Raw genomic sequence first — 72,089 nt, forward strand, 5'->3', positions numbered from 1 at the left:
TGCTGGATGCTCTCCTGCTTTTGGGTTCCACCACCTCACTCTAATGATGGTGCTAGCTGAGACTCCTGCATTGCCTCATGTGCTCCATGTCTTAACTCTTCACACTGTCTGCCTTGGCTCCTAACTTACATGCTCTGGCTCATTTGCTGAGGCTAGAGGGCTACTTCTCAGCTATTGTAATATCTATGTGGGAGGTATACCAGCAGGTATTGTGGATCTTTTTAAAATTAACTTAAAAACAGAAGTCTCATTGGCTTTGGCCACAGCACTAATCAACTTCAGTCCAAACTCCCTGTAGTAGTTAGACTCCTAATTTCCACAAATATCAATAGGACAGCTATTTAACTGCTACTGGGACCCATATCACTGGTCCTTCAAAATCCCTGTTGCCCAGCTTTTAAATCCATTACTAATCCTATGATCCCATGCCAAGATTCTTAATTTCTTACCCCCAGTCACCTCTCCTGGGGCTGGTGCTAGCTGCATCTGCAAGAGAATTATGAGTCAATCATGAGTCATGACAAGTCAAATGCTGTGCACAATTAACTGCCTATTTACAGTTTTAAAGAGACACTGATCCTGGGTTGCAGTGACTTATGAAAATTATAATTCCTGGGATAGATTTCATGTTTCCTGAACTGACACAGTCAGATGGCACTGTCTTCTCAGTGTAGGCCATTCACAAATATGTACATTCTTGTGCAGGAAGATCTGGTGCTGGAAGCCAAACAGGAATCTGCAGTTTATTGTACACGCTTGTAATCCCAATACCAGTACTTGAACACAGAATGGTTTTCCTGGAGTTTTCATATGTTCTGCCCTTTCTTACAAATGGCTCTTACAGACTCAAGGCTCATCCATGCTTTAGACACTGTTAATATTCACCGTAACTGATAATAGTAAGTCAATGATATAGGACAGTGTTTATATAGAAATGCTCTTTTGGATGCCAATATTATTGGCCATGTGGTTTGCTTTAAGTTGTTCAGGTGAGACAGCGCTGACCATAATGGAAAATCTTTTGCCTACTGTGGACCTGACTACACGCAAAACCCTCAGGTCTTAAGGTACCCCATGTGGCATTTGACATTTGTGGTTTCCCCCCCACTGAGTACTGCTTATGCCTTGGCTGTGCAGCTCTCTGTAGACTTTCCTGTAACAATGAGAACCTCTTCTTCAAATTGTTTTAAATAGAGGAAAATCTTCTCATACTATAGTTGACAAACACAATAGACTTCAAGCCCAAAAGAAAATGGAGGGCACATTTTCCTCGTCTAAAATCTTTTATATGAGATATGGCATCAAACACTAGGGACCCCATCAGGTAGTTACTTGTCCATCTTCTATTCCAAGGCATTTCACAGACTGATAGGTAGAGATCAAATGTGTTCCCGATGGAGAGAGCAGCAGTCTGCAAAAAGGGATGGCCAAGTATTAAAATGCTATGACAATGTATCCACCATCTGCTACAGATATGGTGCCATACATTCCCTATTGCACATAGAAATAAGCATGGGCTACTGCTTCAGTATTTTGTCGGTGTGTGTGGTTCTTGAAGATACTTGCCTCAGAAATCTGCAGTAAACAGTTCCATGGGGTCTTTTATATGATTGAACAAACTATGAGAAAAGGTGGTCATGTACTGCTATTTCCATTTTTCTCTTGTTTTTCCACTGAATCTTTCAGAATTAATTCTTCAGGGGGAAGGCCAAGTCCAAGACTTTTGTGGAGTTATGCCAACAGAGAATTTGGCCCCAGGTTTCTTTTTGTGTATGATGAATTGACAGCCTTGTACCTGTAGCCAAAGGGAGCAGATGGAAGAAATTCTAGTGACAATTTTGTTCTAGTTGTATGCTTCAACAAAACACAAAATATTGCAAGGAAGTCTTTTCCTCCTATAATTTGATATATCAAATGAGGGTATCAGGAAGCCAGAAGTGCCCATTTTAGTTTACATTCAGCTCTGGAAGCCACCACAGCACAATTTCCCAGTACCACTTTCCTAACACCCAGTGCATTAACTGTTTTATGGTTCTTCCTCCTCTCCAGCTTCCGAAAAAAAAAGATATAGCTTCTGACATTCTGTGATATTTTTGTTATAACTACAGTGAACCCGCTGATTAGTGTGATTGTGACTAATGTCGGACCCCTGGGGTTCAATCAAGTCTCCTGCTGTGCACCTGAAGCTGTGAACTCAAGCCCAATTTACAGACACAAGTCTGGAGCCTATTCCTTGTTGATCCAGCTGTAAATGGATATGGACTCATGGCCAGACAGGCTGCGAGCTCCTGCCTACAAGAACTACAATGCCCTTTCCAAACCAATACAACTCTCTTTTTCAAGATACTTGTCCCATAAACCTCATATTCTTTAGGATATTAGATATTAGTCTCAATGAAGTCTCCTACAACTGCTACTATGAGAGAGTTAGCTTAAGTGACGAGTGGCGTTCCTCAGGGGTCAGCATTGGGACCAGCGCTGTTTAACTTCTTTGTCGGCCACATGGACAGTGGGATTGAGTGCACCCTCAGCAAGTTTGCCGACGACTCCAAGCTGTGTGGTGCAGTCGACATGCTGGACCGCATGGAAGGGATGCCATCCAGAGGGACCTTGACAGGCTTGAGAGGTGGGCCCGTGCGAACCTCATGAAGTTCAACAAGGCCAAGTGCAAGGTCCTGCACATGGGTCAGGGCAATCCCAAGCACAAATACAGACTGGCAGATGAGTGGATTGAGAGCAGCCCTGAGGAGAAGGACTTGGGGGTGTTGGTTGATGAGAAGCTCAACATGACCCAGCAATGGGCATTGGCAGCCCAGAAAGCCAACTGTATCCTGGGCTGCATCAAAATAAGTGTGCCCAGCAGGTCAAGGGAGGTGATTCTGCCCCTCTACTCTGCTCTCATGAGACCCTACCTGGAGTACTGTGTTCAGCTCTGGGGCCCCCAACACAAGAAGGACATGGACCTGTTGGAGCAAGTCCAGAGGAGGGCCACAAAGATGATCAGAGGGCTGGAGAACCTCTCCTATGAAGACAGGCTGAGAGTGTTGGGGTTGTTCAGCCTGGAGAAGACAATGCTCCAGGGGCACCTTCTAGCAGCCTTCCAGTACTTAAAGGGGGCTTACAAGAAAGCCAGAGAGGGACTTTTTACAAGGGCATGTAGTGATAGGACAAGGGGTAATGGCTTGAAACTGAAGGAGGGTAGATTTAGATTAGATGTAAGGAAGAAGTTCTTCACTATAAGGGTGGTGAGGCACTGGAACAGGTTGCCCAGAGAGGCTGTGGATGCCCCATCCCTGGAAGCGTTCAAGGCCAGGTTGGATGGAGCTTTGATCAACCTGGTCTAGTGGAAGGTGTCCCTGCCCATGGCAGGGGGGTTGGAATTAGATGATCTTTAAGTTCCCTTCCAACCCAAACCATTCTATGATTCTAAGAAGAAACCATGGTATGATCAGGAATAATCTTTTCCTCATGCTTATAAGAATATGAAATTGGCTGGACAGTCAGAAGAATGATCCATCTAGCCCAGGATTCAGCCTTCAAAAGGAGTTACCATGTGGTTTGTCAGAGGTAGCACTTGATATGTGGCACATTTGGCCTCAGACAGCTCATTTTAGCTATGCTCCTCTTGGCAATGACCTTCCATTTCCCAGAAGCACGGGCCATCAGTAATTGCCAGTCTCCAACATCTGATACTAGGACTGGTGCTTCTGGAAATCACAGAATCAGAATACAAGGGCAGTGATAGATGAGAACCTATGAAACCCCAGCACTTCCCACTTTTTTATTCCCTTTTCTCCCACCCACCGACAAAAGCACCATCCAGTGGAGTGGAGCAAGGCTTTGGCCAATCCTGTGCCCATGGCAGCACCCAGACTTCAAAAGTGGCAGGAATGGATGGTAATACCCCTCTAGTTAAGGAATGTTTGGTGAAACACTCCAGAGGGCAGTTTCTGGCACTCAATTCAGTAGGACTAGTTTCTCTTGAGGGGAAAAAAAAAATTAAAAAAAGAAAGAAAACAACAACAACAGTCCCCAGGAAAACAGTGGTTAGCATGTTTGATAAAGGCAATAAGAACAGTACACTCACAGTAGTGCTTCCTCCAAATGCTCTCATGGCAGCCATCCAACAAATAAACATTCGAGGACTTCCTGAGTCAGAAATATTGTCACTATGCATATTACAACTGTATTATGCAATTGTTTAAAACAATTGTGGTGTGCACAATGGATATTTAAAATATATGTTGTATACCGTTATATATAGTACTATTGCACATAACACAATACATCCACATTTTACTTTGGTTGAAGTTTTCTTTCATGAATTTGTCCAGGCACTTTTTGAATTATGTAAACTCGTAGCATCCATAACTTTCTGCAGTGAAAATGTCCACAGGTCAACTGAATATTGTATGAAAATTCACCTCTTTTGTTTGCTTTTATCTAGTCATCTGCTAGTTTTATTTTAAGTTCTCTTGCTTTTGTACTGGATGAGACAGCTTACAATAACAATTTATAATTGTCTTTTCTATCCACTCATTTTCATAGACCTTTCTGCCCTCTCAGTTATCTCTCTGCCAGTCTACTCACTTGTCTACTTATTGTTTAGCAGTTCCATACCTTTGATCATCCTTATCACTCATCTCTGTACTTCTTCCAGGTTTGCTATCGCCCTCAAGATAGAAGAACCAGAACTGTACTGAGCACCTCCAAGAGGCACACTGTGCATACTATTTTCTGTTTAGTTTGTTATTGCTTTCCTAATAATTTTTAATATGCTAGTTGCTTTTTGCTTAAAAACAGAACAATTAATAATATATTAGAGAAATAACAAGGAAATAGCCTAAATTATCCCTTAGCACCAATGAGGTATGAACTGATCTTGGAATACCAAATGCAAGAGCAGCAAAGATGCTGAAGGTGCGAAGAAGTCACACTTATGCTCATAACTCATAGAAAGACTGCTGCCTCCTACTGAACCCCAAGGAACTGTCTTAAATGAGAGTTTTTATTTAAAATAATGCTTTGATTAACCTCATGCTTTACTTGCCAGCATTTATTGCTCTATGGAAGGGCTATGACATTTCCATGGGGCCAGCATTTGAGCAGTATTTTACAACTTACTGGGCCAGAAGGAGCTCTAGATTAAGACTTTACAGTTCTCAGATGGGGACAGCCTCCTAAGGATCTTTCATTACTTGGTGTGGAAGCTGGGACATGTGAGTGGGACCGCTTCCTGCCACTGTTAGCTACCAGCCCAGAAGAAGGCTCCTCCAGCAATTCCAGGACTTTCATTTGGGAGGAACTATTTCCACATTTTATAATTACAAAGGTCAAGACTGATTTAATTTTGATTCAGCAAAAGGCTTTTGAATACTAAAATAATTCTCTTAGCTCAGTGTTTTCCATACAGATTTGGTTGGAGTCAACACAAACACATGGCACCATTTGGAGGACAGGCACTGTGAGGAGGCTTCTTCTCAGAGTTTTCATGGCTTTGACAAGTAATTAGGGTTTGAATTTTGAGTCATGACAGGCAGGATTTTAATCAGGAAAACAAGAAAATGAGTATGTAAAGAAAAGAAAAGAGACAAATTAGCATCAACTGAATGAGAGCAAAACCAGAACTGCCATGGTTGTGTTAGCAGAGCTTTGGAGAGAAATGCTGAGAATTTTTATGGCATACATAAGAAAACTGGGAAAACAGAAGTTTGAGAGAAATGTGTCTTTTGAGAATGACCAATAAAGGAAAAAGAAGCCAAAGGGGAGAGGACTAATTTAGAACTAGGTATGGGTGATCCATAACATTTCCAGTACCAGGTTCAACTTGATTTAGTAAAGCTATTCAGAGATGCTGATGCTGAAAGGAACACTTCCAATTCTTGGGCCTCATCTACAGAACAGATCTGTAGATGAAGAAAATGGAAAAAATTAAAAAGTTTTAACAGTATATTCAGTTATTCACATGTCATTCTACATTTAGACTCACTAAACTAACCTGTCACAGCTCCACCAGGATCCTGCAGCACTCACAATTTCAGGCATCCCTTTCTGAGAAAATTGGGAACATTTCCATATAAATACTGGAGAATCCTATGGAATTGTTTGAAGACAAATCTAACTCCCTTATCTTCGAATCAAGAAGGTAAGTTCATTTCAGATCAAGACTAGAGTTTGCTATTTCAGTAACAGCACTCTAGACTTTGCAAGAATGAGGTAGGAAAGAAAGGAAACTAATCCAACTGAATGAAATCAGCATTGGTGGAGTTTCTGGTCAAATAGGGATTGTGAATGACCTTCTTTCCTTAATGCACTGTAGTTTACTTCCTGATCGCATGATCTCTCAGAGAAGCATGCTCTACTCAGCAGAAGCAGGAAAGCAACGGTCCCTTGTTATTCTCACATTTCCCTTTTTCTAATTGAGTCTTTTATTATTGTGTTTTGAGAGGGGTGAGAAGGGTTGATTTATTAGACTTCTTTTTTTGCCTTCAGGCATTTAACAAACAGCTTTTCAGCTGTATGTCTTTGGCTTTAGCTTATTTAGCCTGTTTAACAGCTTTTCGCTTATTTAGGTAATTTTAGCTTATGTCTTTTTCTTATGATGATTCTTGACAATGCTAGTTGATGATTCTGGGACTCTTGGTAGGTGCAGCACGGCAAATGACAGAGACAGCCTCTGTGCCACAAGAATTTCTGGGTAAGTACCAGAGAGAACATGATCCAGTGGGTAAAACGTACCTTACCCACATGAGAATAGGAAGTGAGAATTTAACATATTTTCTTTTCAGGAATTTTTTCTTGATGGCTCATACCTCATCCCTCCCCTTTCTTCCCCTCCCTCTTCTCTGTGAAGTACAGGTGTCTTTTCTACAAATAACCTCAAATATTCATAGCTAGAGCTGTAGAAACAGTTTTCCTCAAGCGACAAGCTTTTAATCTTTCATTTTGGAACATATTCATTTCTTTATATGAATATCAGCACGGATTCTTATCAGATAGTGGGACTAGAAAAGAATTAGTCTTCACACAAAACCTTTAATGGGAAAACTCAGGTCAAGAGTTTTCTGAAGTACAATTTTGTCCAATTTCTTTCTTCTGGACCAGAAGTCAGGGGATGGCTTTGAAAGCTAGAAATGACAGGCTGCAGGGGACAGAGAATTGTGTTAATGTATGTTACGCTTCCTGGCTCCTGCCAGCTATAAACTCCGCAGCCAAGCCTTTCTGTTGGCATACACATGGAAAGAGCAAGATTAAATGCTGCTTTTAGGAGGGAATGGAACTTTAGGAATTAAAAGCTTCAGAAAGTGACCTTTGCTCTGAGATTGTTTTGCCCCTCCATGGCGAGGGCTGCCAGAACTAGCAGTGTCATGGGGTTGCCCTGCTTTCAATGCTGAAACTCTTAGGAAGGGTAGAGACAAAATTTTGCCTGTTTCTTCTACTCTCCCCACGTGATCTGCAAAACTTGTCCCTCACCCTGATTGTACTGCTGTGGTCTCAGCCTATTGGACAGCCGCTGCAGTGGCAACTTGTCTGTAAGAAAGCCCTCCTCTTTGTAAGATCATTCAGGTCAGAGCATTGCTGGCACCGTTTCAAATATATAATTGGTTGTATATGAAGCTACCAGGCCTTTCTTTGTTGGGCCTTTTTTGAAGCATGAAGTAGCAGCGTTATCTGAAGTGCAGCTTTGCAGGAGCGATGCTTTGCTCCATCTAATTGATACAAAAGCAGATACAAATTCCCAAACTGCTGTCCAATGTGAAGAAATCTGAAAACCCTGTGGAAAGCCCCAGCAGTTGCACAGAAGTGCTTTACTGCTACAACAGCATTGAGCCTGTCTCCACAAATAAGGAGATACCCAGTTGTCAGCATCCCAGCTCTGCCCCTCTCAGTGCTCTAGAGAGAAGGACACCACAGGTAGCAGTGCTGACTTTTGTCTTGCTGAAGGAAACTCCTGTGAGTATAGGGAACAACTCAGAGGTAATAAGGAAAGAGGTGGAAAAGAAGACAAGTTTCTCCTTTGCCACAGTGAGGATGTCACGACGCTACATAACGGAGGAATGATCCTTCCCCAGAACACAGGGAAAGGGAAAGAAGTATCTGCAGAATATCTTTCCACTAGATTTGGTTCGCCCAGTATATTTAAACAATAAACAGTTTTGTAAACTATTCTAGCTAGTATGACTGAGCTTTATGGTCCTTGATATTAACAACCTGAGTACTATCAAAAGTAAGATTTATGGTACCTATAGTTGAACTGAAGGTGGTTTACAGAGTTTAAAATGAGAAGGGGGTATTAGATCATCCGATTTGAATCTCTGGTGTTTCACAGACCATTTCACAGATGTATCAGCCAGCTCCCCTTTTATTGTACTATCTTGTGTTTGGCTAAACACATTTTCCAGCAGTTTAGCTATGCTTGAATCCAAGAAACAGAAAGCTGGAGAATCCACCACTGCTTTATTAGCTTAATCCAGTAGTTAATCAGCCTCACTGTTAAAAATTTGTGCCTAATGTCCCATTTGAATCTGTATGACTTTAGTTTCCAGAAACTGGTTTTTTTGCTGTGGTTTTCTCTTTTTAATTCAATTCAAGTGTTTTATAACTATTTTCTCTTCAAAAAGGTACTTATAATGATGTCATGTCTCAGGTCTTCTTTTTCAGCAAACTCGTGTCTCACTCTAAAGCTATCCCTGCACTTTACTTAAATCTCTGTTGTGAAGGTTTTTTTGCATATATTCCATTTTCTATACATTTGTTTTAAAACAGAAAAGCTAGAATTGTTAGTAGTATTTCAGAATCAATTTTCACCAGTGTTCTACAGGAAAATGAACTTGTCTCCCTAACTGTGAGTATTGAAAGAGACATTTTTATCTGAACATCACAGTGCAAGTTTTTGGTGAGATGTTTGCACGTTGTGACCTTTAAGTAATTTTCAGAACCACGTTCTTGCAGTAAAAGTTCACCATTCTGTAAGCTTGGCTTGAATTTCATGTTCTTAGCTTTGCATTGTGGTAAACTACATTTTTTGAGGGTGCCAGGGACACAGTCACAACCTCACTGTAATTTACCATATCATGTGTCTTCATACGGTCTGCAAATTTCATCAGCTCTTTGTATTTATTTCCACATCATTAATTCAAATGTTGAAAAATATCAGGATTAGTACAACTCTACGTAAAATCCCACTACAGACATTCATATTCAGTTATGACTCTACATGGACAATTCATCACTGGCATCTGTTTAAAAAATCACTTCCCAGACTATTTTCTTACTGTTCCTTTATTGTTCATATACAATACTGATCTTTATCAGAATGCACTGGTATACTGCCAAATTTCTTACAAAAGCCTAAATAAATTACTTTTTGTACTTTTCTCAAACAAACATATACTATCTTAAAAATACAATTTAAAAAAACCAAACCAAACCAAAACCAAAATCAGACTCACTTTAAAAGGTCTATTTCCTATTAAAAAGAATCTTCATTGGCACTTATTCTACGATTGATATCCAACTCTTAATAGCTATAATTCATGTCTAGTCTTCACTACTGAAGATTTATATAGCTGTGACTTAGATCAGGATAACCAGTATATACTACTTCGAGCCATCATCCCTGTCTTTGGAATATTGCTGCAGCATTAACAGTCTTCCTGTCTCTTGGAACAGCTGTGGTGTTCCAAGATTTATTAAAACTAAATTTCAACAGAGAAGAGGTCTACCTGGCCAGCTCCTCATGTCTCTGGGTACAAATTATATAGGCCTGTAGACTCAACAAATTTCTCTTTTGCAGATGTTTAATATCCTCCTTAGTTGCTATGGAACTGGAAAATACTTTTCATTTCCTCTTACGATGGAAAAAAAAGCATGGTACATTTTCCAATGAATTAACAGAAATATTTATTAAACTTTTTTTTTCTTCCTTAATAAATATTTTTTCCTTTCCTTTTTCCTTGTTCTCCTTTATCATCTCCATTTAGTAGCAGGGCTAAGAAGAACTTCTTTTCTAATAATCTTCAGCTTCTCATTTTTCCCATGTGATGCTAACATTCTTTAGCAATTTTTCCACATTTCATGATTGTATATGGCTCCTTACCTATTTTTCATTACTTATCATTTTTTATTCACAAATCCTGCCCTGGCTTCATTACTGTGCCAAGACTGGCTCTAAGCAAAAGTTGTCCCTTCTGATAGATTGGAACTGTCTTTTTTAAACACCTAATAAATTCTTCTTTTAAACCAACTATTTTTTTTTTCCCTACACAATTTTTCTCACAATTTTTTCTGTTTTAAAAATTAACTCTTATACACATGCTTTGCATGTTTATGTGTAGTATGTATTTTTATAATTACTGTTTAGGGTAATTTTTTTCCACAGTGACTGCAATGAGTCTTGCTTACTGGTCCACCAATCTTCCACTCTGTGATTAATTCTTCTTTATCATAATCTGGCACTAAACACTGCAGCATCTCTCGTTGAAGAAAATTACTGTCTCAAATTTTTAGAAAGTTTAACAATGTCTTAGTGCTGGAGGTCTAAGCCCTCCCTCCTTGGTGTTCTATACTTTTAACTTGATAGGATGATGTATTTGTTATAAAATAAACTGTTAAAAGATCAAAAGTTTTGTTGATCTGCCTGACTAGGACATGCTTGAAAGACCATTACTTTAAGTACAATCACTTTATTATGTGGGAGTAAAGAAGCAGATAAGACTAACAAGGCTAGACATGGGTTAAAGAGCAACTCTCATGGATTACATTAATACACTAAGTAGCGCTGGCTGTCTTGCCTGTCGGCAAGCTACCAAGAAATCAAGGATATTATATACAAGCTCACGTCCGATGCTGGTGGAAATAGGCCAAACACAGCTGCAATTGGTCACGTCATTGTGAACATCTGACACACTTACCCTTGTAACAAGAGATCCAGGTCATGGGCAAACTAGGAGGACTAAACACAGTAATATAAATTATTAGCCTTCAGGGATATCATTGCAGTCAGTAGTGGTGACTCATTTTTCTGTTAATGTTTCTTTTTCTTTTTTTCTACAAGCAAGATGGACCTTCCAGACACGACCTGAATAAGTAAAGGCATTGTGATTACCTTGACAGTAAGGCTTGAGTCGTAGAAGAGACTGTCAACAAATAAATGGCTTGTAGATCCAAATTCTGCTTTGAGTGGTATTTGCACAGTTATGTAGAAATTGGCAGGGCTGACTTTGTTCTTACTGATTTCAGTGTGGCTGCTCAGGCTTTAAATCAGAGCTGAATTTGGCAATTAGCAGTCCTTCATACTAGATAGTAAACAAACATATATAGACATAGGTTCACTTTATGAATACTGTTTTAAAAACAATCAAACCAATAGTGCCTATTTAAACTAGATGAGAAGGCAGACTAACATTTAGATTCTCTGCATCTAAAAATCTTTTGTAATACAGGCAGTTTCAGAGGAGCACAATGATCTAAACTTCCAGCTTGTGTTTATTATCTAAAACACAGCATTTGCATTTTTCATCACCACTAATGAAGTTCAAAATCTGCATCTGTGTACTCCTTACACTACAGACTGTCAATGAGCTTTATCCTCAAAGCACTGGCCTGAAGCTACTGGCCCTCCTCATTTCAGGATAAAGAAGAACGGAGGAACCTCTTGGCGGAGGGGCAGTGCCAAAGAGAAGCAAAGAGGAACAGATGATACACAGTTTTCAGACTTTTACATGTTTCTAAACATGACTTATAATTCTTTATTGAGAAAAAGCAGCCGAGCAAGAATTACCTGGTCCTTAGTCAACTCTCACACATTACTTGGAATAAAATTGTCTTCGCAAAAACCCTTGTGTGAAGAATAATTTATAATAAGAAAATAATACCACGGGAACCACTTTCTTTATTTCATAGCATTGTATAACAGCTGCAATATAAGGAGGAACATCTAGAAGTAGTGAGAATTTTTTTATACAAACCATTCTGTTGAAGAGAGGATAAGTCGTAATTATCCTTATGTTAATATATGGGGAGCTAACCAAAATTCCTCAATGGTTTGAGCATGTTCAAATTGCATTTTAAGCTCCCTACTCTGCTTTCAATAATTTAAATGCTCAACTCTATATAGGATGGACAAAATGGTCTAGAAAACTGAGAGTGGAGGGCAGAAAAGTCTAGGTTGCACATTTTTCCCTTCCCTTCCAAACACAATCCAACAGATGATCAGGAGAGTTTGACTGTGTGGCACAGACTGCTATAAGATTGCTCGCAAAACAGTACAAAAAAGGATGCTGAATGCTAACAATTCATTAAGCCTACAAGATGCCGCCTATTTAGAACATGAAATAAACTTCATAATTACATACACAAAGTCCTTAGGAAGGACTTGTCCTTACTTCTCTCAACATTTAATATGCTAAGACCCCTCAGCATTTTTCCCATGTTTCCCGTATAGTTATCCATGAATCCCCCTACCTTGTAAGGTAGACTTGCAGACTCAACAACTCACTTTCTCCTCTAGGACAGTACCTATGGCCCTTGGGAACTGAGGAATCCTACTTTTCTGCAAGTCACTTACTCCGTACCATTCATAATGTTTATTACCTATCGTCAACTCATAAAAAACATTACACAACAGTCCACCACTGCAGTCCAAACAGCTTGACTTCGCTGTGCTGAACAGAGTTACTGAAAATCTGCAGCAGTCGGGGTGGAACTGTTCAAAAGGGAACATTGTGCTCTGCTTCTTTAAGCAAGTGGTCTCCTCTGAGTGCTATGACTTGAAATGACACGGTAACTCCTTCACAACGCTCCATGAATATCTGCTTCTCCTTGGAAAAATTCTGGATCTGAAGCTGATCATCTCCAATGTACAAAGCAACATAAGCTTCACTAATTTTCCTGTACCAGAATATGCAACCAGTAGCATTATTCAGCATAGCCATTAAGTCTGCAGTGACCAAATTAACTTCTAGTTTTCTGTATGCCAATAGCTGCTTCTAGAATAATAACCAGGATCTGGACAGAGTCTGAGTGTCTACTGAATCGTACAAGCCATTAATCCCAACTGGGAGAAGTTCAGCCCATGAATCACAACATTTATCCTTCTGGCTGGAATGGATAAGAATTATGCAGAAACAGATGTGCCTCAGCCAAACGGGTTGGCAGGCTACAGGGACTTCTGGGTTCACAGAAAGCTTTGAAAAAATACATGGAGCTCTTCTGCCTAGAAATGGCTTTTGATGCTGAAGTACAACAAAGTCTGTGATATGCCTCCAGAAATACTTGCATCAGGTGTATGTGGCTGCAATGTCAATGTGGTAAAAAGACTGTAAATCAATACGAATGCTTGAGGTGAGGTTGTGTGACGGGACCAATAAACTCAATGTTTGAGAAAAACGTTTTGTGTGAAGTAGCAGTCCCAGGGCATCTAGTAACTAACCAAGGAGCTGGCCCTAGATCTCTGAAAGAGAAGAAGGATAAAGGTAATCAGAATTAAGAGATATAAGCAAATGACTGAGCAGTGCTCTGATGGCCCATTAATGACTGACTCCCTTTTGAGGTCTCTGAGGGCTGGTCTCAGGTTCCTGTATTTGGAACCAACTTGATCCACTTGGAAGTCTGGGCCCTGACTCCTCCAGAATTAAACTGTTTAAACATCCAGCTTTAATAGAATGGCTTTGAAAACAGGTGGGTCCCCAAGGACTTTCCAACAGGCTGTTAATCATGGATGCTTGCAGGCAGGCATTCAGGTCCAAATGAGACATGTTCTTGGTTGTCAAGATGAAAGGCAGAGAATAGCTGTATGCACACATTACAAAGCATACTTGTCTAGAAAATGTTATTCCTGTTCTTATATATACCAGTCTTGTAACATCAGTCTGAGAAAGGAGAGAAGAAATAGCTTCTTAGGAACAGATTCACTATTTTCTGAGGATCAAGCCATGCTTCAGTCCTGCAGAGTGCTAATTCCTTCCCCTCTCTCCTGCAAAAATGAGTCCCTTTTGATCTCTGATCATCTGAATCTGATCATACTGAAGTTCCTATATATGAACTTCCTTTGTACCTGTATTTGCCAAGCATTTCAAAGAGCACAGGAATAAGTTATTGAGCAGAACACAAGAGTTAAAAAGCCATGAATTCGACTGCTTTTTCCCTGACTTTCTGTAAAGGAGAAGAGTGGGCTAGCAAAGCATGTAAATGAGGAGCCTACAAATCTTATTCACTGACAGTTCTTAACATGCAATTTCATAAACCAGGGCATTTTGACTTTCCTGTGTCAGGAACATTCTACACCTCTGTCCTTCCCTTTCTCCAAGAATGGGTGCTCTCTCCATCACTGCAGTACAAAGACGACAAAGGGATTGTGATTCTCTTATTTTTTAAAGAATGGTGGCTTAAACAGAACAAATCAAAACAAAAATCCCCAACTTCATACTGAAAAACAAAACAGAAAAACCTCTGTGACTGTGTAGAAGACTTGGCAAAGTTGCTATTTCACAGCTTCAACAAAGTGATAGAAAAGTGTGCAAAAATAGCTCCAGTTCAAGAAATAAATTCCTATTAATGGGTCAGAGCCATCCTCATCCACGAAGGGGACTCTCAAGTGTGAAATACATCTTTCAAAAAAACTAGACACCTTTGATAACACTTATATGTGAGAAATGTGTGGCATTAAGTGAAAAACAGAAAATATAAACTTTGCTGTCCGGGTAACTATGCCAGAAGTAGATCTTCCAACTTTTGCTTGAAATGACATGTAAAACCTACTTACGAGAACTATACAGGAAATACTTCACCGCTTGATTAAAGTGAGAAAAGACTACTCAGAACACAACGTGTGTGAGTAACTCTACGGTAGGAGTGACCCCAAGGCGTGACTCCCTTAGACCATGAAAGAATGTCAGCACGAAGGTCAAAAAAGGTGAGCAATGTTATCAATTGTTATAAGAAAGGAAGGAAAAGATGCTGACATTCAGATACATGTATCTGTATTTGGCAGTCACAGATGTTAGCAATGGACTGAGCAGCTAATCTGACATATTTCCCTGCCAACAGAGGATTGCTTCCCTTATCTAGAGCTTTGCTTCCATCTAGTTTTAACTTTCTTAATAAGTGAGGCTCTCTCTATTTCTACTGGAAGAGAATATTTCATAGTCTAAGACTGAGCTTATTACATTTTTAAAAAAATTTTTGTAAATTTATCCCATTATTTATGTTTACTGCTTCATTAAGCAGAATGACTATGCCTACTTTTGCTACAGCAAGCAATTTTCTTCTCTGTTATTCACGCTTTCTTGGCTATAAGGAGAGAGATGTTATTTTAAAGTAGGCCTGAATGGAATGACTTAGATTGAGAAGGAATAAATCTGTGAAACGGTAATAACTAGAACTAGCAGATACCGACCTCTGCCAAGGTGATAACTGTTCCACACCACAAAGGCATATATCATGACCCACACAGAATAGGAGACATCTCAGGACACGTTCAAGGATGCTGGCTCTGCGTAGGGGGAGAACATCCAGAATGACACTGATTCTGTCAGGTGCTAACAGCTATAATCACCCATCCATTCACTGTGAATGGAAATCACCTAGACTAACAAAATGGGCTCCAGATAAAGTCTACTTCAGCAATTGAAAAGGGCATCAAAGAAACACTGTTCTGAGATTTAGAAATGTCTAGTAATTAAAGCTGTTGAGAGCACAGGGGCTAATAAATGTCCAATGTGAGGTTCAAGGCATATTCTAATTCTTGTCCTGCGCACTTTTATTCAGCTCTATTTTTGATTGTTTTTATTATATTGTGAATGCTATTTTTATTTATAAGCTGATTAATTTCTGTCTAATTAAATGTAAATAGATGAAAGGGGAGACTTACTTTCAGCAGACTTATTTATCGGTTGTCATGGGACAAAGGTAACCATGCAAAATGAGAAGGGCCTGGGGAAAGAAAGCCATTTCTGATGGCCATTTTTTGTCACACATATACTAAAACCAGAATACATATCCATAATGCAAACCAAACTTCTGTTTATTTAGAGTTTTTTATTTCCATGATTTGCAAAAATAAATTCGCCTGTAATTCATAAAGCCTATTAAGTTTCTGACTTCCTACTATTGTTGGGAAACAGAAATACTTGAATAGTGTAAAAAGGGATGTTTATGAGATTTGATAAAATTGGATTCAAACTTTTGTACACTGATCTGAAAACCAAGTTTTAACAAACCGACTACAGTAGCTTCAAGTCATTTGCTTTGCTATTCATGGTAAGACTTCAGCAGTCATTGTCACCTGGAAATCTGTATCAGTGAGCATATTGATCACTCTGCACTTCGCCTTCCTTTGAGGGGAGATTTGTTTTGAGGCTGCTGAGCTTTTGAACCTTTCCATGACTGTATCACTGTGAAATTTGACTTGAACCCCAAGAGCAAGTAGGAGGAATAAATGGGGAGATTGTTAAGCAGTAGGAAGTACAATAAAGTAGAAAAATCTCTCGACTATTTACTCACATTTTGGTTCCCTCATCAAATGATGTGTTTCTAAAGAGATGTGCTTTAAAAATTATTAGTTTTCAGCTTCCTCCAGCAGTCTTCATTCCCTTGTATCTTTCAAGAACCTTTCATAGCTGTTTTAAAAACGCAAATGCTCTCCTTGACTCAACCTTTTCATTTTATAACAGCAATAAGGTTACAAGATAATTTGCATTTAGATTATGTTTTCTTTGTAGGGATATCACAACACTGGATGTATGAATTTCATAGTCCCCCTTCTCAAAGAAGTTCTTAGTATGGCCTGTGCTCTTAAAACACATGATAAAGGCAAATGCACTTCTGTGTAAAAGATAGATAGATAGATCGATTGATCAATCGATAGATAGACAGACAAACATATTGAGTGAACAGAATTCATATCATCACTCATAGGAAAATGCTGAAATAACTTTCACAATTTGAAAATATTACTGTAGCTATAATCATTAGTACTATCTTGGTCTGTAAGTAGGACAGATCAGCCTCTCCAATGATGATTACCTTCCTGAATCTTATCCTGTATCTGTTTTTTTAATACATGTTGTTTCCCGAGACAATTAAGAACTGGATATTAAGAACTGGCACAGAAATCTAGAAAATTAAAATGAACTATTTCACAAACACAAATGAAAGAGACAGCAGAAAATTACAGAATCTATTTAAGCAACAAGCTGTCAGCCTAAGGACAAATGAACTTATTAGATTTCAATAATCACATTTGGCATCTCCTCTTAATTGCACCTGGGAAGGCAAAACATGATGCAGCTGCTCCTGGCTGGATGGCAATGATGTACAGACTAGTGACAAAATTTTCCAAATTGTTTCTTTCCTTCCCCAAGAGCTGGATTGCCAGAAGTGCAGCCCAAGGAAACTAATACTTTGCTTGATTTCTTTTCCATCACAATGTTTCTCTTTTCTGAGCAAACCAGGCAGAAAAAAAAGGATCAATGGCAGCTTTTTAAGAAGGGCCTCATTTGTTAGCTGTCACTAATTTAATTCCTGTTTGTGTTTCTATGCCCTCAAGCAAGCAGATGATAAGGTTCTGGGGTAAAAAGAATTGGATAATACTTCACATTGCAGTCCAGTAATAGGCTCATTAAATATCAAATCGATTTCCTAATTAATTAACCCTCTCAATATCTTTGTAAGGTATTGTTAGTTTTCTGGGTTTTTTTGTTTTTTCTTTTTTCCTCAGATGAGGAAAACGAGAACTGAGTTGAAGTATGCTTCCAGGCATACTCCCTAATGAGATCCCCATGTGTTACCAGGGTGTCTGAGGTAGAATCCAACTGATTCAAAAAGAGAGGGAGTTTTCAGCAGAGCATTTGCTTGGAAACCTTCACTCCAGAAATAATTTTCTCATTTAGCCTTGAACTGCTTCAATCTACTGGTCTGACTGGCCTGTGCCAAACCTAGCTGTCTCAGTGGGGCTTCAGAGAAGTGGTGGGGAAGGGCACAAGCAACGCTTCTGGGATTTAAAGGGTATCAGCTTCCTACTTCTTATTTGCATCTTAATTAGTTATAGTGTTCGTACGTGCAGGGAGTGTGGCTGAAGAAAAATACTGTTGTTTTTGATTCATTATTACTTTGGATTTTATTTTAATTAATGTCAGGAGCACTTAAAATTTTAAGCAGGCATTCTTTCAAGATGCATTTAAAGAAAAATAAAAAAACTAAAATTATTTCAATGGAACTATAATGTGAAAAAACCCCAAACATTTACTGACAACCTCTGCCTCAAGGAGCTAACATCTAAAGAGGTAAGAGGCAGGAGAACAAGGCTACATGTAATTTTTACACGTTTCACTACTGGCACAGATGCAAGGCTGAGTCCTAAAGAGAGGGTCTTGTAAGTTGTTCCAGGATGGCTGTAGCAGAGATGAAAAAGACACCGAAGCAGGGGTGGGGAAAATAAGTCTCCACTGACAAAAAAGAAATAGTCTGTAATTCCAGTTTAAACAGTAGAGCTGGGAGTCATCTCGCCCATGTTAAAGGTGACTGGTGGCTCAAAGGCAATGAGGACAGTTACTCAGTTCACTGTGATTTCTCTAGGACCATACCACGTCATTACCTATTTTGACAAATGAGGGAGAACTGTATTACGACATGATCAAGGGTGAAACCGAATGGCTACAACTGTAAACAGCATAATCATTTGCCTTAATGACAGGAAAAGGGAGCTGTGGTAATTGCCAGAGAACACACGGGGTCAGCACCATTCTTTAATATGGGATGAACCAACGTGCGGAACGAGAAAAGCAAGAACCTATGGAGAGTAAGGAGGTAAGAAAAACAAAGGGAGGCAAACAGCAGGTGATCAAGGAGATGGAGGTCAGTGGGACTTCTCTGCAAGAGTGAGGAAAATCCAGTGCCTGTGACACAGAAGGACGAAGTAGGAGGAAAACTGAAGGCAGGCATGATAGTTGCATTACAAGTAATTTTTTTCTTGGAATAAAATGTAAGACCTTTGCAGAAAAAAAGACTGGATTGAGGAGTGAAAAAATGGCTAAGATTACAGATACAGCATTCATTTATATTGCAGAATAAAGATGTTTACTTAGGAATAATGTATTTGTAATGGCACAAATTGCGTGAAGAGGGTCTTAGATGCTCAGATTAACCTTGTAATAGGGAAAAAATATCCAAAGAGCCATGTAGAAGTGAGCCAAGGAGAGAATCGATACCCAAATGAAGGAAAGAAAGGGCAAGGAGCAGCAAGCTGAAAGCTACAAGGGCAATAGCAGGGTGGAGGCAATAAAAAGGCTAAGTGGGAGAGGAAGCCAAACTGCACCCCTGTCCCCGCTCTCCAGCTGACAGTGGCTGGAAAGCAAGGACACAAGCACAGCCCAGGGATGGTGCTTGTGAAGATCAGTGGCAGGACAATTTGGGTCAGGACAGCCATCACGGGACTGCAGCAGGACAGGGGGCTGAGCAGGCTGACAGGGCCAAACCACACTGGTGGCTGTGACACAGCCACAAGGGGGTTCTTTGCACTTGGGAAGATGCAAGGGCTTCATGCTAGTGGTGCTGGCATACCCTCAAGGCAAAGTCCCAGAGACCTGCCCAGGAGGCTCCACCGCCATTAAGGGGCCTCCGGCCCTTCTCCTTCCCCTCAGCGCTGCCAAGCACGTGACCCCGCCTCCCGCGCCTCGCACCTGGGCACGCTCAGCCCGCGCATGGGCACTCGCCCCGCCTTGCGACCGGCAAGATGGCGCCCGCGGCCTCCCCTCCGGCCGGCCGCCAGGGCGCGTGCGCGGCCTCTGGGCACATGCGCGGTGAGGGCGGCGTGGCGGCGCCTGCGCGCTGTGGTGCGGCGCGGGGTGGGGGGGGGCGGGACGCGGGCTCAGGCGCCGCGCGCCGCGGGCGCGGCGGGCTCGGTTACCGGCGCCCTGCGGGCCAGCCCCGCCGCCGCTCCCTCCTCCTCCGCCTCCTCCTCCGCCTCCTCCTCCTCCTCGCCGCCGCAGCTGGCGCTGCTCGTGATGCAGCCGTGCGGCGGCGAGGAGGCGGCGGCGGCGGCGGGGGGGGTGGCGGCGGGGGGGGTGCTGCCGCTCCCGGGCGCCGACCCGCCGCTGCCGCCCTCCGGTAGCGGCGGCCTCATGTTATTCTACGAGCTGGGGGGCCCCGGCGACGGCGAGGTCGAGGCGGGGGAGGACGCCGAGGCGGCGGGCGGCGAGAGTACGGCCAGCCCGGAGGAGCTGGAGGAGGAGGAGGCGACGGCGGCGGCTTCGAGCGGCGAAACGGCGGCGGCGGCGGCGGCGGGCGGCGGCTGCAAGAGCTGCACCTACCAGGGCTGCAGCGAGACCACCACGCAGGTGGTGAAGCAGCGCAAGCCCTGGATGTGCAAGCGCCACCGCAACAAGATTTACAAGGACAAGTACAAGCGCAAGAAGAGCGACCAGGCCCTGGGGGGCGGCGGGGCGGCCGCCGCGGGGGGCGGCCCGCGGGCCGAGGTGAGGCACCGGGGGGGTCAGTGGTGGTGGTGGTGGTGGTGGTGTGGGCCTCAGCTGGGGCCTCGTCGGGTGGTGAAGTCGGCGGGCGGCCCGGCTGCCGTGTGGTCCCCTGGGAGCAGGGGCTTCCCGTGGGAAATCGGTTTCTGTCAGACAGAACGGGACCTTTCTGTCCACAGGAAAGGGCAGAAATCTAGGGCAGGCCTGGAACTCGCTCTTCCTCTGGTGCCAGAGCAGACCCCGTTTCTTTTTTCTTCTCTGATATAGATTGTAGCAACTTAGAACTATATCAGAAGATTCCAGGGAAAAAAATCGTGCTAAAAGATGCTTCGCTGTGCGGCGTGTGTTTATTTCACAGGAGGAAAGATGAAAGTATAGATCTAAGAGAGATGTCAGTCTTCTTGCCCAGTTGGTACTGAAATGTGGCGTTTTAAAGTCACAAAGGCCATTGGGTATCAGATTATGTTGTATATACAAGTCAGTTGTGTAGGTTCTTCAAGATACTTGTTGATTTTTTTAATATTAAATGGCAGTTAAATACTTAGACCACTAATAGTTCGTACTTACTTTCATAAACTTATGTGTATTGTTTAGATGGGGAAATATTGTCAGGGGGAGAACTGATGCTAAGATTCAACTTTTTAGATAGTTTTTTTCCTGCAGTTTGTGACTCAGCCAGGATAACACAGTTTCTGATGCTTGTGCTGAGTTAGCGTTTAAGATCTTGTGTTTAGATGAGCTAGAAACAGGGAAATGTTCTTACTTTTGAAGATGCTGGCTAGTTTGTGCTTGAAGAGACAAGTATAAAATAGTGGTTGCCAGGAAAAAAAAATCTTACCTGGCACTCCTGCTAAAAGCAACCCTTTTTTGTGAGCACAGCTGTCTCTGGAGTTGTGTGACTGGGAACTGATCTAACTGGAAACAAACCATCAAAAAACTTTTCCTTTTTCTGTTTTTCTTTATATAAATGTAACAGTAACCATACTGGGTATCGCACCAAAGAATCTCATTTGGTCTAGCTGTAAAAGCTGCCATGAAGCAGGTGTATTAGAAAAAGGCAAGTGTATGTGATGCTGCTAGGGAATGTTCTCCCAGGTTCTTTCTCTTTCGGCTCAAAGGACTTGCTGAGATAGGTGTGGGTTTTCTGATGTATTTTGTAACTCTAAGTGATGTCTGTTCCGTGTGCTTTTTGGGGTTTTTGTTGGACCCTTGTAAACTCTCAGCATCCATTACATTCTGATAGTTTCTTCAGGTCTGCTACCTGGTTTGAATGATCTCCTTGTTTTTGAACCTGGCCGCTGTTAACTTAATTTGCCAGTTAGCGTTTACATTAGAAGATATAGTGAAAAACTAATTCCTGTTCAGTTTGTGACACTTACTTGGTAGGCTTGCCTCTAAGTTGTTTCCTTCCCGCAGTGAAAAGGCATAGTATGCTTGTTTCCAAGTAAAAAGTTATGTCCTTTTATCATCCTTGTTGCCATTCTGTTAACATTCTCTAGTTCTAGTAGCTACTTCTCTTTTAGATGAGAGAACAGAAACTGCACACAGTATTCAAGATGTGCGTGAATTCTAGATGTATATACCGGCATGATTTCCCCTCTTCTCTCTTCCTTTCCTAATAATTCATCATGTTCAGTTCATGATGTATCTACGCAAATACTTGTGCTAGTTCAGAAAAGGGGACAGTATGGGAGAAGGGTAAAATTGGTGCATTTCATGTAGTGATGGGTTAAGACTTTTTGATCTGTAACATGAAATAGTGATTATTGCATGTTGGAAGAGAGTGGGCTTGCTTCTCCTAGTTTCTGCAAGTGCAGGTTGCTTTGAATGTTGTGAAATTAAGGCCTGAACTTGCAGAAGAAAGCAGGATATTTAGTGCTAAACTTAGCGTGCTTTTTTTGCAGCGGTGTCTATCAAGGCCCAACAAGATACTGTTGTCTTGTGGGGTCAGAGTTAGATTCCTAAGAGAAGTTTCATTTTTCACTTCTGTGGACAGGATTGAAGTGAAAGATACTGGGATACTTTGTTGTTGTTGTTCTTGCTTGAACCCTTTCAGGTAAATGGAAGTGTCAGTAAGTTGTGAATTTAATACACATAGGATTCAACATTGGTTGAAATTTTCCAAACCATTAATATTTTCTCTACAGCAGATTGTAGAGCCATTTTGTTTAGAAGACAGTCTAATTCATATGACTGGTGATTGTACAAGGAACAGAATAAACTTACAAAGAAAAAAACATGTAGATTTTACTGTCTCTTGCCTGTGGCTTTGACAAATTTGTAATAGTATTCTGAAGTATGTTTTGTTTTGCTATTAAAAGTATTATTGTCATTCCTACCCAATTGCAAATGTTAAATATCATTCACTTCCACAAGCTGGAGATTGAGCTGTTGTAAATTACTTCATTTTTAAAAAAATGCAATCAAATAAATTCAAGCCATTAACTAGCCACAGTAACCTGGTTAGTTTTGCAGTTTAGAAGACTAACTCAGCTGCATTGCTTCACTGTGACTGATGAAATAGTGAAAATAACATGGAAAGAAGAGGCCAACTCTTGAATAGATATGTTTCCATTCTTGTGCTGTTACTTACCTCTGCAAATTAATGAGGCAAACATTCTTTACTCTTGGGACTTTTCTGTGGTGAAAAGTAAATGTGTCGTCATATCAGGGTTTATAGTCTCACTTCTCTGTTGTTTTTTATTTTCTTTCCTGTGCAGGATAGTGTTGAAGGTTCAGTTTCTGTTACAAAACAGAGAACAGGATCCATTGGAGATCGCCCAGCAAGACCTACTCTTTTAGAACAAGTATTGAATAAAAAGAGGCTGGTAAGTTTTGTTTTGTTAGACATTTTGAACTCAAATAAATAAACGCAGTGTAACAGTGTTTAACTGTCACCCTTGTGAAAGATGAAAATCAGTTTAATGATCGTACACTACCTGTGCATATTTATTTTCTTGAATTCTTTCTCAATAATAGCACCTATTTAATGTTTATGTCTAAAACTCAGACGAGTATCTGTAGCTCTTCAGTTTTTACAAGAAAAAAAGTAATGAACTATGGAGTTTATTTTTCACATTATCTGTTGTTCTTCATGCTCTGCTTACTGAATTGTTGCCCCCTTTCCTGGCTGTTTCTATTCATGTGGCTTTTAATTACATTTGAAAGGTATCTTATTAATGAAACATTATTTTTTCTAGAAATATAGCAATCAGAAGCTCTTTAAATAGGTGTTGAGAGCTTTTGCACAGTTATGTCAAGACTCTTCAAAAATTGAGGTTTCCTTGCAGTATTCTGGTAAAGTGAGATTCAGATTCTCCTTGATCTGATTCTTGCTTCTCTCTCTCTGCTCTGTCTCGATTTCTCTCATTCAGCACTATTTCTTCTTGAATTTCTTCTTTTTTTTGTGCGTATCTGCACAACACAAGGCCTGAGGGTTATGTGGTGACCCACAAAGATCTCTCATGGCCTGTTGCATCCAGGGCTGTTCTATACCTCATGTTCCTGCACGTGAAAGTTACTGCATGTCACTGGTGGCTGCCTGCAAGTTTATCACTTAGAAGTGCCAAGTCCTTTGTGCTTGCTCATAACTTTCTTGCGTGTGGTTAATCTCTGTGAAGAGAGGCTTTGTGGTGGCCCATGTGTGCCTGGATGTGCAGCTTGCGCTGGATAAAGATGTAGAAAGCAGAGGCAAGGGGCTGAGAAGCAGCAAGTTGTGGATGGAGAGCCCGAAGCACCTTAATGTCATAAAACAGCAGCAGATAAAGAACTACACACTGCAGAACTACCCTGTGCAGTGCAGTAACTTGATAAAGGTAATGTACAGTAAGGAAAAGGTGGCTGCGCATCTGTTCAGTGAGCCTGTTTGTTATTAGTAACTGCTTTCAGTGGCTGATTCACTAATCTTACCTGTTCAGTGCTGCTGTAGGTGTGAGTTACATGCAGAATGGTTGTTTTCAATTCTAATCTCTGCAGAATTGCCCCTAATAGCATAAAGTTCTAGACCCTGCCCTGGAGCTGGTCCTTTTGAATGTAAATCTGGATTACAGAGTTGCAGTACCTCTTTGGTTGCATCAGTGAAGTGACCATGCATAATGAGCAAGCAGTCTAGGGAATTAATTCAGCTGAAAAATAACCTTTTTCCTGCGTTAATTTTTGGAAGGATCCATTCCCAACCTGATTTGCCATTTGACCTTACAAACACTTGTGCTGCCACCGTGCAGGAATGAGAGTGAACAACCAGAGCTGGATCACAGACTGCAACTGTCCAGGCCAGGAGCCAGATGCAAATAGTTTTAGATACTTTTGTCTTTTGACTGAAGGCAGAGGGGTTTTTTAACTCATTCCTTGTGGCTGGACTGCTGTTTTGAAATGTTGGGAAATTATTGAACACTAAGTGAATAAGGAATCATAGAGTATCTTGAGTTGGAAGGGACCCATAAGAATCATTGAGTCCAACTCCCTGCTCCTTGCAGGACTACCAAAAACGAAACCATGTGACTAAGAGCATCGTCCAGACATTTGAACTCTGACAGGCACATGAGCTGTGCTGTAGAATTATAGTGTTTTATTTATTTAGTATAGTATTTTTGAGCTATCTGCAGTGGGAAATGTAGAAATTGGCTGAAAACTGAAGCACAATTGAAAAGTGCTTTGTTTTCAATATGTCAGTAGACTACTCCTGTTTGCTATCTTTATGTTTTTTGCAATATTGTATATTCTTTACGTTCTGAGTCTGCTTTCAGGATGTGTACCTAATGCTGCTTCTGGTTACCTGCTGATGTCCTGAAACAGTTTCTAGATGTTTTTTGTGAGCATGTTTTGTAATTCTTTGGCATTTAATTGAACTCTCGTTTATATGGGTGTACTGGTTTTAGCTGGGATACAGTGAATTTTCTTCACAGTAGCTTGTATGGGGCTATGTGTTGGGTTTGTGGTGAAAACAGTGTTGATAACACAGTGATGTTTTAGTTATTGCTGAGCAGTGCTTCATCCCACTGGGGCTGGGGGAGTGAGCAAGAGACTCTGTGATGCTTAGTCGCCTGCCCAAGTTAAACAACAACAATGGGTAATGTGCAAGTTGACTTAATGGAAATAATTGTAATATAAATATAATCACTATGGTAGCTATTTAACATACGTGAGTTCTTTAAAGTCTGCTTTCTCTTTCTTGCAGTCCCTACTCAGAAGTCCAGAAGTAGTACAGTTTCTACAGAAACAACAGCAACTGTTAAGTCAGCAGGCTCTGGAACAAAGGCAGCAACAGTTTCAAGGAGCACCTGGGTGATCAGAACAGATCAATGACCTGCAGATGAGTCTGGTGCTGAAGGAGGAATAGGAAGTATATTTTATATAAATACAAAGAATCTCAGTGTTTAAAGGAAAACTAAAGTTGCTGCTGTTACATTTTTTTACTTGTTTCTTGTTTGCACTTTTGAGGTTTTGAGCTGCTTGGGTGTCTGCAAACTTGTGAGCAAATCTGGAGGAGTCTGTTTTTTGATTCTTTTTAAAACTTCATTTTAATGTTTAATTATTTCTTTATATTAGTAATGTTTAGCTGTATACCCTTTTCCTACCAAAGTCTTCCACTAAATTAGCATTTTTCTATATAAGGATTTACTGTTAAACAAGTCACTCTTTGATGACAATCATTGAAGGATGTCAGTTACTTTCTATGGAAGTTGTGAAATAAAGTCCTGAATTGGAGCCAGTCCAGTGGCATGACCTAACAGCAGTTGCTCAGGGATATGAGAAACGTATGTCCAGTAGAATCTTGCACTACAGGCAAAGACAGCATGCCATCAAGAAGTCGATCCAGTGGCTCGGAAAAGTACACATCAGGTGATCCTCCTGCTATACATTCATTATCTGCAAGTTGAGTAGGTTTGAAATGCTTCATTGTCTGTGCAAAGCATGTAAAATAATTTGTGTTTAAAAGTTCCAAAAGAGATAAATGGCAAAAAGCTTTAGAGAAGAATTAGGTGGCACATATGCAACTGAGAGTTGGACCTTGTTTTGTGGAGTTATTTGTAAGGGCCAACCTCTTATACGTGAAATACAACTTAATTACAGGTGAGAATATCACTCATTTTTAAGTAACTAAAATTTTAAAGCTTTTAACTCCTAATAGCAAATGCATCCAAAAACTAAAATGTAATTGTGCATTTTTTCCTTTATGTAGTCTTTTTCTTCTAAAAAAAAAAAGTATAGTTAAAATTCTTTTATTAAGACAACTGATATCTCATCAGCTCTAGTGCTACACTTTCCAGGTTTTCAGCCAATTCAGATGAACTTGCAATTGATTGGGTTAAGAATCCAAACACTATATTATGTAAGTGTTGAATCCCATGTTTTGTTTTTAAAACAAAGTTTTGTATTAACCTCCATTCAGAAATGTGGTTTATCTGAATTGTGTAGGTGCTTATTAAAGTACTACTTTGATATTGCAGCAGTTTGATCCACTAAATAATATCTCTTCAGGAGTATTTGTTAGTCTTATGAATTTTTACAAGCTGTGCTTTGTGTATGTATAGAACTTGTTCAGTAGGGATTTATTGTATTTAGCATTGTGCAAGTTGTTCTTTAAAAAAGAAATTGAAAAACTTTGTATTAACAGTTCTGGACCAATAAGTGTTTGAATAAAATCTTTGTTTTTCTTTAAAAAACAAAACCAAAGCCTGTTCTTTTTTGTTCTGTTAAATTTGTATGTTGGTTTTTTTCGATACTAAAATGGCTAGCTCTGACTAGGTGGCATCAAAACTTTTGTGTTCCAAGGCTATTGTTATAGAAAGTTATTTTAGCTCGAAGTAAAATCAGATTACTCTTTTCAGTGTGTCAGAATATATGTGAAAACATAATGGGCTGAAACTGTAGAATCAAGTATTTGCCTTTGTTTTAAATAGTCAGCTTATGAAAGCATTTAGGTGAACAGATCTGATTAAACTTTTTAAAAAACAAACAAACCCTCACGGTAGAAAAGGGGCACAGGGAGTGTTTGTTAAGACAGTGCTGAATGAGTTGGTTACCTCAAAACAAATGAAACTTGCTGAAGATGTGCATAGAGATGTTCAGCGCAGCGCAGCTCACCTATCCTGTATTTCTGGTGGTCTGTGACGCCAGTGCCTCGCAGGCTGGTGCAGATATCGGGAGATGTGCTGGTAACGGGGCTGTCCTGTTTGGGCAGAGTGTCGGATGGGATCCCCAAGCCGTGTGTGAACCCAGCAGTGTCCGCGTGGCTCCAAGACCATTATGTCTTCTACTGCCTTGCTTCTGTTATTGCAGAATAAAATCTGAATTTTAGGAAGATTAAAACCTGACTTCTGTAACAGTACGTTCTTACTATACCTCTCTTTTTCCTTGAGCAGTTCAAGACCTGCACAGCTGCAAGTCAGTCTGGTCACAGTCTGGTCACTAATGTCAGTCTGGCCCACAGCTAGGGCTCCTGTCATAGGGCAGTGTCACTGCTCATTAACTGCCTGTTGGATCAGGGCTGCCCCCTTCAAAAGTAAGCTGAACCATCCTCGTGAATCTTCAAATCTACCACAGGACAGTGAGGGATGCATATACTTTATAACATGCAGATTTTATGCTGTATTACTTTTCAGTCCATTTTATAGTGTCTAGCATCCCATTCTGCTGGAAGTATTGCTTTATCCCATTACTCACTGAAATCACTGATTCCTCTTGCCTAAGACTGACTTGTATGAATAAAGGCTTTCTAAATGCTCTGGTTCCCAAAGTCACTGGCGATCAGACTGGGACCTACAGCTTTCCAGGGCCAATCTCCTTCAAAGAGGAAAATGGGAGACGACAAGGAAAAGCTCTTAAATCAGAAATATCTTTATTAACAGTAAAACACAAGACGTGAATAATCCCTTTTACAATAGAATAATTCCAGCCAAAGAAAATGGAGTGTGTTAAAAAATGTATTGTTCAGACATCAGACTAAATATGTTGACTTCAGAATGCCTCAAATCAAATGCAGCAGGAGGAATGCTTGTGAAAATGTCCACTTGATTAGCAGTTGTTACATCTTTCTTGATATGACAGGGCATGGGATAGAGTACTCTGGGGCTGACTGGAGGACTCTGAGCTGCCCTGACCTCTCAGGCTCCTGAGTATGTCTGAGATTTTTCATTCTCAAGAGGCAAGAGTCCAAGCAATGTTCTTTATACAGCGATCTACACTGTTTTACAGAATATCACTAACTGTGAATAATACTTTCTTCTGGATGGTGCAGATGTTTTGCTTTGATGGAAAAGAGTGGGCAGAATTGTTCATCGACAGAAGTTACGCTATTAAATCTATGTATGATTTATGATGCTTTTCTGCATCGGACTGATAGCTCGTACTTAACACAAAAAACCCCACACCTTGCTTGAATCCACCATTTTGGCCCCTTGACTGCATAGAACTTTGCAACCTTACGGCTTCGTTGATCCACATAAAAAGGCCTGTTTCTTCACTTTCTTGTCTCACTTAGCCCCATTTATATCACAGAGGCGATACTGAAATGAGGGATTAAATTGCTAACACTGACTTACCTGCAGAAAGTATGCTGTGGTACGTTTAACTTGTACTTAAAAAGTATAAATAATTAAAAACTCCAATTGCTTGAGTAAGCGAAGAAAATTTATCTGAGTATGCATTATCTCTGCTCATCATTATGTTTGTTCCCTTGCTCTCTTGTTTGCAAAGCTTCTCATGGACATAACTGTGAATTAACAAGATTTAACACACACTTTAGCATCAAAAAACCACTTTGAAAGATGATGGTGCTTGCTACTGTGAAAGTGCAATGGGTCAGACTTTACAAAGTTTTTTCTAGCTTTTCTTTGCTGATGAGGTCTGTATTTAAAATTATTAACTGGTTGGTCTATTTCTTCCTATGCTATTCATATGCAATATTATTTGAATACTAACACAGAATATAAAATAGCAGCATCCATGGATAATAAAAACACTATGAGTGAAGATCTAAAAACTGTTCACAATTAGCTGCAAATGTTCACATTGGCTATCATGGAAGAGTAGCTGACTCTGGAGGACGTAGTGGTTATGTCTACCTTGCATAAGAGACATGGCCTGCAAATTAGATTCCGTTATCTGTACAGGCACCAAGTTTGCAAGCATGGCCCAGGTGCAAGTGGAGGTGTCCTCTTGGTAGGACTCTCATACGCCTCACCTCCCTGGCAGGAAAGTGTGGCATCAATATGGCAATATAATGTAAGGCACGCCTGGGCAAGCTGTTTGGAAAGCCCTGGGGTGAACAGGTAACAGGATTCTGGCTGCTCCTGGCCACTCTGGAGCTTCCTGTGAGTAGATGAAAGGTACAAACCAAAGGCTGGGTTTTGTGCTGGTGCACAATATGCAGAAGTGTCTGTCTGCACTAGAGACACAAAGCGATTTCTCTCTGCTGAACAAAGACTAAATGCCCACTCAGGCTTTCTGTACCTTGCAGAAAGGTACTCCCAGAGCTGCCATTAGGAAGAAGCCCTGTTTCAGTGACTGCAATGAAGCCTCTAGGTTGAGAGGCTTTTTATTCACAGATCTAAAGTCTCACATAATCTCTCTCCCCGCTGCAAGAGGGGACCGACTCTATCATCAGGCTCTTTTTTGATGGTGACCCAACCTCTTAGTTGCTCTCAGGGAAGCACACTTGTCCACTCTTAGTTCCTGTTATAAATGTGATTTCATAGTCAGGAGTCCCTGTGAAGGCTCCTGCTGATTCCATCTTCCTTTGGGCACTGCAATTTCCCACCTATGCATGAAGTGAGTTGCTTTATTGCAATTCCCTGGTAGACGCTCCATATAATGTGTGTCTTTCAGTCGTGCAGCTTCTGTTCAGACTGCAGTTTTCTTTGAGGACCACACACTGGATGTGCTTATAGAGTCCTTGAATAGTTGCCCCAAAGCTCAATTCCTCATTAGTCCTGCAGCGAGGCAGAGGGTAATCTTGCAAGTGCAGTTCCCAGATGCAACCAGAGCCTACTGCCTGGATCACAGGGGACACCATTTACCCCAGCATATCTAATGGCTTAATCAGGAGGCTGGCACACTCAGCTGGGCTGTGTGTATAGGAAGCACCAGATCAAGGATAGTGGTACTCCAAGCTGCTCCTAAAACAGGTCTTGATGATTAGTTTAGATGTGAATGTAAAAAGCTCTAGTGAACACAATGGCTGCCCCAGCACGTACTGCCTTGATACCTCCAGAGATGACCACTGAGCATATCAGTTCATATGCTCCCTCCTCCCCAGTCCCTTCATCCTCTTAGTGCATCTCTGGCTACTGAAACCAACCATGAACTCTTAGTCCTCTATAAAAATCTTCTCAGCCCCTTCAGTGGGGTTTCCACTCACCCAGAAGGGCTCGAGTTCGGATGTTCAAACGACAGCCTGCTCTCCAGGCTTCTCCAGAGCAAGCAGCTCTCGCCTTTGGCTTGGAGAGCACGTGGGACATGTTACGTTCAGTACATTTCTGATGATATAAATCTATATTCTGGGCAGCACTTCTCAACTTTGAAAAATGGTATTTAATTACTCTACCCTATGATTCATTGATCTTTCTTTATCGTGTTTGGTTTTGGTTTTACTAAATTAGGTTATGAGGAGCCAGGGGGAGAGGTGAATAGTACAGAGGATGTAATGTCTTTCCTGTGCTGAGCACCATGTAGTGCTCAAGTATTCCTGAAAGCTATAGCTGTGCCAGAGAAGTCTCTAATGATGAGCCAAGAAAATTGGCCTTATACTTGAGACCCCTTCAAAGTTACTAAATTCGATCAAGCTTCTTTATAAATCGTTTCCATCCAGCCAAGAAGCAGCCTCTGCCTGAGCTGCCTCTGTACATCCAGCTGTTTGTGCAACTCCTCAGTCGCTGGTGAGACTTTCTGATTCGTAGAACTTATAGGCAAAGGTGAGTGTTGTAAGCAGGGAAGAACAAGGGCAGATATTAGATAAAGCTACAGTCACAAAAGCCTGAGTTGTGTGGTGGAAATGATGTTTACAGTGAGAGATGTTTGCAGTGTTGATTTCATGCTGAGGGAACGTTAATACCTCATAACTCTGTCCTGCACTGAACTCATGCAGAAATAGCTGAGGATAAACATGCTTCATCCTGAAACTGTCTCTACTAACAGAGAGCTCCTGCCTGTGGCAACCACTTATCATTGACTCTGCACAGACCCACAGAATAATGTAAATTGGAAGGGATCTCTGCAAGGCATCAAGTCTGACACCCTGCTCAAGGCAAGGACCACTCGGAGAAGGCTGCTCAGGGCAGTGAAAGTCTTGACACAGTACCTGCTGGAGACATGGAAGGCATTTCCTTGACTCCAGTTGATGTTACTTGGGGCCACAGTTCCCCTTCGTGTTGCTGATACATTATCCTTCAGACTGAGCGCAGCAAAACATGAAATTCTCATGAGGAGTAAAGACGCTTGTGGCATAGCCTCTGATGGGGAGGCAAAGCACGTGCTGCACTTCTGAATGCTACAGCCATTGCTATATGGTACCTGATCAGCTGCTACAGTGCAAGGTTATGGGACTGAACCATCAGAGCAGCAGTGCCACTGAATGGCTCCAAGCAGTCAGTGTGCTGGATTTGCTTCCATCACCTCTGGATGCAAATGGCACATTAATACTGGTGCTGCTGAAGAACTGGCAGCAATTAAGCAGTCTTCTTCTCTTGACCACCTAATAGGAAAACAAGTGGTCTACGTACCATGATGAATGTGCTTTATGCCTCTGCCTGATCAGACTCCTGCTGATGCATGGTACTTCTCCACAGAAACTTTCAAGAGGGTTTGAACTGTTGATGGCTCAAAAAACATTTTAAAAAATCTGCCTTTGACTAAGTAGTCTCCCTGTAAGTGGTTTTAAATCTCTCAGGAAGCCTATCTCCAAAGCTTGAGTATTAATGAGTACATTTAAAGGCTTTAAATTGACTACAGGTTGATAGGTTCATGAAGACCTTTCAGCAGAAAATATCTCCTTCCAAAATGGGGAGACATTAGAGTGAGATACAAAGTAACACTGCTGTAAATTATGAGAAACCTGAATTTTTAACTGAGCTCAATTCACATATACTAGAGAAGCCTGTAAGAGAGACTTTGTTCAAAAAGAAAAGGAAATAAATGCTTTATTAGCCTTACTTTTTATCACTGTATCTGGGCAGGGGTCATCTTCCTATTTACTTGTTTGCCTCATCCACTGTTACCACTTCTCCCCTGTGACGTGAGCTCTCCCCTTCTCTTGGGAAGGAGCTGTCAGCTGCTGTGTGTTTGCACAGCTTCTCATACAGTGGATTAAGCCCCTAGAAGCCACCAAATTAGGAAATAGTTCACACAGTGATACCAGCCTTCCCAAAGGCTAACAATGCTGAGATGGCTGTTGGCTTTGATTGCCCAGAATCAGGTGCTTCGATCCAGCTTTCAGCAAACAGTTAAATTTGCTGAAATTCATCTCATCCTAATGCAGATATTTTAAATAGGCCAGAAGAATCATGCTCCAGAAATGCCTCTTTACTTACTAGTAAGGGAATATTAAGGTGACTACCTTTAATGAGATGCATGTGTGGACCGCATTGAAGCCAAATCCTATTTGTATGAGGATTACTATAAAAGTAGATGTACAGGAAAGGAAAAACTGCTCTGAATTTACCAACTTCCATTTAAACAACACAAACACTTACTGAGCAAGCATCATTACTAGGCTGGGAAAGCCATCACATCTTCCCTAGGGCCCACCTCACCTACTTTTGGATATGTCCAATGTAGCAGTTCACATTTGAGCTAGTGACCCTGAGTTCCCCTTATACTCAATGGGAAGACATAAGCATGCTCAGAGCACAGTGTATTTCACCTACTTGAAATACCTGCCTTATGATGAAACGAATGATGCCCCAGAAGAACCTGCTTCTCTTCACTGGCCATCCAATTTTCCTGTGCAGCATTGGCAGGAAACTGGGTTCTGGAGCTGCCCAAGAGCAGTTGCGCCTCAGAACGTCCTCCTTTGCTCTCTGCGAGGAAGATGACAATGCTGGGAATGTCTAAAAGCAAACCCTAGGCTTCTCTCTATATTAGGAGTGGAGGAGGTTTCAGCCTAAAAGGCAAGGAATAATCTAGGATAAAGGACAGAGCTAGATCCTGGATGGGAGAGGCGATTTCCTCTGTCCTTAGCTGCTAAGAAAGCAAAGGTATGAGCAACATGAAAAGCACAGAGAAATTACTGGAGAAAGGGTGCAATAAACATGCTAAAAACCATGTTACCAGTACCTCGGTACGGTGACACTGATGACAGAGGGAGCTGAGGAAAATGTCTTTTTCCAAACTGATCTCTCTCAAGTCAGCTAAACAGTAAATGGCACACCTGGAATTCCTGTGTAACATTATTATTGGATTTCATTGCTGCAGAAGACTGTAAAGCTTTTTCTATCCCATAGTGACAATGCTGATGTCAAATGGTGACAGAATAGGGTTCTTCGCATTTACAAATTTCCTATACAACTTGCTGTTACTGCTCAAACTTAATAATTTATCCTCCTGTGCCCTACAGATTCTGCAGGCAGCTGAAGAGGCATTCAAATGAAGTAACTCTGCTAGTTTACTGATTCTTCCACTCTGTTCATAATTACCACCCCGTAACAGGTATTACATATCATCTAAAACACATGGAAAGTCTTTCCAGTGAATGCAATTTCCTTTGCATATGTGATGTAGCTGAAAATTTCAGGCATCCTCTTCTAATTATGTAGTAAAATGTGTAGCACCAGATATTGTGTGAGAAGAAAAGAAACATTCTGTAAAACATCTTTTTTTTTTCCTCAGGATACTTCTGGTGTGTTCTAAGGAGGAATGAGATTGGAGAATTTATCACTCTTTCTGACCTTTAAATCAAAACAATTTTCAGTGGACTGTTATGCCTGGAAAGAAATAATCCTCTACTCTTTCAGCAAGGTAATGGGGACCATCAAAATGTAGTAAGAGATTCACCTGCCTCCTCAGAAAAGGTTACCAAGTGAACAGCATTTTGTAAGGTTGGCACTGTGGATGAGAGTATGGGCAACAGGATTCCCTGCTTACAGAAGGACCACAGACAAGGAGCTTTTAAAAAAGATTCCGCACATAGATTCACTCTTCACTTGTTCGTGGCTTACACTGCCTCACCATCCTCTGCAGGCAAGGCAAAAGCACTGCAGATGATGAAGCCTGTATCTAAGATGAGAAACCGTCCATGGGGGATGTACGAAGTGACTGGCAGGGAAGCCCTCTCTATCAAACCCGAGCGTTGCAGTCAGATCCTGAGGACTGGCCCAGCACAGGGGATGGACGTGGCTGACTCCCACCTCCTCACTGCATCCTGTGAGCATGGGGCTTCCCAGTACAGAGACTATCCCAAGACGAATGATAAAGTAATTATTCGGTTCTTCAATGCACACTTCATTTCCCTTTTCTGAATCACAGTTCAAGTCCCTTTTAGACGTACCCTTGATATCAGCACAGTAGTCTAACTACAGACAGTCCTAACTTTAAAACAAACTACATCAATACTGTATAATGGATAGGATTCAGTTTACATGCCGGATACATATGCAAGTATGTATGTACTTTGCAAAAAAGCACTGGAAGTTAATTAGTTTTTAAACTTATAGGCATATATTTCAAAATTCCTTTTTTTTTTTTCCTTAGGAGCTTGTTGCTTTTCAGTGCAGCAGTACCGTACACTACTGTGTTAACAGTATCAGACTACTCGGATGTGTCCAGAATGCTCTGATAAGGCTCCAGTGCTGAATGCGACCCGAGGGCTCTCTCCTCCTTCCAAATCCTAGGGGAGACAGGGGTGCCTCAGCTCCTCAGAGGATCTGTTGTCCCATCGTGCTATGCAGCAGGGAGGCAGACTGGAATTGCAGTTTAGTCCTTCAGTTCACTGGATAAAAGTCATCTCTATGCATAAGTCCTGTGCACCACCTAAGGTCCTCTTTTAGACCTGAAATTAGGATGTAAAATGGATATAAATGGTGTAGAGATCTGACTTTGGTTGCCTGCAGAGGGGTGAATTTCACCTACTAGGAACAGCTACAGCCAGGTTTCTGAATCCACATGAAAGTGCTGAGAACTTGCACCGTTTACTGGCTTGGCTGGGGAATGAAGATGCTCACAGGAAATGTTTGACACTTTTGCAGGAATTTGGCTTATTTTGTACTAGAGAACAGATACATTATACCTGATTTTCTAAACTTATTGTACTGGCATCAGAGTAACTAGAAACCACAAAATGTAGCATGGGAAAAAAAAAAAAGAAGAGTAGACTATGTATAGATATATTTACATCTACATACATCTACATATAGAAGCTTCTGTTCACTGGAAATCCTATAAGCCACTGCCTGCAATAGCATCCATCCTAAGGGAATTCTAGAGATGATTCTTAAGAGACTGAGGAGATGGGGTTATGAGGTGAGCCCATCTGTGTCAGCACCTTATCCAGCCATTGCAATGGTCCGTGCAGGTGGATCTCAATCCAGCAGGGCGTGCTTGTAACATCTTGGCGATGATACTCTGCTCCCCAGCCCTATAAAAGCATCAAAGGACCGAAAAGTGAGTTTAAAAAAAAAAAAAAAAAAAAAAGAAATCACAACTCCAGTCCTGACAGTCTAACACAACTACAGACTCATCACCCAAGTTTCCAAGATTTAATGCTTTGTCCTGGGGATAATTTTCTCTAGAAACTTTGCTCCTTTTTAAGGTCATTGTTATCACAATTATCAGGGACTCTATACTACTAAATTAAAATGCTCAGTCACACTTCCAGGTGCTGAGACCCACTGGCATGGAAAGGCCTGTTTGCAAGCTTGGCTGCCTGCAAACAGCCCATGGGGAATGGTCCCTGCTGTTCATACCCCAGAGACATGCCCAGGAAAGTCTGCCGGACGGCTGTCTGGCACAGACGAAAAGCAGGCCAGGCCCTGTCATAACACTTTAACAGGAACTGGGAATGATCCTGGGCACTGCTTCATTTATTGGTAGAGATGCATCCTATGAGTCTGAGACTCTAGAAGTTCTAGGTATTTATCTGAACCTCTGGAAACTTCCAGCAAGGTTCCTATGTAGCATACTTAACCTATGTATAGACATTTTCCATAGGTTTTCTAGCCTTGAACATGTCCTTTTTTCCCACGGGAGTTCCCGGCTCTCTGCTGTGGGAAGTCCTGCAGTAATTTCTCCAGCTCTTTCAAGGAGATAAGGGATATGGAGCATGTGACAGAAGATGCGGATGTGGTGCTGGTGGGGAGAAAAGAGAACCAGAAGTCCTCGCACCTCAAGCAGGCACCGTGTCTGCTTGTTAAGCAGGCAGCCTGATTTCAGAGCAACACAAGACATCCAAGTCACAGCCCAAAGTCTCGCAGTTCACCGGCTGTCTCACTGCCAGAACTGAACTCGGATTTCCATAGGGCAATGTGCAAAACGTGGTCCCACTGCAGGATGAGGCTCTTCATTTGTGGGCCGCTGATCAGAGAAGCTGAGCCTTACCTACCATTATGCTAGTCAGGCAGGTTGATATTCTTGTCATGAAAGAAGGACATGGAGGTATATTAAGATTGATGCCTGCCAAAGGTACCTAAATTGTAGAGTGCTGAACAACTCAGACAACTGAGGCTGCTAGAACCCACTTCTCTAGATGATCAGCTGCAAAACTAGGATCAACACCAAAACTAGATGCCATAATAAGTCATCTGGATAAAATCCATTTCTACTTGATGAAGAAAAGGGGGAAGAAAGCAGAAGAGTAAGATATGGACCCACCAAAGCCCAACGAGTACTTTTAAACAGGCAGCATTTTTGTGACCTGCAGGGCATTTATCAGGCTAGAAAGGGCCTGTGTTCGCAGGCACCTCAGATTAATGTTCTGGAAATGTTTGCATAAAATACCACTCTCTAAATCCACGCAGTCAGACTTCTGAGTTTGTGAAGTCTTAAGTACTCAGCTGCAGTGAAGCTACACGGCCAGAAGGGCAAGTATCAGAGGAGTCGGTGCACCGCTGCTGACTGGCAGGACGGAAAATCCGGAGGAATAGGAATTACAGGTTGCAAGCACAACCTGCCCGATTTGGAGGAGTCTGGCAGCACGTGTAGGTGGCTGGCCATCTCCCTCTGCTGGCAATTCCCAAACACTCACAGCGCTGCTGTCTCAGGCTGCCGGCTGGAGCTCCCAGCAGGGGAAATGCCAGGAGGGCAGGACCCCCTGTGCCTCCTGTACATCACTCTTGGGCCGCAGGTAGCCTCCTTCATCCCCGGGGCTGAAATGAACCCGGAGCTGGAGCTCTCTTAATGAGGGAATAAAATGAGAACAACTTGCAAAGCTGTGGTGGTGGTTTGTGCAGAAGGTGGGAAGAGGATACCGATACCCCCATGGGGAGACCAGAAATGCACCTTCCGGCAAGGGAGAGATCAACTGAGGGGTCCTGCTGCTCCTGCCAGCCCTTCCCACCTCTTGTAGACAACAGCTCTCTCCAGCCCAGGCTCCAGCCACATCCCAGAGCGCTGAGCTGCCTCTTGTAGTGGAGCACGGCCAAGCCTGCTGTGTCGTCCCCTTAGCCCCAAGACCGGGGGGAATGTGGGAGGGAAGGTGCTGGGTTCAGACATCTCTCCACTTTGTGCTTCAGCTGCCTCACCTGTGGAGAGGGGACAACAGCCATCCTGCTTTGGTTATATCAGCAGCGCTCAGTGGATGGAAACTGCTGTCTGCTCTCACCAACGATACACTCACATTTACCTGAGCATTGAGCTCCTCCCAGCTGCTCCGTGGGCACACGAAGCATATCAGAAGGGACAGGACCTTCACCTCCCTCTGTCCCATGTCCTCCCTCCAGAAGATGATACAGTCCTGGCAAGTTTCTCATGTCTTGGTCCCTACCCATCTCTGCCTCCCAGCTGGTAGCTCAAGCATTGGTGGGGTAGGAGGCAGGGTCTCCAGCCCTTTGGCTCTGCTTGCCCTGTGGGCTGTAGGTGACCAACAGCATCTGGACACGAATCAGGGGAGAAGCCACAGGACTATGCTGCACCTGGGAGCTCTTGGTGTGTGGCTCTGACAGACAACATGCTCCTCTGTGCACTGCATACCCAACACCCAGGGGCATTCCTGTCCCCAAACTGAACACACTGGGGGTCACACCTTGGGAGAGAAATAATTTGAGAAGACTGAGTATAGGAAAGGGTTTTTACAGGCCAGGAAGGAAGAACCTAGATGAGATTTGCATAGCCATTTTCCAAAGGTCATGGGAAAGGTTCAAAATAACTGCTTGCACTGGTCTTCTGGTGCCTGAGGCACTATAGTGGCTGCTATTGTTTCAACAAAGCAAGGTGATAATATGGCAGCAGCATTATTTAGTGCATCAACACCACCATTTCTGCTGCCATGCTGGGCATGGAGGCAGATAACACATCAAAGAGACTGCCCCTGAGTTGCTGAGATAATGAAAATATTGCGTAACTGGCTACACTGCCTTTACAAACAACATGCCCATTCATGTCTTCCATTAAAGAAAATGCTGTTTGTTGGGTTTCTTGCTTTCTTTTTTTCCCCTGATGCTTGCGTGTGAACAAGATGTCAGTTCTTTCCCAAGAACAAAGCAACAACATGGTCACGGGCAGGGAGATTTTGGCTTAGACTTGGGAGAAGTTACAGGGCACTCTTAATGCTCTCAGAGAGTTGAGGAGATAGGTCCCCAAGGATGGCTGGAAAGAGTCAGACCAGAAAGCTGCGTGGGACTCAACTCATCTGCTTTGCAGAACATAGGGGAACTTGGCTCAAGCCTCAAGCAGTTTTGTAGTATCTATCTTAGATGTGAATTCAATCAGCTTGATTCAGTCATTTGTATAGAACCAAATCTGCAAGACAGAGACATACTCAAGCCACTTCTTATGGTACCTAGCAGGACCAACTGGCTTCTAATGGTGCAACTTTTCTAGTTTGCAGGCTGAACATTGCTGCCAGCTCTCCCCAGTAGCACTACAGGAAGTCAGTCTAGCGCATCTGTAAACAGTCTTGAAATACTCACCATTCTCTGGGGGTTAGATGCTACAATAGGCACCTAAGTAAATCCTAAGTGCTAAAAGGAGTCAAGAGATCTCATTCTGGTGAGAAGGCCATTCAGAAGATTTAAGAAACTCCCACAAAGACTGATACATTGCACACAGAGCAGTCAGACTGCAAAGTTCAGATATGAAAGACATGGAAACACTAATGGCTTTGGTGGCCTCCTGTCTCTTCCAAATAACAGGGGGAAAGTCCGATGTTCTTTGGGTTTTGTATTCTGCTTGCAAGAAGCCCTTCTGGTTGTGTGGCTGGCCAGAGTGAATGTCATCAGAAATTAAGACAATCTCTTGCCAGGAATCAGACAGGTGGCAAACAACAACAATTCCCAGCAAGCTCAGTGGGGGCTGAAGGAAGACCCAGTGTTTCTTGACTGAGACCATATATACCAGTCTATAGTAATGGTGAGATTGTAAATTAGTCTAGAGACATAAGGACATTATTTTCAAATCTACGGCTCTACCAAGCTCTATTGCAAACCAGTAACGATAGGAGAGATCACAACTGCCTAAGATAGGTGCTACAACGTTTACATGTTGCTAAGCCCCTCTAAGTTGAGCTCTTTATGCAATCAATGGGGGAACACCACCATGCAATCTCTGCTTATTTTCCACAAAAAGCCTATGGAATACTTAATTTTTGGAATCTAAGAGATTTCCAGGTTGACCAAAAAAGCTACTGATTTTAAGCACCTAGAAGTTTAAGGCAATACTGAAAAACAGGCCGTCTGAATTGCTATTTGCAAGTTGGGTGTCTAAATCCCCACTTGGGAAGGATTTGATGGGGTCTAGTTTTGCACCAAAGCTAGCAAGTGATGAGATTTGCCTTTTCAGAAATGCAAGAGAAAACAAAGAATCCTTACTTTAACAAAGCTCATTCGAATAGTACACATCTTGGTCAGCTCATACACCACTTCAAAACCATGATTGACTGACTGGGCAAGCAGCTGGGCAAAAAGTTGGTTGTTGAAGATCTTGAGGCTGCAGCCACTGGGGATCTTGCAGACAGTGGCTGGGTGGAAACCATGCTGGTAGTTACAGTTGCGGCTTTGCACAAAAATACTGCTGTCACTGACACATTCAGCATAAACTTCCCCACCGACATAGTAAAGATGAACACCTTGAAAAAGAAAAAATACTGTGTATTATTTCTCCATTGTTCACAACACACTTTATACCAGTAATTCTTTAACTATTTTACTGTTGTGGGCATACAAGCCCAGGATCATTCCAGGCACTCAGTGCCTATAGATTGCCTTTTAAAAGACAGTAAACTGTGTGCATATCCATGTATCTGTACAATGGACCCACCAACATTAGGAGGAAATTGTCATAAACAGTATTTCGAGGTACTGGTCTAAGAGAAAAAAGTCTTGGCAAGTGATGTTGCTCTTTGTTTCTCAGTGAAGGTTCGTTTACTTCTTTAACCCAACAGCATAGTACTTTATGACAAGTCACACATACACATACATATACACACATATAAATATCAAACATATGTCAACCATATACAAAGCATGGATCAAAACTGTCAAAGAACTGACAAATCTGTTAGGCATTACACATCTAAATGTATTTTCACTGTTGAGCACATACATGCTGACCAAGACCCACTTCATCGCACGCTATTTTTTTACTACAGGATCCTATCTCATGCAGTTAAAATACAGCATGGTGTGTACTTAAAATAGCTTTTCTGTATTTTGCTTTATCCACCACATCAGAACCATGTATTTGCATTTACATGATGTGACTACTCATCAGATCATGTTCAAAGTGACCTTTAGCAAGAAAATGACGGATTTCCTTCTGGACTTTTCAGTGCCCAAGTGACTTATGAACACTAACTCTCAAATTTTTACCATGCCTTGGGGAAATGAAGATGGAAGCATTTCTATCCATTCAAAGACTCTGGTCACCCCAGGATGTCTGCTTGCATGAAAATATACCTAAATTGGTGGGAGAATTTATCTTAGCCCAATTCAGCAACCTTAAAGTTAGGGATCTTGTGTAAGCTAATTGTGTAGATGCCTTCTCTGGTTGACAGATGATGAGAGGCACTGTGATGAGATTATTCACTCCATCCGCTACAGAGTGCAGGCTCACAGCCAGCTTAAACTGATGGAAGTCTGTGCAGGTGCTGAAAAGGCTCTCTCGTTCCCTGCCCCTGCTGCTTCTTCCCACACCTGCTTTCATACTGGCAGCAACGGCTGGGGATTGGGCAGCCATCCAGATTGGGGAACTGAACCAGCTAATAAACTTAAAAACAAACAAAACAAAACAAAACAAAGGAAGATTTATTTGCAGTGAGATCTTCATCAGTGCAAGCGTGGCAATGGGGACCCAGACTGCTTAAACATGAGCACGAAACCACACCCTGAAGGGGGCCCAGTCATCCTATGAAGATGCCCAGACATTCACCCTTCCCATGGCTAGATTAGGTGAGATGAACCCCTCCCACGGCCAAGAGAGGTGGAAGAACTCAGTTCTTTGTTCTCATAAAAACCACCACTAAATAAAAAATAAAATCCTCCTCTCTATTCCCAGGTACGGCATTCAAACGCTTACATACAAATGCACATGTTCACAGAGTCTCAGGGGACTGCCTGCAAAGCTAGTGATAACTATGCTTTAATAATTCAGTTGTAATTAGTTTTATTCCTGTTGTCTTTCATACAAAAAAGACTTGTTACATATTCCCAGTCTGTTCATCATTCTGTGGTCATGACAGCAAGGGGCAGCAGCACATCCTTAGGACCAAAGCAGCGTCTAAACAGAAGTGGGAAAGGCTTGGGGAAAAGCAGGTCGAGTGGGAAAGGAATCTGGGAAAAATACGCTCTCCTGTAGACTTCCAGGGTGACTCAGACGGGAACCTGAAAGTCTGTCTTCATGCCATCACTTGACTTTTACTTCTATGCACCCACAAGATCTCAAATTAGATGTGAGTGGCGGGGGGTGTGGCTCAGAGCACACGCTAGTATTGCACTGGGAACACGGGTGAGATGACAGCTCCATTAGACCAGTCGTCAGCTCCAGTCCAACTGCACCAGACATTATGGAGTGTTGCACATTGTGACTGCTATTACTTGACCTATGTCTCCTTTCCTTTCTGTGGAAGATGGATAAAAGAGAAGGACTGAAAACACGAAGGTCCTAGCTGACCTTGATGGAGTCCATATAACTTTCTGAAATAAACAGATAGAGTGAGAACACAGGGTAGGAAGAGAACAATAAGGACACATATGTTCACCACATTTCAAATCTTCAGGTGTGGCTACTAATTTAGGGTGACCACACTTCTGGGTGCTGAGGTGAAAAATTTTAAAGGCTGGATTTTCGGAGTATATTGAGTAACCCAACTTCTGAAGAAAATGAATGCTTTCAAAGGCATTGCCCAAACTGTGTACTATAATAACAAAAACACCAAAGTCACTTCTGAAAGCAGAGGCTACAATTTTCTTTTTCCTTGTGGACTTTTTAAAAGCAATAAATACAGCAGTAATGAAATGTCAGTGTGTATTTCTATTCTTCTGGTATTCATTCACCAGAGACAAGCACCCTCAAGGAAGCCAAGCAGCTGAATACATATTTGTAGAATACCAAATTAAGGGTCTGTATGTTTTAGTGGGATTTCATTGCTCTCTGCAGAAACTGAAAATTCAGCAGTCTCCAAGCATCCACATCTTTTTGATACTCTGATCAGAAGTCCCCTTTTTGTCCTTGAAGTCTGACTGCTGAAACAGGTCCAATTGCTAGTAGATGTTGCATTGTGTTCTGGATTGTTTTTAGCTTTGATGTGGTATTTCCAGGAAACGGTTTCACGCTGATACACTAGATGACAATTCAATCACATATCCTTATCCTACTGAGCTAATCTTGTTTACTCACTTTTTTTTCTCCCCTGTTAACATGTGACAATTGTATCCATTTCAGTAGCTTTCATCTGTCCAGCATGCCTTTGAACTACACACTTCTGGAGCTGCTCTGTGCTCTTCTGCAGGCCTGTACTGGTGCCACTTCTACTCCACTTGAACGTGTTTTTTTAAGATTTGCATAAACAGGGAAGAGCAGTAAAATTAAGGATCTCTGATACACTAAGCTCCTCTCTGGGCAACCTGCTCCCTTCCCTTGGGCAGATTCCTAGTGTAAGACTTTAAAGGACTTTTAATCAATGAAGACAGATCTTCAGATTTGAATGGATGAGGACCATTAGCATTTACCTCATTTTCTTTCTGTTCTGTCTCTCCCTCTTTTGGGGCAGAAAGTCACAGGATGTAACATCCTCAAATGACAGCTTTGACTGGGATCTTTTGTCACTCTTCTTTTAGGGCCGGGCTCAGCTTTGTTCTACACCCCTCTGACAGCTTATGCTGATAGGGAAGCTTTGCTTTATTTTCTGAGTAAGTTAGAACTAGATTTACAATTCATTTCCATCCCTCACAACAAACTACTATGACAGACACTTGTAGCATCACACTGGCTTCACACAGTGCACCTGCAACACAAGTGCTTTCCCTTCCAGAGAAAAGTGCAAGAGCTAAGAACAACATCTCCTGCACTAGCCTTCAGGTTCACTGTTGTTTGTAAAAACTATGTCACATCTGCCTCAGAGCTTCCTTGTATTCAGTCATTCAACACTAGACTATCAAGAGCCAATTAAAATACTGCTCTAGGCCTGGGAAATGAGGTGAGGTTGACAAGATAATAGGAGTGGAACAATTAGAGTTAATTAGCCCAGTGGGAAATCCATTCCCAGGCAGCTACTGGTGAGAGGCTGGGTTGGCAAGATAATGAGTCTAGACTGGATATACCAGAACAGGCAAAGCTTCATCTGCACAGAGAAGTGGCCAGTACAGGGCTTCTGACTCACTGCCACAAACAACAGTAAGTTCTGGGAGAATATCAGGCCCTACACAGCCCTAGTGAGCTGGGATGGAGTGTGTGCGGCCACGCATGTCCAGGTGTGGTATCCTCGTACTTGTCACCAGTAGCATATGATCCTGCATGCACAGGGTATATGTACACCAGAAGTGGAGCATACAAGGAGAACTGCTGGAGAGAGAATCCAAGACTTAGTTTTACTGGTGAGAAGTTGACAAGGCAGGGAATCAGACTGGTAGGGGGGAAAAAGCTACAAAGGCAACTCTGGTAGAGTTCTTCAGCTAAGTAACTCAACTACTAAGTGTTTCATCCATCTCCCTGTGTTATTTGGTGGGAGGAGAACCAGCCCTGAGGCACCAGCAATTATCCTTTTAGTGGCATTTCAATGGCAATATTCCCAGTTGCCAGAAGCTCTAATAAATAAAATGAAAATACATACTGCTAAATTAGAACACACAACTATAAACAACATTTTTCTCTTTGCTGGCCAAGTAAATAACTTTTGTAAGGAGCTACTCTGCTGATTGTTATCCAGTCAGAAAAGAATCAGCTGCTTTTCTTCTATTTCAGAAGTAATCTCAGAGCTTTGATTTTAAGACAAGCACATCTGACAAATCAGCTAGGTTTGTTAATGCAATGCACGGTTCTTTCAAGCTCTGAATATTCCCGAGGAGAAGGGATTTCCTCTTACCTTTTCCTATGTGTCTCCTGGTGTTTTCTATAGTTGAGTTGCGGTTTACATTGGAGAGCAGTCCCAGGCAGAACCTGTTTTTGTTATTTGAGGGATCTGTAAATCCATCTATAAGGATACTTCGAGAGGAAGCCTGGAAAGTCTCCCCTACCCGGTTGTTGAGTTCATAGTAGGCAACTGAGCACCAATGTTGGGGTTCCTCATAGCAAACAGGCCGAAAGTCTGTAGGAAATAAAATCAATCAGCTGCTCAGGTCTCAGTAATGTTTTTTAAACAATCATTCTCTGTTTTCTTTCCTCCCTCCCTCCCTCCCACTCCCACCCCACCAGCTCTTCATCTAAACAGTCACTTATGTCATGCTTTATCTCAACAGCAGCTTCTGTTTCTTCTTAATTTTATGACTGAAGCCCCAAACATGCAAAGGGCTGGTATACCAGCTTAACTCTAAGCCTCTGAGGAGTCTCACTTGTTCTTAGAAGTGATAACTCCACTGCATTAAATTAAGCACATGCTGACATTGCTTGCTGAACCAGGGCCCAATCTCTATACTGAAAATAGTAAGGGATACATCTGCTCTGCACACCAGCAGGAGCTAGGGATGACAGATGGGCTCAAAGCAAGTCAAAACCGAGCCAAGCCTTCAGCCTAATACCGTACTCTGAAGTTCAGAAGTAATCAATCACTCCCCTCAATTTTTTGCATGCTTTGGGGCTTTCCGCTTCCATGTGGGACCGTAAGCAGAAATGTCAGCAAGGTCATTCCTTTTGGATCTACCTCTGCCCAGGTTTTCTAACTCAGAGAAAGACTCAAAAACGTAACAGAATCTCTGAGCCTCATTCGTCCTACAGGAATTAGTGGGAAACCTTATCCTGCCTGCCCACCACAGGCATGTGAGCCCCCGTGCCCCCAGAGCACCTCTGTGCATAACCTCTACTAAAATTCCAACTAATATTCACTAGGGCAGTGATCAGGGATGGTAAACTATGGTAAAGAGATTAAAGTACCTCAACAATTTATTTAAAAGTATTGGTGTCTGATAACTAGTTATTATCTGGCCATTCTGTGTACCCATCTGTAATGAGCACTATCACCCTCATCTTCCTTCTCCTCCAGTTCTGTGATACATACATGTTCCTCACTATTTCAGAAGGCTGGCATTATTTTTTTAATGTGCATGTGTGTGCACAGTGTTCAGTCCTCATGCCATAAAGGACATTTGTTTAGGACTACAGTATGCTGGACTAAAAGAACAAGGGTGATTTTTCCTTTGCAGTAGCAGGAAGCCAAAGGAAAACCCAGCAGAGGAGCTCCATTTCCCCTTGCTGCTCTGCAGCAATGGGCTTTGAAAGGTGGAGGCATCACCTGCCACTACTAGTCTGGAGGTAGCAGAGACCATGCTGGAGAGGTCATGAACTTGCTTTGATGCAAGCGAGGAGGATCCTAGACCCTTCTACTCTGACCACCCATGCCCTCTCCCACTAAAGCATTCTTATATGAGGACAAAGAGTTTGGCCTTCTGTAAAAATCTTTTTGTACTTCACTAGAACATGTCCTTTTCTTTTCTAGCCAGCCAGTAATGTAAGGTTAATACAGAGATGGCAGTAAGAAAGGTCCCAACTACAAGGCTTTAAAGTACTTGAAACCCAGAACTGAAGGTGATAAAGAAATCAGTTCTGATACTGATAGTGCTCTTGTGTGTTATATTGCCTCACCATCCTTGATTTGATATCTTTGTCTTTATAACATAGATTACAGTGTTTGCTTTCATTAATAGCTTTCTAACTGTAATAGTTCATGGATGCAAATAAGGTCTAAACTCTGTAACTTCGCACATAATTCACTGAAATCTTAAATCAACCTATTCTGCTAGTTAATGGATGGGTCTAGTACACAGCCTTACTGCAAAACTGTCTGAAACCTATTATTACAAATCACTGAACCTTCTTGTTCAAATAACAAATTTTTGCTTAACAGTTTTTCTTTGAAGAATAGTACAAATGGTTATTTACTTTCAGCTTCTCCATCGGCAGATTTACCTCCATTGGGCAAAGACAGCACTAGTTGACTTTCAGCTATTGCATCCATTGACCGCCCATTGTGGGTTCCTGGAGGTTCTCTTACATGGTAAGGCGGGGGTGGAGTTTCCACTATAAGAAAGAAGAAAAGAAAGAAAAGAAAGAAAAGACACCTAAATCAATACGTTGGTAAATTCTCCCTGGCTTTTCCTGGTGAATACTTAACTTCTTCAGCATTGTTTAGCTAGAGAAGGGCTGGAAACAGAGCACAAATCTGAACCTGACTTCCCTTCAGTCTCCAGATTAAGACCATTACATGTTCAGGGGGACGGGAAGGAAGGGCTGTCATGTTGAACGTGCTGCACTTGAAAGAGAGAGGGACAGTCACAACAGTGCCTCAGGCCTAGACCGGTGTCCAGTCAAGCTCTCTGTTAACACCAGTTGTTACCCTAAGAAAGTAATGCAGTTTGATCCTTCAGTTCCAGACTTCTCTCACAAATTTAAAACTTGAAGGTGACAATTTAAGAGCAGAAGCTAACTTTAATTGATCCTCTGGAAGAAAGCTCTCTTTCTTCACAGGCTACAAAAAAAGCCTATGGAAAACCTTTACTCTCTAAAATCAGACTTGCCAAAACTCCCTCCAGATTTGTCCTCTTTACCTCTGTCCTACAATGGAAGGCTGGCCCTCTTCTGGTTTGTTCAGTCTCCCATCAAAGAGCAATGGATGTGATGAAAAAATAGGGAGAAAAAGTATCAACTCACAACCTGCCCAGCTCCTGATTTGTTTAATTTATGGCACAGTAAGCTAGAAAACAGAAGGTGACTCTATAGTGGGTTTTCTCAAGAAAGACTGGAGGCTTTAGGAAGCCAAAGAAAAAGGGACTTCATTTTCGTATTAGAAAATGTTGACATTCACTACATAAGCAATAAAAGCATGTAGTTTTATTCATTTGAACAGAAACTCAGTGGGCTTATGTGTAAATTATAGCCATACACAAGCTTGCAGGACTAATGGTCTCTTTAAGAAGACCAGGGTTTAACTTGGTTACAGGTTGAAATTTCCTCTTGTGTTCAGGGTCTGTTGGCTGGCCCTCAAAACAGAGCAACTTCACCCAGAGTGGATAAATGTGGACTGTCTCGTAAGATAACCATTGAATCTTCCAAGTAAGTACTGCACAGGAATGTTATTCTATTTAAGCATTGTTCAGGATTTACGAATTTCATACACTATATGATATTTCTAACATATAGATGATATAACGCTCGCACAGAAAGTGCAACAAGCTAGAATAGTAAAACAAAATCAAGAAAGAATGGAAGAGAATACAAGTCACAGAAAGGAATATAATGTGGTTATACACGTATTTTTGATGTCTACGGCTAAGCTAGTCACCATAAGCTCTCCTTATACCCACTAAAGAAAAATAGGCACCTGCAGACACAGTGCATCTCAGCTACTTCAGACATATACCTTAAGATGCAATGAATCTTGTTCTAGGAGTGGCTGTTTTTCTCCACTGATTACAGAGAGAGTATAGACAATTGCAGATGTAGAAATTTGCATTGTTGACATCTATATTTGGTCACACCAACCCCACTCAAGGTTCTTGATATAACTCCAGTTTGCTTTAGATAGATAGTCTTCCATCCCTGATTGTTACACAGGCAAATTATGCTTATCAGCACGCTGTGTGCTGTGATATACTGAAGCTCAGGTTGAGCCACTTCCATTTTTAAGTAGCTTTGCAAGGTCCCAAGTTCAGTTAAATACACAAGTCAGAGTCATTACATAGCTGGAATGTGCCTGCTTTACCTGTCAGGACCAGCTCCACTGAATCCAGCTTGGTTACACACAGGTGAAAGAAAAAGATGGGAGAAGACAAACAAGCCCTACTACTTGCTGAAATGTTTCGATGTTGCTAAATATGATTTAATCTGAAGTATAGATCTAGAGAAGAAATGAATGAAGGTCCATTCAATGAATGGAGAGGGAAGGAAAAACATCACACTGTATTGAAAGTGTCCAGCTTAAAAGGAAGTTCAAATACTACAAATGCCTTGTAAAAATAAACACCTTTCTTGCACTTAAAATCAAAATAGGCATATCATTAAGGACATGAATTTAAATGCTTTGTAGCTGAGACATTAAAACATTAAGCTACAAGATTCTGACCTGAATTCATCTTTGTGAAAAAGCTGAGATCATTGAAACTATTTAGAGAGTTACAACAAAATGCAGAAGTGAATCTGAACCATGTTTTGATATTAAAGCTAGCTCTCAGCTGTGTTGCATGACACCTTCTTGGTACATTTAACAGCAAAAGCATAGTTAAATTCTCAGGTAATTAGAGCAATACTAAATAAGGAGTTCACAACGCAAACCATCTGAGTGACATAACCCTGCCAACCTCAGAACTGTGGAGCTGATGAAACACATTCCAAAGTCATAGGAATTTGCCTGGTGGCTTCACCAAGTGTTGGGCCAGATTGTTAAACACCTTAATTTCCTGAAGTTTACACAGTCAGTGGGATCATCATACATTAAAAAATATTTCTGCGTACCGATTTCCCCATTTTATCCTGTCTCTCTTGATGGGGTTTCTAAAAGTCCCTACCCTGACCATCTCTATTAGAGGTGCCTAACTGGGGTGTTGCAAGTGCTCTTTTCCATGGATTGTATCAGAAGTTTGGATGGGCAGCTTTAGGCAGAAGGTGGCCAGGCACACCTGCTCCTCTCCTCAACTTTCCCCTTACAGTAATTATGAAATCTCATCCAGGCACTTCTAGGAGTGGGATGACTACAACTCTTAGTCACTTGAGCATCCGTCAGAAGGACTGGGAGGCAATACTAAGAGACAGTCACAAGAAATCGTGTTCCAAATCCATGCTGTCCAACAGTTCAATCTGTTGCTACAGCCTGGGGGGAGCACACAGAATTGGCACCTGACCCCAGGCCCTGGCAAGAACCTCAACTGCCTCAGTTGGGATGTCTGAAAGCTCATTCTTACCCGTGAGCTGATAGGGACTTCCTGGTCCAGAAGAGCTTCCTGGTGAGTTGGGGTAGCTGATGCTGTTAGGCGACTGGGAGAACATGTGGCTGGGTGATGATGGAAAAGGGGTGCATGGAGGATGCTGGAAAGAATCAGGATAGGTGGCATTGTGCGGCATTAGCGGCTCGCTGTGCAGAGAAGTGTTTCGAAACTTGGCGAGGAGGCTGAGGTGAGGGTTAAACTCGCTGTGTCTTGGAACGAGTACAGGAGGTAGGACTGAAAATAAAAACAAGAACAGAAAAAATCTGGTTAAAACTGCACTCTTGAAAGTATATCTCTTTGTGAGTTAAAAAAAGGCATATTCCAGGCTGCCCAAATATTGTTGTCTATATACAAGTCACTGAAGGACAACAAACCTGTCCAAAAACAGGAATCAAAAGCTGACTCTTGGACCTTTTTTTTCGAGATTTGCAGCCAGTTGCAGCAATTCCATATGCAAAATATGGACTCATTCCTGACTTGAGCAAGGTACCACAAAATTCACAGGTACGGCATGCGCACACAGCCCTCTTACAGAAATGCAAGCGGCACATTTCTCCCTCTCAAAATTACCTATTCCTTCCTTCCTGAAAGACTGAACATGTCAGGAGTTTGCTAAATATTATCACCAGGATTTGCCAAAACCACAGCCAAGTTTAATAACAATTAATAGTGCCCTGCAATACACTGCATATTTTATTACCAGTGTTTTACAGATGGGCAAAAGGAAGCACAGACCTGAAGCTAGACACCAGATTTAAAAGGTTTTCAGGTACTTGAAAATGCTGCCAGCCAGACAGTGGGATCTTTAAAAGGAAATGTAAATGGCAATTCAAATATTGCAGCAATATTAATTTAGCTCTTGCAATACAGTTAGAAAAGATCTAGCATGAAAAGGCAAATGTCAATGGCTGGTAGTTAAGACATGAAAAACACAGGTCAGAAAACTGAAGTCCAAATTCATCCATGTAAAAATTGGTCTAATAGAAGATATCGACTGTCTTCAGAAACTCTCTTCACTTATAGCTCATACTGGCAGTGCTGTTAACAGCATTGTTGCATTCAGAAACCTAAAGTTGACCCAAATCATTTTGGATTCTGACATATCAGGAGCAAGAGCAGAACTGGAGTCAAAACACTTTAGAAAATCCAACTAGTGAGTTACCTATGAAGATGCAACCCCTAGGCTGGAACACAAAGAGGCTTGCTAAATAGTTCTGCATATGGGAGTTCAACTTGAGGCTTTAACTGGGTCCCCTGTAGTCCTTGGGGGGAGAATAGCACCTACAACAGGCGATTCACGTACCCCAAGATTTCTCTATTAGTTACTAGCTCACATAGTGCCTAATTATCTTAGTTAAGGCCTTAAACACAGGTAGGGAGAGTGAATTCCCAGTTGCTATCATGCAGATCTAAAAGCCACCAGAGAAGACAAGGAGGCAATTTGAGTTATTGTGACAAGGATGAATTGTCCCAACACCAGGAACAATTCAGCAGGCTTGTATTGATTGACCTAGTGTCCAGAGTTCCTCTGGCCTAAAACCCAGCAGCATGTAATCTTTCAGTCTATCCTTACTAGCTTATGGAAACAAATAGCAATGTGCACTCTTGGTTATAAATGCTGACAGGAATACATGGTTTGAACATGTTTTAACATATTGTTTGGGCCCAAAAGCTCTGTCTAGGTAAGGCCAATTCTTTTCAGGTAGGTTAGCTAACACCTTTTAATTACAGCAAACTCTCATTCATCCAGCATAATGAAAGAGTGGAATAATTGCTATAAAGCAAATAATATATAGATAATGCAAAACCTGTGCATGAGAAGAGGCTGTAGGAACACCCTCCTTGGAGTGCAGCCTCAGTGCACATCGATTGCTCAGAGAGCTGGGGCAGTTTAAGCAGGAGGAGGAGGACCAGTGCCTGGTACCAATGGCAGGTTCACAGCTTCTTGCTTGATGTAGCACTATGCCGCAGCTGGGGCAGGGTTAAAGCACGCTCCTGCCCACCCACTGGCATATATCATTTGGGAATTTGCCAGTCACCCATGAACTGAGGAACTGAGCACTAAAGACATAAAAAAGATTGGACTGATGACAGGTGGTTCACTGCAGAAGTTATCTTCTTACCTGCCTGAAAACACAGGCACTGGGATACCTGTTAAGAAACTATATGTAGACCCTTCTCTGGCCCAATGCATTTCTAATCAGCTTCTGGACAGCACAAGGACGGTGCTCTGGGGACTACTTTCTTTCCCTCTGCCTCTGATATGCCCCTACCTGTGGGATGAAGATTTTGTTGCCACCCTCTTAAGTCCTTTGGTAGAGAAAGGTATTTCTGCTTCTTTACCACTTCTTTAGCTTTTTGGATTTCCTAGACCCTCCAGGTAGGACTCATACAGGCAATACAGGTATTCACATCTGAGATGCATTGCCCAGTCCCCCATGGATCTCTTCATAGCCAGTGGAGAGAAATAGACTCTTTTACTGCTCAGTTTATCTGCTCTATATTGGGACAAGACCAGTACCACCACTGCAGATGTGGTTTTGGTGAGCTGGATCCCTCCCATCCCATGCTCCTGTGAGCAGCTCCAGGCTGTGAGCTGCTGCTGCTTCTGGACCTTTCCTCTGCTGCTCCATGAAACTGGTACGATGCTTGCCATGTCTGCTGCTGCTCAGCCAGCTCTGACCAGCAGCCTTAGAAAACGGGGAACTGGTGATCCTTTTGCATTCAACAGAGGTGCTGAGCGAGGGACAGCTGTGCTACAGCAATGCCACGCAGCATTGGGAGGCTGGCACCTCACTGCAGGTACCACCAAGGAAGCAGCTTTTTTCAGCCCTGTCAGAAATCAACACAACTCCTTCTCTAAATGAAAGCTGAGAATCTGGATGTGTGAACAGCACTTGCCAGGGAAAGCCTTTGACTCGCCCTGAGTGAGTCAGCAAGAGGAATTTTCAAGCCTTGAACTCCTTCCCAGCTCTGACCAGGGTACTCTTAATTTCTGCTCTGCTGTACAGTTTTTGCCACCTCACTCAATCTTTCCACTGGCTGCTCTGTGGCTGCCTAGAGGGCTAAAGCCTCTGTGGTGGTGAGGAATTCAGAGATTTTCTTGTTTGTGGCTAAAAATTCCCCAGAGGGCCTTGTTCTCCTTGTTCTTTTGGTAACAGATGTCACTCTCCAGGGCTCAGCCACTCTGAAGGAAGTGTGACCAGAGGCACGAAACTGAGTGACTGAGTGCATTGGGACCTGTCTGTCCTCATAATTTACCTGCGTTGTCTCCACTCAATGGGGTCCTTTTCTTCTACTTGCTATTCTCCACCAAGAGCCAGGGGTGGATCCTTCCTTCTATGCGTGCCCAAGTGTTGATGATCTTTGTTCAACTGAAGACAAATACAGTCATGTCCCGAGTCCTGCCACTGCCTCTCCTGCACTAGGCTTTAGTTCCCTTTAGCTGCAACAGTTCTTGCTGGAAACCTGGCTGTGCCCAGAGCCTGTGACTTCAGGTGCTAGGAAGCAAACTATCTGCCTCACAGTTTAATTCCAGGTACAACATCCACACTGCAATTTCTCACACATCAGCCCATCTTCGCCGAGTTTACTACCTTTGGAGACGTACCCTCCAGTGAGATCCATCTGTTCCCTATGCCCATGACCATTCACAAACACCAAACACATAGCCAACAGTGAGATCATCAGGTGGTCTTCCAACTGGGAGGCTACCACATCTTAGTCCCACTCAGGCTTGACAAAAGCAATCAGTTAGTCTAAGTAAAAAGTTCATTTAGGCTCCTGCTGTCTACAGCAATGGTGCACACTAGAATTTGCAATATCTACACATAAATGATCTCATATAAAAATAATAGGGTACACGTTTAGGCAGCTTCTATATTTTTTTGAAACTGCAGCTTCTCCTGACAACAAACCATTCAGACTTCTGACCAGCTCTTCGACACAAAACAATGAAGCAGAGCCTAACTGCCATACCTATCTCCTTTAGGCTAGGTGGCCTAGCCCCCCTCTGCAGTGGGATGTTGCACAAATAGAGGAAATATTTGCTGCTTTTTTCTAAATGGCACCTGCTGCTCAGCAGACCTGAGAAGAAATCTGCTGGGGACACTGGTAGCAGCAATAAAAGCTACGCATAATCTGTGCAGTATTGGTCAGCATAGACTAGGATGTGGCTGGGCAGCCTGAGGACACAGCAGAGGCAATGAAACCCCTGAACCTCAGACCAGAGCTTAAAGCTGCTCTCTAGTAACAGAGGTCTAGGGATCTGCCAGGCCATTAAAGAAAGGGTGAAGCTTTCCTATCTTTGACACAACTCATTCATTCTGAATAAAAGTTAACGGATCTGGTCACAGAGTGGTTGACTCAGCAAGAGAGACTGCAGTGATGGAAAGTGAGCCCCAAAAGGATGGACATTTGTATGAAAATAATATTGGCTTGTGGATTACAAAAAAATGCACCGCTGACTAATTTTGTGGGTGGATTCTTTAGCTCCAGAGGATGAGACTCAGAGAATCTCACATAAGCCTAAGATCACCACCAGCCAAGATGCAGAAGAGTGCCTGTATTTAAAAGAGGACTGTTGTTTAAACAGACTGGCACCTAGCTCAACCACTCCCAGCCTTTTCTGTGGTGATCTCACTGCTACCACTTTCTCCTGAAGCACATTTCTTCTCTTGCCTCACCACCACCTCCTTGCAGCACTGCTTTCTAACTGCCTCTGGCCTGGAGCTGCATTACTGCCACTTGCAGTGGTGTAAGTTATCTCTCCAGCTGCTGCCCCAGCATGCCTGAGTAGGTTGTACTCCTTGCTGCAGCTCATCTTTAGCAGGGAGGTGACTCACTTGTGAGCTTCAGCTTCTAAGCCGTCCCTGTAAGAAGAGCGGTAGGGGTGAATACAACGGCCCAAGAACAATTCCCAGGTCTTGTGGAGAACTAGCACGGCACAGCTTGCATCCTCGCAGCTGCACTCTCTTTCACGTCCAAAACAAGGCAGTCATGTCCAAAGTGCCCAAAGTCCCTCCTGTGGGCTAACCCCTGCGCTTTGAGAACTGCTAGTCCATGTGAGTCCACATGGGTCAAAGCTGTGCCCAGGACCATGCTACCAACTCAGCAATGCTCAGACCTGCACCTTGGCCCTGACTCATTTACTAGTAGAGACGTAGCCAGTCTGCTGCACAGACAAACGATAGAGGCATGTTCACAGCTGAAACCTTCTGAGTTTCAGGGTCAGAACAACAAGCCTTGGCAGCCATTTAGCAGCTGCTGGATTATCCCAGTACTAGCGTTTGTTAGCTGGCACTGAACAGATCAGAAGACAGGGCTTGAAAAGAGCACTGTGCAGTGCTGTCAGCTACCGCGCTGAGGAGACTCCATTAACTACACTGGAGTTACACCAGAAGAAATGAGAAGACACTAAAGACTGCAGCCTTCAAAGAGAAAGATACACAAAATGGGATATTTTATGAGTGTCTTTTCTTAGATTCTTGAAGAGTTTATTTTAGCAAGGCAGGAGATCAGCTCTTTCCACTAAAAACTGTCGACAACAAGCACCACTCACTGCAGCTGTAAAATTTTAGTTGTGACAATGTTTACGGCAGTTCAGATACAACCTCAAAATGACAGCTCCACTGCAGTGGAAGGACTATCAGAAAAGGGAGCAGCCCCTGTTGTTTAACAAATGTTAACAAATGTCTTTCCCTTATTTCATCTGTGTGAAAAGAAACATCCCACAGTTCACTTATCTGATCCTAATGTCACCTCAGAGTAAAGTTCATGCCAGACAAAGAGTAATCACAGAATAATAAGTATACACTTACCAACTGTATCCATTAGTAAATTAAATTACTGTGATTTTTGGCAGCAAGGGAGAGCTAGGTTAGACATTAGAAATCATTTTGAACCGTAAGGATAGCAAAGCAATAGATTCACTTGCCTGGGGAGGTTGTGGAGCCTCTATCACATGGGATTTTTACAGCTCATTAGAAAAAGATCTGTCAGGAATGTACCTGGTAATTTGTTTTGGTTTGGGAGTAGGGGCAGAGGAGAACAGGATAACTGCTCAAGATCTCTGCCAGCCCTGCTTTCTAAGATCCCTACAGAAGTCAACACTGAACACCATAATTTTTTAACAGCTGTTTCATTGACACAAAGCCCAATTAAAGAACCTTTCAGCGAGGTCATAAGTTTTCAGTGCTGACCAAGTCCAGTCTAAAGAGGATCATCAGCGGAAAAATTCAAAGTTTTATGGGAACTTGGGGAATTCATTTCACATAAACTATCCATTTAGGTAAGTAAATCCCACTGAAGGTAGGCTACCAGGCATTATAGGAAGAATCAACTGACCTGGTTTCATATCCACAGCAAAAGAAGCCATCTTACTGCAACTCTAATCTTTAAAGAGAGAGCTAGTGATACATTTTTCCTGTGGATTAATGAGTCGATTGTTGGTTTTCAATGAGACATATATCTAGCCAGAGGGGTAAGTCTAGGATGGGGCCTAGACTTCATGCAAATGGACACCAGTTTGCAGGGGGAGGGTTCAGAGGGCAGCCAGCACCCACGTCCACGGAGAGGAAGCTTGTTTTCAGCACCCTGGACAAGATCCGGGCACCCTCGGGGGTCCGATGGGATGCAGACCCCATGGGGCGAGGCGCTCGTTACTCCCTTCTTACTCCTGGCTGCGGGAGCTGTGATGCCACCGGGCAGGGAAAGGCACAGGGTCCTTCCATTAAATGGAGCCTGCCTTTTCAAATTTCAGAGCACAACTCGGTAGGATGTACCAAGACTAGACTTGCCAGTGCAAGAGCTAATAGAGAGATGTGAATCATTTGCAGATGATATAATTACCTGGGGTTTCCACCCGCCGGTAATGGTAGGGGTTAATGCACACTTCTTTCTGTTTTGAGCCAAATGGGAACTCACAACATTCCAGTGGTTTCAACTCATGGTGAGATTGTAAATCAGGCCAGCGCCACACTCTGCAGTATATGACGTGGGGAAGCCCCTTGCGGTGAGACACCTGCAGCCGCCCATCCAAGGAACGTGGGATCGTGACGCATTTACTGGGCTGACCTGGGCAGCTCAGAGCCCTTTCCAGTTCTTCCATGGCACCTTTTTTCTTCTTTAACTTCTTCACCAAGGAATCAACAGCTTTTTCTGCCCACTTTTCCTCTTCATCTCCTTGTTTCCAGCCCAGCAGCCTTTTCACTGCAGGGCTGGTGAAGGAGAACAAGGAACTGATAGGGGTGCTGGAGTGCATAAGAAGCAGAGATTACACACAAGCGTCAACGGAAGCACAAATTGCTCTCCTGCCTTGCAAGGCTTGCACGGAGTTTCCACAATATTAAGATGGATGCTTCCTTCAAGGAAAGGTTCTTCCACACATATGCTTTTGTAGTCTTAGGCACTGGTTACAAGTAGTCCAACAGAATGCGTCTCAGAACTTTCCAAACATCAAGAAACTGCTGATGAAGCCTGGAATAACAACACAATACATAGTTAGGCTTCACACACTCTGTTCATTGTTCCTTCAATAAAATCTTTTGAAAAAGAAATTATTCAAAATGTGTATTTAATTTTCAATGGTTTTCTGTTTGTTTTTTGCTGTTTATTTTGGGTCCAAGCCTCTCCTCCCCACTACACTCCACGCTCATTTTAGAGTTGGACCTCAGAAAGCATTAAGTGTCCAGTCACTTCAATTCGTGTTTAGAGTTTAATGCACTAGGCAAATTGTTGCAGGGCTGGGATTATATTTACTACAAAAGAAAATGTACCTTTTTTCTTATGCTGGTAGCTGTAGGTTCAGCTCAAGCATCTTCTACAAAATTAAATCTGTAATATCAAATTTTATGGAAGTAATGAGTAGAATATTTTTCTGATTTCAACTCCCTCTCTGCCCCTCCAATCTCACGCTACTGTCAAGAGTTGTACAATATTAACTTCAAAATTAATTTAAAATTCAACTACTCCCAGATTTCATTTAGTGCCTTTGAAAGATCTATCACTATTCTCTAAGCTTATTTACATTTTCTCAAATGCAAGAGAAAAACCTTGTTTGCCTAGCCAGTCTGTTTTGCTCTCTCCAACGATTCACAGTTTTTTGGATGAAAATCACAGACTTTTGGACATGGTTTGTGCTGGATGGATCCTGAGTTATTTCTGCTAGGAGTTGCTCCATCTGACAAAGTCCAACAGAAAGAGTTTAGTTCTTGAGCGTTTTGGTTTTTGGGTTTTTTTGTTGTTTTTTTTTAAATGTAGCTGGAGCCAGTCTAATTTTAGCTGAAAATGACATATTTCCACTGACTGGAACTCTGAGGAAAAACGTCCTTGTATGTCAAGCTATTTACTGCTTTAAATATACTTCATGGACCCCCTGTGCATACCAAGTCCAAAGATCTGAACTATACAGAGGGCACTTAAACCTGGAGGTGGGGGCAGCTTCTAAATGGATACCTCCAGAGAAGCAGCTCCATGACTACCCTACTCGACCCCTGTGGGAGGACTTGGGTCCTTCTTGCCCCCCACCAGTAAAGGCCTGGACATAGTCCTCAGCACTGCTTATATGCAGCCACTGAGGAGACAGAGAGATATTGCCTGGTGTTGGAAGCAGCAGGGCTTCACAAACCATATTATTCTGCAGTTTCCTTAAATGCACAGCTCTTGTAAGGGTTCAAAGGGCACCTGGGGACACCGAGTGCAGGCAGAGGTACAACATATGGAGACAGGAGGCCAATCCCAAAGACTGGTTCCTTGGCATAGTCTGATACCCTCAGCACCCCACAGCTCTGAAGCATGCTGCAGGGTAAGCACACGTGGCCCAGGGCATCAGAGCCTCTTGGACAACGTGCAATGTTTGCTAAGGACAATGACCGCCTAGAGCTGTTTTCCTCCCAGCCCTTCTGTTCTGTTCTCATGCCCATTCCTCTGCCCCACTGCGTTACCCTTTAAGATGCCCAGCACCCTGAGAAATGCAGATATATGTAAACATAAGGAGCTTTTTCCCTTCTTCCACGAGAGCAGCAAAGATGAGGGCAGGGGCTCAAATTCCCAAAAGCCTTCCACAGAGCTAGGGAGATGGAAGCACTTGGCCCCACAGAAGAGAAAGCATAAAAGCGACTCTTTGGCATGTCACAAGCCCCAGCAGCAGCTGCTACTCCCCCAAGAGATTCATATTCCAAGCACCAGTGAGCAGGAGGCTTCATGAAAATATGAACAGAGGGACTACAAAACTGGAAGGAAGAGCAGGCACACCTTGCTTCAGGCACCCACCACAGCATTGAGCTCTGGCTTATGCAATTTCTACATTATCAATCTATGTGTATGTCCAGTTGTCCTCAAATGTCAAGAGAGTCTCCTGATAGAGCACAGCAGAAATCCCCTCACTCGCGCCATTCAGCAATCAATGATCGATTCCACGGAACTGCCTAAACTTGTCCCACCACACAAAGAAAAACTTCAGATTCCAGATTTTTTCCCCACGCTAAGTAAAAATCCAATGACCTGGAGCATTTAACTGGATAGTTACTAATGCCTCTTAGTCAAAACCAAAGTCTATTCCAAACACTTATAGGGTACATGTGAGAATGAAATAAGTTCAGAATGATTTATCACGGGAAAAAACCCTCAAGCTGCTTGTAAAACATAATGTGGATAAAATTTACGCAGGCAGTCTCCAGCCTTTGTGGGAGCAGGCTCAGCCTACAGAGCCCAGCGCCAGCCCCATCTAGGCATCCCGTGCAGTGGAGGTGTCTGTTCCTCGCTGCCCTGGTGAGAACCTGGGGAGGATCCACCACCACACTGCTGTCATTGCTTGGCGGCACCAAACCCCAACCTCATGCAAGAAAATGAAACAATGCCAGGATCTCTGTGGATCAGCCCTGAAAGCAGCAACAGGAAGCGAGGAGAGCCTGGGATGAAAGCCCACAGGACCAGTAGCGGTGTAAAAGTCTCTGCTCCAGGCTGAGAGGGGAAAATGGCTCACACTTCTTATCTGGGGGGGTCTCCCAGGCGTTAGCATGTGTAAACAACTGCTCCTGATAAGTTAATGCAACATTACAATCATCAGATACGAAAACATACATGTTCACGTAAAAGTATTGTCCCGAGATTTTCTTTTCCATTTTGACCAAGGTTTTAAATAAACACATTAATCTCGTTCAGTCAAATTAAATAACTCAACAGTGACATCAGTATGAGTCTGAGCACTATTGTTGCTAGTGGGAGAGTCGCCAAGACTATGTGTATAAAAGCAAAAGCCGTGCTTTGCAGACCATGTGATGTAGTCTCAGATAAGTATATTGCACAATTTCCCACCGCGCTCCCCCCAGTTTCTTCTAAAATCTTTTTTTCCCCAAATTCAACTGACATACAAAATATAAATGGTATTAAATAAACTAAACAGCTTTCAAATAATATTATTATCTGAACATCCTAGTTTAATGTTATTAAATTACATAATACTGCATACTATTCAGCAGACTAAGCCCTGTGTTGCTAGGCTTAGATACTCCATTATGAAATACCTAGGCAGCCACTCCACTCCAGGGCTGTAATGATAGAGATGTCAATTCACAATTTAATTTTAACAGTCTTTCAGGACAACAGTTGCTTAAGCTGTATGCCTTTTGTAACATGGAACTTGCCTACCCAACTGGAAACTTCCAACATTGAAACGTTTCAAAACCATGTTTGATGTATTTTCTGTGCCGATGATCGATCATGTTTCTTGATGCTCATCGCTTTAGAGTGGCGGGAGGGAGGGAAGTGTTACAGTTTTGATCCATATCCCCACCACACGTATCAAGCCCTGGGCCATACCATGATGGAAGTTCTGGTCTGGTCACCTCTATCTTCCTCAGTGAAAGTATGATGTGCTATCATGAGTATGAGTCAAGCATCATTCAGGGTACATCCCTAACATGATTCTCTCCTCTGGGACTACAAGGAAGGCTTTGTCTATCTGTCAGGTAAGTGACTGGTCAACACCAAACACAGTCAATCTTCCATGCTGTAAATCTTTATTCCATTACCGAGTTTCGCCTAAGGTCTCAAGCTTGCTTTAGGGAAGAGGCAGAAGACATACGGCACATAAGCATGGACCCACCCTTTCTTTTCTGTGGTCTGCAGGAGAAGATGGGACTGGAAACGCTTCAGCCCAGTTCAGTGGCTTCACTCTCCTTAAACATAGGGTGCCTACCTTAGCTATGGCTACACTAGTGCTGGGAAACATTTCTGGGCAAAGGAACTTGATTATCTATAGCATAAATTATTATCACAGTATCTGGAATGGCTTTGGTCTGTGCCAGTAGCACTCTCCCAAATAATTCTTGTGCATAGTTCAAGAGTTAGTGGGGATGAAGGGTCACTCCTAATAAGAAGTCTGCATAGAGCCACCCTGTTTTGGAGGGTGAGACAGCCGTTGCATGGAAGCAAGCTGCATCATCCCAGTTGGACTCAAGGCCAAGAACAGTACTAGGCATGTTTAATTTATTAGTATGGAAGCTGCCTTTCAGTAGAATTTACTTGGCCACATAAACATGTCCAAATTGTTGACACTCATATCTGACCTACTCACTCTCAAGTCCCTAAACACCTCCTTGAGAAAGACATGCGTGTACATGGCATGGACCATTCTACCTAAAAGTAAATATCTAGAAAAACATTAGCAAAATCAGGCGCTGCACACAGCTAATGCTGGATGAGATGAGTCTCACCTCAAGTCTGAATGACTGCTAGGCTAAGACCCAGCAACATAGACACGAAGTGGAAGGGACTAGGATACTTTCTCCTACTCCTAAGCCTGTTTTTCACCCTCCAGTGTAGAATTAGCATGTAGGTCCTCAGGTCAACAGGAGAAATGTGTTCCTCCAGGAACTTCACTGTGCTGCTAAAGAGCTGACAGACCAAGAGCAGAGAAAAGCAGATGAAAGACCATCATTGTGGGCTTACTGTTTCCTAACCAGAGCCAGGTCCTGCTGAAGTCAGTAACAGGGATTCCAGAGCTCACGGAAATTAAACATGCCCTCCTCTGTGTCTCACGTGGCAGCATGCTGACACCTCCACTATGGAAAGGTTTTGGAAAATTTAGATTTCATTTAATGTAAAAAGGATCCACTGTGTTGGGGAAGACTCGCATCACCCCTCAGCAGAATGTCTGTGCAGGCCAACACGCTGATGAAGTTCCCTCTAATTCAATTCCCATGGGTGCGGCAGGGGAATTGTACCACTCCTCGTTACATTTCACTCTAAGCTTTATGCAGAAGTCAAAAAGGAAAATGGCAGGGATGCTAATGAAAACAGGCTTAAAACACAACTGTGTAAAAGCACAGCATCCAGCCTTCCTCAAAAGCGTATCTGTGCACGTGTGTGTAAGCACAGGTGTGTGCAGAAGTGTGTATGCATCTGGTCTTGGAATAAAGCTCCAAGACTCTGCCTCCACTCAGAGCGCCTGCCTCGGCTAACTGAGCCGTGAGAGGCGTGGTTATCAGTCTCAAAAATGGCTGACATCATCAGTCTCGGTGTCACTGCAACAGCTAAAAAGGCCACAGAAGGAGATTTCTCAGAGGGTTGTCTAGACATAAGCTGTGCAGTTCTTGGAGATGCACGCAGCTGGAAAATGGAGTAGTGAGACAATTATAGCTGGAAGTCTGCCGCTCAGTGACTAAATCACAACAGAATTGGAAGGGAGAAAATTATTGCAGTCAAACAACGTAAAGAGGAATGCTGTGAACAGGCACTTGGTTAGTTATTTTTACCTAGCACTGATTCGGTTACTTCCATCTACTATGAAAGAGAGAAGCACGCGAGTTTTCTCAGTGTAATCAAGTCTTGATTTGGTTTCAAACGTGCCCAGCTGGCAGCAGCCAGCATGCACCCAGGGCTGGCAAAGAACTTCCCGGGTCACATCGTCACTGCCACTCACTATGGGGATCTTCCACACCTTAGCAGGGGAAAGGGTTTTAAAATAAATAAATAAACAAACAAAAGAGTGTTTACAAATACTTGGGCCTCAAATGAGCATGGAACCTCGCCAACCTTGCCCCGGGCCTGCTCCCACACCCTGAGCCTGAAGCACTAATCCTGGCACCAGGGTTTTGCAGGCACAGCCGGTCAGAGTTGGGCAGGAGAGGTTTCACACGTGCACTCACTCTGGAAGAGCAGCATGGAAGTGCATGCCTGAGCTGCACAGCTACTGCTGCTGCTGCTCCAGTAACCAGCTCATGGCTTGGGAACAGTGGCCACTTGTTACCCTTGACACAGGTAAATCACTTAAAAAGACTCATGTTCCACTTGTGGCACCCACGACATCATTTGGGATCCCCCGAGGCTTCTTGTTGTGCTTGGGACCCACCAGACAAGGGTGCTGTTATGAACCTATCTGAAACCACTGTCTTTTGCACCCAGCAAAATACAGTGAATGAATTATTCATTACAATGTTACCGAGTTCTTCCACAGCCACAGAACCTGACACCCAGGGTTTTAATTAAATGGGATGTAAAGAAGGTCGCTCTTTTTTTTTAATTAAGAAACTAAATTTCTTCCTGGTTTGACCCTGGACTGCTCCAATTGAAAACAGCTGCAATGATATGAGGTAAACTACTTGAGACTCAAATTTATCCATGTTTCACACAGCCCTGGCAACATCTCATTGTTTATTCCTATAAGCTTAAATGAATAATGCAAACTTCTGAAACTTATTTTCTTGTTTTTTTCAGGTTTGCTCTGAAAGCCCTTCTACATTGAACCTTATGTGAAGCCATCAATATTAAATCTTACAGTGCTTCATGCCTCTCTGGCCACTCGTCCACACTGTGGAGTCTTCACTGAACTCACTGCCTCCCAGATAAAATAAGGACAAAATTTGATGCCAGTGCCTAATAATCTATGACATCCAAATAATTTCTCTGAGCTTGTGGAATCACTCAAATATTACCTCATCTACTCAGCATCGTTCAGCTTCTCTTGACAGGAATAACACATTCTCATTTGATATAAAGAAAGAAAGATTCAAGTATATAAGCTGAACACCTTAACACAGCTACATAAATTTCCATAGGCCAAACACTTGTGGATGTGTTTAAGAGGCGTAAATTCCATCACAAAAGAAAATTAAGTACCCAGCTCACTGTTGGTATGCCCACGATGCCTGACTGGGAAGGAATGTACCAGTTCCTGCAGTGGGACCGCTCTGGGTGAGCGCATCGACAGATACTTCAACAAAGCTTTGTTAGTGTGACTTAAGATGAGGAGAACAGAGGGGCATGGACATGGTAACAGTACGCCAATGTGCAAAAGGCTGTTGCAAGCAGGATAGGGGCAATCTGTCTTTCATGTCCACTTGAAGAAACAGAGAGAACATATGAATAGGATAGCTACGTGTTGGGATAGTTACCGCTGCTGGAGGTCTGTGAGTGCAGATTACACAGCTTTCTTCAAGAATAACTGCGCTGGCCTTGGGGAGGAAGAAGGGACTGGAAAACCCCTTGAGATGAGCCCTTCCAACCCTATGTCCCCTACTATGACCAAGCAAAAGAGCCCCTCTCTTCAGGTGCAGCACCAGGCTAACATGGCTACACTGGCTTTGGCCCCTGGGCTACTTGCATCCTGCTGCTCAGAGTAAACCCAAACCAGAGGGCTGGACGTTCTCACTGATTTTTGCCTTTGAAAATCTCCCACAACATTTGAAGGCACCCCACAAAATCACCACAACCAAAGTCTGTGCAAAAATATGAAACCAGACCAATTTATCGCTATGATCTCTCTTTGACTGCACTTCCTTCCTCGGTATTAATTTTTAAAGGAAACCAGCAACTGTGATGTTTATATGGAATGAACCGCACTGTGTTCCCTGGCTGGGCCACACCGAAGTTTCTGAGATGCAATCCCACAGGGACACATCCTCTTCTCTGCCCCACGCCCTGCTCCCCGCAGGCAGGAGGAAGACTCATTCACCCAGTCCCTGCCTTATCCCTTCCTGTGGCTGCCTTGCTCAGGCTCAGACCGGCAGCTCTGAGGAAAAGCCCCTCTCTCAGCTGCCTTCCTCCCGCAGAGCCAGAGGCTAAGGAGCACACATGCCATGGGGGAGCTCTGTTTGTGGGAGAAGGTAGAAGGCAGTGGGATATGATGGGAAGGTGCATCAACCTGCCCTGGGGAGCCAAAATGTCTTCTCATGGCTCTGGTTATCCCCATTTCATAGACAGTCGGTCCTGCATTCCTCACATACCCACCATTCCCAGAGAAACTGTAGCAAAGCCCATCGGTGTTTCTAAAAATGGAACGGTTGGAAATACGCAAAAAATAGAATTCCTGCTTTTAAAATAAACGCTGACTCGTCTCTAATACAAAGCATGCAGCCAAGTGCCTCCAGAACAAACACTTCACAAAGGAAGAAGGGGACTAGAAAAGAATTTCAGCCTCATTGCTGGCCTAAAGTTTATATCCACACTAATCGGATCCTGTAATCCTCGTTATCAATCACTGGCATTCTTGGAGCCATTCCCAAATAACCGTTTTAGGAAAAGGATTTGGTTAAACGTTAAGAATGTTGTGAATAAGGATACATCTAAAGAACAATTACTTCACCAAGGATTTGGCGCTCAAGTCTGATGGGAACCTATCCTGAAAGTTTAGTGTCTTAAGTTGTTAGAAAGGAACACACTTTTGGAGCTCTGGTTGTACATTTACAGTGCACACAAGGGAAAAAGATAAAGCAAATGTTCTTCTCGTGTTGTATGGTAACATCCACCTAACAGGAGACCTGAGGGCCAGCTGGGTGAGGTTCAGCATGGTGCCGAATACCTTAATTTCCTGGGTGAATACACAGAACTGATGGGAGGCTGGCTCCTGCTGGCAGATCTGCAAGGTCTGATCCCAGCAAGGGAAACTCTGGCACCTGGTTCTCCTCATGCAAGGACTGCATCTCATGCTTTTGAGATCTGCTGCCTAGTTGTGCCAGGTATCTAATGCCACAAAGTCAGAGATAACCTGTGACACCAGGAGTTAGCTGGGGAGTCTGTTGACTCTAAGCACCCCATGTTGACAGGACACCCCCAGCCACGCTCCTAGCTGTAGCCTGGCACAGAGGCTCCCTGCCTAACACCCAACGTCCCAGATAGAGAGATATCTGAGAGGTCTGCCTGAAGGATTACTTACTGAGTTACGGTGTTAACACAGCAGATATCTTTTGCTGAAGACTTAGCATCACACAGCTTGGCAAGTGAAATATAGATCAATAGATCATAAAGATCATCAATAAAATACTCAAAAGGAAGAACTTCCAGAAGTGCTTCCTCTCTGACTGACAGCAGGCCTAGAGAGGGAGCAGCAGTACTGCCGGCCACCTCTTCTTCCTCCCAGGTGAGAAAGCCTGGCCAAGTGCATATGAGGGGATATGCTTCACACACAAAAGGCTTTCCATATACATCATGTTAGCAGTTTTCCATGGAATCACATTAGCATTTCATTGTGTTCAAACCATATCACTTTCAAATCTGTTTTTCCTAAAAGGCTTTCATTGTGCATCACTGTGGGAAATTGCTAATGCAATAAGATTGACATATAGGTTCTCCTGCATGAACATCCGCAGCAATCTGTGCTAATTGAGCCCGCGGTGGCTTGTAAAACCCTGCAGGGGGGAGGAAGGGTGGAGCATCCACAGGGCCTACGTCTTGGAGAAGTGCAAAAAATAAGAGTGTGGAGGACAGGTAAGCACTAATATTAGGATGTTTTATCCATGTAAAGATCTGATTCAGTGACAGGGATTGCCTTGGACAAGTGGCTAATGCTCCCAAGCACCAGCACTGAGGCATTTTCCATGAAAAATATCAAAATACTATGATATGTTTGGACTCTCTATGGAAGTTATTTCACAACAACAGGACTAAGAATAAAATGAGCAAGAACTTGTCTATCTAGTTCCCTCCTGTGGGGAGAAAGGAGGAGATGGCTGGCCATTCCCAGTGACTTTGGCTGAAGATGTGGGTGCTTGGCTTCTCTGTAAACCAGAACACTTGCTTATGAGATTAAACAGGCTTCATATGCCTACATTTGAGCCTGGGAGTATAAAGCGAGGGCTGGATTCTCTTTAGCACGTAAGATGACATGCGATGCTAACAACCAGCTTCAGAAAACACCGAGCAAAAGGCAGAAATAGGGCCCTGAGTCTTTAAAAGAAACCTGTCTCTCTTCTGCAAACCTACCCCAGGAATCCAAGGAACACCCCATCTCTCCAGGGCTGTTTCTCCCCTTCCTCTCCCCTCCTAGCACTCAGCTCTGCCCCACGCAGCCCCTCCAGCCCAAGAGTCCCAAGCAGGTTACCACCAAGAAGCCTTGGTCCCAGCATCAGTCCTGTAGGACATGCAGCAGGGCAAGCATGGGAGCTGCAGGCTGCTGCCTCATACAGGAATGAATTTTCGTTTCTCTACTCTAGATGTCCCTGTGGAGGCTTCATGCCCTGTGTGAAGTAATTCAAGATCTGTTGATGAGAGAGAGATAAATTAGCTACCTCATATGAGCTGCAGGGTAAGAAACTGCACGTTGGCAGCTGGGCCAGAGTAATTTGACAGAGACAAGTAGGTTTGGATAGGCCAGGTCAGCAAGTAACCATAAGGGAGTTTTGAAAAGCCACGTGAACTGCTTGTGCCTCTGGTCAGTTCTGCGCCTACTGGGCAGCATGTGGGATCACATCCTGCCACAGGCCTCTGGATAAATGGTTTTCCCTCAGGTGCCTTGATTTCTGCATCTGTCATACAGGTACCCTGACGGGGACGGCTTTGTAAAGCACTATGAACTCTCCTGATGAGGAACGCTGCACAGGAATGCTTCAGAAAAAAGGATTTTTTATTAAGGAAAGGCATGGCAAGGAAACACACACAAAAAAAGATTAAGTATTGTTGAAATATATTGATGTCAGCAGCAGGGTTATTTGCGTTATAAAGGATTCTTCATTACACAGAGCTTTGCTATTAACAGACACCACTTTCTGGAAAGGGTACCACGACCACCAGCTCCCTGCCTGCTGTTCTTCACAGCACGGCTGCATGACCAAGTACACCGCCAGACCGAACAAACACAGAATAACCGTTATCAAGAAATGGCCAATTTGGCTCCTATTGTAGCCAGGTAATGAGGGTGAAAGGAAGACTGAAGCAGAACAAACTGTAATGACCCAAGGGTCTGTTAATTTTCTTTCCTCCTCATTTCTCTCTTTCAGTGGACGGCGAGTTTGAGGCCAACAGTTCTGGGGAACTCTGGAAGCGGGGAACATTTTCAAAGCCTAAACAAAGACCAAGCGTATAGAGAGGCTCCGGAACAGGAGTCTGCATGGAGACATTTCAGAAAGAAAAGCAAAAGACGCAGGATTTTGGCAGGGGTCATGCTGACTGGGAGCAGAACGTAGGTGGGAGAAAAGAGCTTGTTGGGAAATGGGAGGTTGCAGTATCAAGCTGGACGGTTGCCACAGTGTGGACTAATGCTTTGGCAGCTGCAAACAAAAGGAAGGAGAAATATAAGAAGTAACATGAAGAAAAAGTGTCAAGAGATATCTGGGAGTACCAAGACCTGTGAGGAAACAGAAGAGGCAAAGATGATGCTAAGTTTGGCAGAGGGGAGGATGGTGATGCTACTGACAAGGAAAAAGAGTGGGAAGGAAACGAGTTCTTGAGAGAAGTATGTGGGAAAGATAAGGCATTTCTCCTCCCAGTCAGAAACACACCTCGATCTTAATGCTGTCTCAGAAAAACAGAGATTGATTATCAGATTTTCTTCTTCTGTTTTGTGTTGTGTTTTTATGTAGGGGCAACTGCGTAAACTGTGAAATCGACTCCACTCTGTGTCCACCTCCACCATGTCCTTGCTGTGCCCTTGTCCAGAGGAGCTGAGCCTCAAAGCCATCTGCTCAACCTTACATTTGTCTAAGATGTTGCAATAGTTCTTGCAGAAACCTGCAAGTGGTTCTGTAGAATGATCTGTCTAAAAATCACAGGTATCCGCACAAAACTTGGGCAGATAATGTTTCACCTGCTTTGATTTAAACGCATACATGTATTAGTCAGGATCTCAGACTGGGCTCTGATCCTGTAGTCTGTTAGATCCACTCATCTGCAAAAGCACAGCAAGGTTTTCAGCTGCTATAATAAATACACAGGGCCCTAGACTCTTTAATACACCTCTTCATCTGTAAAATTCCCACAGTATTAACCATTCAAACATTATAGACAAAATACAAGATGGGAAATAATTTGGGATATTTTTGAAAAATTAATTTTATTATACTGTATTCAGAGTCTAATGCTTCCTTACAACAAATGTTCTCAAAGACAGTAATAGGACAGCAACGATTCTCTCAAATTGTCATTGTTATTACTATCTTTTGCTGTTAATGTACAATAACACTAATGATTCTTTATACCTGCCTGCAGCAGGAAACCAGGCAGTCTACCAGAACAACCTTTCCTATGTATGTTTTTGCTGTGCTGTTTTCAGTTAAAATATTTATGATGGTTTTTTTTTCTTTCTTCCCCATCCCTGTAATTATTATTTGTAAGGGGTGTATTGCACAGCAAATGGAATCTCCGTACACTTTCACTATATTCTTTGCAGCAGACAAATTACCCAGAGCATATATATTTTTTTCCCTCTGGCTCCCCTTATTCTGTTAAGTTTCTTTGAAATGGGGTGCCTAGTACTGCTGATGCTGGACTTACTGTTAGCCAGTATCAGCACCGGTGATAAACTCCAGCTAGTGTTATGGTTAGAGGTCACTTGTAATTAGTAGTCATTGTCCTTTGAATTTAACAATGGAAAAATAAAACTTTATAGAGACAGATTAGCCTGGCCATCAAAATTACAGCACTTTAGCATTCAGGAGAGAGGATTACACGACACACTATCTCCCGGGCTGATAACAGCAGATAGCTAAGGATTCAAACGCGAGATGCAGAAAGTCTGTAAAAGAATAAAAGGAGAGAAAGGAGGATTAACTGTCCAGATGTTACGTGATACATTATACTGACACTTCTACACTCCTGTTTTAGCGAGTTAGGCCTCATCTTGTACCCACTGAAGACAAGATGGGGCACTAGTACCAGTTTCCATGAGAGCAGCTTCCAAACCCGAGGTGCTACCCAGTTCCTCTGCACACCTTCTGCACCTTCTGCACACCAGTCCCCACCTTCTGCAGATATTTGGCACGTGTGTGTGTGCCTCTTAGCCTTGGGCAAGTGTGTTAATAAAATATTAATACTCAACTTCTTCACAAAGTTGTGCAGTTGACAGCTTTGTGCGTATTCGTTTCAGTTGCTACACATAAATAAAAGCTTCTGTCTCCAACTCGTATCAATTTACAAATCCTGATTATCATAAGGATTCATGATAAAATACACTTGACTCTTATTCCAGTCCTTTTTGCAGAATTACCGTTTATCAACTTACGTGTGAGTTAACAAAGTGAAGAAGAAAATGTTTTTAACTCCGTCACAAAGGACAGAAGAGAATGGGAACTACTGCCAAACTCAGTAGACATAATACAAGATATCCTTCGTGATACACCTCACTTTAAATATATTTTTGGGCACGTTTATTTTAGCTACTATGTCAAATTAACTTAATATTAAAAAAAATCCCAAAGAAACAACAAGCAAACCACAAACATCCCCAGCCTCTGCTTTAAAATCTAACAGGAAGCAAACATGAACCAGCCAGACACTGGTACTTATCAAATCTGAAAGAAGGGAGTTGTCTGGCTGGATTAAAACGGATGAGGTTTGTTTGAGTGATGACATTTGTCCTACCATTGCTGAGGGGAAGAATTTGCCAGCGCTTTCTTCAGCTTATACTCCTGAAGATGAGAAGATTACTCCTACCGCACAAATACATGCACGTATAAAGACGCACATTTCCGCACATCGGAGATACAGAGTACTGAAACTTGCGTTATCTGCAGTGTCCTTCCCAAACCACCGCAAACTTGAATGCATTCCCGAGCCGTGCACATCATTTCCCACTTCTGCCAAGGGAGAGCTCATTCACTGAAAAGTTGACCATTCTGGGCTGAAAATTTTTTTCACTAATTTATAACACACAAGTAATTAACAGGGCGCGTGTGTGTGCGCACGCGTCCATGTGTGTGTCATTTATTTTTATTCCCACTAATGCCTCTTTTAAAGCAGACCTGGCTAGCATCAAATAAATTTACCCATAAAATCAAAGTATGAAAACACAAAGTTACCACACAATATCCAAATTGTTACAAATGAGTCGAACTTTGAATTCCCTCCACTTAGAGCTGCCCAGGCATGGAGATAAAATTACGATAATTCATAATTTGCCATATCGAGGGTTATTGTTTTTGGAAATGTTGGTTACTTGCTAACAAGTAACGTTTTAACTTCGGAGCCAAAAAAAAGAGAGTCCCCGTTTGCAGCTGGAATACAAACCCAAATCCCAGCAATTCTGCTCCGTTTTGCTTGGGAGCGTGTCCAGGAGCGGGATTTCTTGAACAGAAAATAACCCCTGAAAGGAAAAGTATTTCCAAACGTGTCATGTGGGTTTTGGTTGGTTTTTCTTTTTTTTTTTTTTTTTCCCTCCTACTTAAACGAGAAGGAAAGAAATCCTAACAGCGGGGAGACTTGTCAGCGTTTAGCCATCCATAAAAATGTTTTTTCCTCGCGCTCCTCCTTTCGCTTGCAGTCCTGGCGTCGGTTTGTCTCATCTCGCTGCTGCCCCAGCCCCAGCCCCCGCCCGCACACCGCCCCAGCGCAGCGGGGCCGGGGCCGGCAGCCGCGGGGACACCGGCCCGGGGCGCCGCCGCGGCTGCCCCGCTGGGCGCACGGGGGGGATGCTGCGGCCCGCCGCCGCCGCCCCGGCACCCGGCACGGCACGGCACGGCACGGGGAAGGATGCGGGGCAGCC

General features: G+C 42.8%; 2 protein-coding genes across 4 annotated transcripts; one reads left to right on the forward strand and one right to left on the reverse strand.

Moving 5' to 3' along the window:
• The first annotated feature begins 19,700 nt into the window (after positions 1–19,700).
• RFXAP (regulatory factor X associated protein) lies at positions 19,701–27,135 on the forward strand. Its single transcript, XM_050915135.1, has 3 exons — positions 19,701–20,474; positions 23,192–23,299; positions 25,648–27,135. Exons 1-3 carry the CDS (start codon positions 19,701–19,703, stop codon positions 25,756–25,758), a joined length of 993 nt encoding a protein of 330 aa, XP_050771092.1. The 3' UTR covers positions 25,759–27,135.
• An 8,717-nt stretch (positions 27,136–35,852) lies between these two features.
• Positions 35,853–57,440, reverse strand: SMAD9 (SMAD family member 9). 3 transcript variants are annotated; one of them, XM_050900501.1, is made up of 6 exons: positions 57,029–57,440; positions 50,156–50,413; positions 47,169–47,279; positions 45,133–45,354; positions 40,424–40,680; positions 35,853–36,039 (listed from the first exon to the last, which is right to left on the reverse strand). In XM_050900501.1, exons 1-6 carry the CDS (start codon positions 57,438–57,440, stop codon positions 35,896–35,898), a joined length of 1,404 nt encoding a protein of 467 aa, XP_050756458.1. In that variant the 3' UTR covers positions 35,853–35,895. The 3 variants fall into 3 exon arrangements, with proteins under 3 accessions (XP_050756458.1, XP_050756457.1, XP_050756459.1); XM_050900500.1 differs by having other exon boundaries at positions 47,142–47,279; XM_050900502.1 differs by lacking the exon at positions 47,169–47,279.
• Positions 57,441–72,089: the final 14,649 nt, after the last annotated feature.

The sequence above is a fragment of the Gymnogyps californianus genome, chromosome 1 (assembly GCF_018139145.2).
Source record: "Gymnogyps californianus isolate 813 chromosome 1, ASM1813914v2, whole genome shotgun sequence".
Lineage (NCBI taxonomy): Eukaryota > Metazoa > Chordata > Aves > Accipitriformes > Cathartidae > Gymnogyps > Gymnogyps californianus.

Coding starts and splice junctions, on each gene's coding strand:
- RFXAP (XM_050915135.1), top strand. CDS start 19,701: ATGGGCACTCGCCCCGCCTTGCGACCGGCAAGATGGCGCCCGCGGCCT. Junction 20,475..23,191: donor GGGGCGGCCCGCGGGCCGAG/GTGAGGCACCGG, acceptor TTTCCTGTGCAG/GATAGTGTTGAAGGTTCAGT. Junction 23,300..25,647: donor TATTGAATAAAAAGAGGCTG/GTAAGTTTTGTT, acceptor TCTTTCTTGCAG/TCCCTACTCAGAAGTCCAGA.
- SMAD9 (XM_050900500.1), bottom strand. CDS start 57,440: ATGCACTCCAGCACCCCTATCAGTTCCTTGTTCTCCTTCACCAGCCCT. Junction 45,355..47,141: donor TGCCGATGGAGAAGCTGAAA/GTAAATAACCAT, acceptor TATTTCCTACAG/ACTTTCGGCCTGTTTGCTAT. Junction 40,681..45,132: donor CAGGAGACACATAGGAAAAG/GTAAGAGGAAAT, acceptor TTCTTTTTCAAG/GTGTTCATCTTTACTATGTC.